The sequence below is a fragment of the Delphinus delphis genome, chromosome 3 (assembly GCF_949987515.2).
Source record: "Delphinus delphis chromosome 3, mDelDel1.2, whole genome shotgun sequence".
NCBI lineage: Eukaryota > Metazoa > Chordata > Mammalia > Artiodactyla > Delphinidae > Delphinus > Delphinus delphis.
In genome coordinates, this window is record NC_082685.1 from 116,496,869 (window position 1) to 116,568,957 (window position 72,089).

The 72,089-nt window shown below is 42.0% G+C and overlaps 2 long non-coding RNA genes across 2 annotated transcripts; both read left to right on the top strand.

Annotated features, from left to right (window-relative positions):
• Nucleotides 1–15,993: 15,993 nt before the first annotated feature.
• LOC132422198 (uncharacterized) lies at nt 15,994–48,602 on the top strand. Its single transcript, XR_009518830.1, has 3 exons — nt 15,994–16,093; nt 47,630–47,860; nt 48,328–48,602. It is a non-coding gene; the product is annotated as an uncharacterized lncRNA (long non-coding RNA).
• An 8,403-nt stretch (nt 48,603–57,005) lies between these two features.
• On the top strand, nt 57,006–67,790 carry LOC132422199 (uncharacterized). Its single transcript, XR_009518831.1, has 3 exons — nt 57,006–57,134; nt 58,741–58,855; nt 67,693–67,790. It is a non-coding gene; the product is annotated as an uncharacterized lncRNA (long non-coding RNA).
• The last annotated feature ends 4,299 nt before the right edge of the window (nt 67,791–72,089 follow it).

Consider the following 72,089-nt stretch of genomic DNA (forward strand, 5'->3'; position numbering starts at 1 on the left):
GACTTGTGAATATTAACATTTGGTGTCTAAAAGCCATGGCGGGGCTTCCCTGGTGGCGCAGTGGTTAAGAATCCACCTGCCAATGCAGGGGACGCAGGTTCGAGCCCTGGTCCAGGAAGATCCCACATGCTGCGGAGCAACTAAGCCTGTGTACCACAGCTACTGAGCCTGCGCTCTAGAGCCTGTGAGCCACAACTCTGAGCCTGCAAGCCACAACTACTGAAGCCCACGTGCCTAGAGCCCGTGCTCAGCAACAAGAGAAGCCACCGCAATGAGAAACCCACGCACTGCATCGAAGAGCAGCCCCCACTCGCCGCAACTAGAGGAAAGCCCATGTGCAGCAACAAAGACCCAATGCAGCCAAAAATAAACAAATTAATAAATACATAAATATAAATAAAATTATGTTTAAAAAGAGAAGCCCATGGCAAATTTCCTTTGGCTTTATCCTATTCATTAAAGAAACTAAGTTGAAAGAATACACACCCCGACAGGAATCCATGAAGCCATGCACACTTTGAATGAAATAGAGAGTAGGTTGTAAAGATATACTATAACTTTCCTGAACTGAACTTTGAACAAAAAACTATTGCTCACCCTAGGCTGAAACAAAGGCCCTGAAGATGAGTAAGGAGATTCACGACGGCCCAGGGCTGACCTGGGGCATAAGGCTGCCTGCCTGTCTTGGGCGTCTGTCTGTGGCAGGGAGGGTGCCAGGCCCATCTCTGGTCTAGATGGGGGGCTGGTTGAGATTCCAGTTTCATCTTCAATGACGGCTTGTGTACAGTGTGTGTAAAATGACTGTCAGATGAGCTGAAAGGACTCTGCCATGGTGACATGTCCTACACGAAGAGATGTCAAACCTAAAGGCCTTAGATGACTAGGAAAGGAGTATTGGAGACCACTGGGGCAGTGTTTATCACAACTGGTGATAGCCTCCTGGTTTCGGTGAGAAAGATAGAAAATGGGAAGGAGAACTCCAGGCTGGGTTCAAGCCCTGTGGCCCCAAGCCCAGCTTTCCCTTTTGGGGTGAATAGCCAGGCTGAGCCTAAGAGGAGGAGGAGAGAAGCTTGACTTTCTCCTGCAGTGGGTTAGGAGGCCAAGGTTTGGTGACCACAGTAAGTCCCCAGGACGCTCTGGAACTGATAATAAGGCTACAGATCAAATTATTCATGCCTCTGTCACCCTCAAGGAGAGACTTCCTTTCCCTGAAGACACAGGCAGAAGCCACCTCTGGTTCTGGGGGCTGTCTTCTGAAAGGTATCTGGTCTGCCTCAGCAGAAAGAAGCCAGAATGTCCCAAGGTGGCTGTGGTTCCTGGCGCTTGAGAGACCTTTCTGGCACTGTGTTAGAGTTGGAATCCTGGGGCCAGGCCCAGAGGAGTACATTTGGACACATTCAGAGCAAGCAGGCCTGAGGCATGTATGGGAGCAAGCTGGCAATGTCCAAAACCTGGAGGAGGCAAGAGCAAAAAGTGTGAGCAGGCAGGTGGGGCAGGCACCGGGGCAGCAGGCAGGTGGGGCAGGCACCGGGGCAGCAGGCAGGTGCAGCAGGTTCCCAAGAGCCCAGCTAAGTGCGCAGGCAGTCTGGTTAAAAACCTGGGACCAAACGAACAGAGAGCTCTTATTCCTCACACGGTAGAGTGAGGCGTTGAGAAGCCTTACCAGTCTCAGTGTCTCTTTACTCACCCCCTCAGGAAAGCGAGGCCAGTACCATGTTTCTAAAGTCTGAAAGGCCCTCACATAACAGCCTGTGCCGAAAAACACCCCCCTACGCCCCCAGCTCCCCCCCACCCCAGCCCAACATACACATATACCTCTGGGATGGGAAGTAAAGAGCTTTCATGTTTTCAGGCCCCTTGAGGAAGTTTAAACTGGGTACTCCCTCTGGAGGAGTTAAGGTTGATAGAGGATAGGTCTTGAGTCAGGGATGTAGAAGTGGCTGGACCCAAAAGGGATTGCTGAGGGAATTCCCTGAGCCTGGGAAGATGGAGAAGAAGCAGACAGGGGACCACAGCATGAGAAAGTGGACTGGATTTGCACTTGATCACGTGATCAGCCAGCCAGCCAGCCCTCCTCCCCTTACCAAGGCGTCCACATTCCATTCCTCAATAACCTTTCTCTGACCTCTCACCCAGTATTCTGTCTCCTCAATTCAGAACTTAGTGAAATGGCCATGATCTCAGGAACACAGAGGCTTAAAACAATCTTCTAACCATTGCTTTGTCCAGACTATGCAAATTCTGCTTTGGCATCTAAGTGTCAAGACCCAAGAACCCTTTTAAAAGGTAGCCATCCTTTGGAATTAAACCTCTCTTAACTTTTTAAATTGAAGATAGATTCCAGGGTCAACATAAAAAACAACCAAAGGGGCTTCCCTGGTGGCGCAGTGGTTGAGAGTCCGCCTGCCGATGCAGGGGACACGGGTTCGCACCCCGGTCCGGAAGATCCCACATGGCGCGGAGCGGCTGGGCCCGTGAGCCATGGCCGCTGAGCCTGCGCGTCTGGAGCCTGTGCTCTGCAACGGGAGAGGCCACAGCAGTGAGAGGCCCACGTACGGCAAAAAAAAAAAAAAAACCAGAGAAAAGCCTAATCTCCATTGTTTAGCATTTTCCAAAGTTCTTTTCCTTTTTTTGCCTTTGCACTATATATGTGTGTTTATGTACCCAGAAATAGTCTACATTAAATTATGGATTAAGTTTGTTTTCAGCAATAATGCAAATGTATGAAAGTCTTCAGACTCTCCAACAGCTAACGTCTTTCTTTTTGCTATTCATACATAAAAAAGTAAATTTTACTTAATGCTGTTTTGAGTTCTCATCATAAGAACTGTCCTCTCAGTTGATTGGCTAAAGTGGAAAACTAAATGTTTGTTGATTTTCAAAGCAAGGTTTTGAGTTCGCTTTGTTCACATGTGATCCCTTGCTTGCTGTGAACTTATATCCAAAAAGAAAATCTCTACTCATTGGATTAACTCTAAAAGATAATGTGTAGCCATAGTAACCTCCTAGACATCACTTTATTAGCCACAAAGCTTAGAATAATTGTTTCTGCATCTATTTATTAAGTGTACACCTCTACTTCCACAAAGGATCTGAAGCAGCCCATTGGAATATCAATAAACATCTATCTCCAGGTCACACATATAACAATAGCTCACAGTAGTACTTATATGTTTTCATTTTTAAAATATTTAATGATTAATTAAATATTAATTAAATAAAATTAATTAAAAATAAAAAATTAAAAATAATAAATTGAATAATAATAAATTAAATATTTAATATTTAATTATATAAATATAATTATATATTATATATAATTTATATATATATTATATATATAAAAATAATATAATTATATATATATTATATAATATATAATCTATATAATTTATTATATATAAATAATAAATTAAATATTAAATAAATTAAATATTAAATAATAATAAATTTAATAAATTTAATAAATTAAAAAAATAAAATTAATTAAATAAAATATTTAATATTAATGATTTTGTCAAAAGCTTAAAAATAATACATTTTTATATATTTTATATTATTTAAGATAACTGTAATTTTGTACATTTCCGTGTTCCTGAATAATGTAACCCTGTGGAACTTGAAATTCACTTTATCACGAACAAGTCAACCATGGCTCAGTTATTATGTGAAGGCCAGCCAGAAGACCCAAGGTCCCCACACTTCTCCCTGTTGTCTTGGACCAGCAGCAGGTACCATACTGGTTCTCACTCATCAGTATCAAGTATTGGGGAGAATCTTATCAGTTCTCTTTTTACTCAGCTAGTTGGCATGATTCCTTCTTTAATTGAAACTCCATTATTGCATATTCTGTAAACCACCTTTCTTTCTTATCCCCCTTCCCTTTTTTGGGTATCTTCCTCAAACTTATCTTTAGCCCAACTATCTCTTTCTGTGACAAAAATGAAATTTTGTCACAGTTTTCCACCGTAGCTTCCAAGGTCATTTGAAACCTGGGTGCTAGTAACAATTACCAGTCTGCTGTCATGTTAGAGCAAAGGCAGAAATTGTAATTCATTTTATACTGGCTTTTCTCAAACTATATTCCACAGAACACCAGTTCATCCAAATGTCAATGTATGTTATGAGAAAAGGCTCCATGGTGAGTATGGTTTGTGAAACACTGGTGGTTATATCACACATTAGCATTTTAAAGACTCCAAGAAGTCCTACAGTCAAGAAATTTGCTTAATTTGACTCTTCCCACATTTACTTGCCACAGACACCCCCACTAATACCGCTTTTGTGAAATACAATTTGGGACGTAAATACTCACGGTTCTTACAGACTACCGGGGTGGACAGTAATTATCCAGGTGAGGCAGAGGAAGATATATTTACAAACTGAGATAATTACTCTTAAGACCCTGACTTAGGCTGGAGGTTGGAGAATATCTTTTCAAGGATGTCACTCTTTGCTCAAGACCTGATTGGTGAGTAGGAGCTAGCGAGGAGCCTTCCTCAGGTCATGTGGTCCATTTGTCTGTCTCAGTGGAATGGCTCCTAGGCTTCTAGGTCAGCTCAGAAGACACAGGCTGGGAAAAGATATTTCCTTCTCTGTGACATGTGGCCATCCATTTTAGTCCCTGATTGAGATTTAGTTGAGATTCCCTTAGAGAGGGAAAGGGAAAGAACAGAGAAGCCACGGAAGCTTTTTGGGGAAACAAGAACCCTCATAGGATTAGGAGACAGCTGGGATGTGGGAGTGGTAGCTGGAGGGAGGAAAGAGGGAGATGCCAAAGATAGCATCCATTTTTATAAGACTTAAGTTATTTTTACAAATGATCGTACAGACCGTTCAACTGTGGTCTGTGAAACATAGACTGTCACTCGTCAGTAGTTACAGGATATTGTGTAGTACAAACCTCAAGAGTTTAGCATATTTTCCATTGTACACTTGTTACTTGAATGCTGAAATTATCCACCTTTACCGACAAATGGACTAAATTTAGTATTTAAAGGATTGAGACCAAGTGCAGGAGGCATTCACAATTAGGGAAGCAATTACGGGTTTATTTAAAGACCATAAAGTTGAGAATTCTTTCTTTGATTTTTTTTTTTCAGGGAAGATGATCTGAACATTCTGCTCCCTCTGACAGGGTATCTAGTTTTGAGAAATTTGATATTCACCTATTTCTAGTCTCCCCTAAATGCAATACAGTACAGTAAGGCAGACCTTAGTGCAACGTTAAACAGATAGATGGTGGTTGCTTGTCAGGAGTAATGAGGTTCTTGATGACTGACCAACAGAGGACTATTGATACATGATTTACCTTAGCAGGTAAGTTCTGGCCTGGGAGATCAGATGGTCAGAAATCCAGGAATCTAGCAGAGAGTGACGGAGAGAAAGAGAGAGAGAGAATGAGAAGAAACAAAACACTTAGACCAAATAGGGAGTGCAAGTAGGACAGATTTTCATGAAAGGATAGGGTCTCCAAGGGTTGAAGCTTAGGAGGGGGGCAAGAAACTAAGAGTGTTAGGAAGGGACTGTATTGCTCTCAAGCAGTACAAACCTACTGCACAACATGAGATTTAAGCCTGCCTCAATGGTGCACACTCAGTGCTGTGAGAACTCCTCTTCTGGCAGCAAATCCAGAGCTACTAGACTGGCCCTGAGGGTTTAGGGAACAGAATCAGAACAGAACAGGGTAAAGAGTTGTGGTACCAGAGGCAGCCCTTAGAAATGAACTCTTCCAGCCGCATTTTGATTTTTGGGTTGGTGGCATTGTAAAGTTAGCATGTGACTGTGGGTAGTAAAAACACAAAGTGAGAAGCCCTCTCTACAAGCTTCCTCTGGAGGAAACCTCACCAGTTTGTAGTTGAAGTCCAGAGAAATCTGTCTGTCATTTAATTGTCAATGTTATGTGTTCTTCAGAGTGTGGGTTCTGGAATCAAACGGACTGAACTTCGAATCCTCACTTAGCCACTCGGTAACTGCTGTATCAGTCAGGGTCCCTTCAGGAAAACAGAGCCGTGCCAGTTACCAGATGAGACTTAATACAGAAAACAAATTACAAATGGAATGAAAGAAATAAAAAGCTAAACAGGAGACAATGAGAACACCCAAAGAATAGCAAAAGTAGGAGCCTAAAGAGTCAAAGGGAGGATGGGAGCTGGGAACATGGAAGAAAGGCACTCTTGTGGGATCTGGGACATGAAGAAGATGCAGTTATTGCCAGAGATGCTACCCAAAGCACGGGGAGAAAATATCCTGGCTTCTCCTTTCCTTCAGCTCTTCAATTTCTTGCCAGTGAACCTCTTTGTGAGCCAGAAGCCAGTTGGTAAGGGAACCTAGGAAATAATACAGTTGCACAGCCAGCAAAGCAGAGGAAAGCCAGGAAATAAGTATGAGAGCAAACAGGCAAATGACCAGCCCAGGAGCTATGTGATCCATCTGTTTAATGTTTATAGCCTCAGTTTCCTCATTTGTAAAATGGGAATATTATTCCTACCTCTTATGGTGTTGGGATGATTACATGACTTAACATATGTTTCGGTTGAATTTTCTTGGTTGTAAGGAATAGTCTCACACACAGAACTTCAAGTAGTTGGAGGGACAGAAGGGAGACAGCTGAAAGCTATGCATGAAAGCAGGGAAGTAGAGGTCCAAGCGCAGGGCCAAGCTTCATAGTAACCAAGGTGGAGCCAAACAAGCAGCCTCTGGGAGAAAGGGCAGAAATGACCGCAGAGCTGTGTCTCCTGGAGGCTGAAATCAGAAAGACCTTGGCAATCGCCAGCACTCCTCTGGATCTCTGTGGTGCAAGTTGTAGAATTTTGCTTTCTTTCCTACATTATCATGACTCCAAATTTCTCTATGGGTTTGGTTTCCTCTTTCAGCTATCAAGTTGCATCTTCATCTTCCACTCTAAAGCTTGTAAGTTTTGTGATCTCAGGGTTTCTACTTCCTTATGATTTTGGCTTGATGTGATCCATCAGAGCACTTTTGTCTCCTCTCTGTCTCAGGATCTTTCAGCTTTAGTTCGCACTGAAAATTGTTTACCTCTTCACGTATTTCCCAATTTAACTTCATTGGATCAAGAATCTTATAGGGCCAGTTCCTTTTCGTTTGGTGAAACTTTTCATTCCATGGCCCCTCATAGGAGCCCTATGGCTTGGATGCCTTTGGGTAAGGAGCCCACCATTGGTCCAGTCAGCAGTTTTGGAGGGAGTAGGGCAGGGTGATATGGTCCAAAATACGGCTTCCTAGCACTGTCCCTTTAGAAGGGGCTATGGATTGGTAACCAGCAGGGGGCCTCGCTTCTGTCCCTATGTTCTCAGGGGTATTTTGGTTCCTGTTATCCCACAGGAGCTAGAACTCCTGGCCACTTCTGCTCACTTATGGTTCAGACCTCAGTGGTCCCACTTTCCACTTTTTCTCCTCTGATTATAGCTCATAGAGATAATTATCTTGTTTTGGAACATGGCCATGCTTTTTTTTTTTAATTATTTATTTATTTATGGCTGTGTTGGGTCTTCGTTGCTGCACACTGGCTTTCTCTAGTTGCGTTGAGCAGGGGCTACTCATCGTTGCAGTGCATGGGTTTCTCATCAGCGTGGCTTCTCTTCTTGTGGAGCACGGGCTCTAGGCACAAGGGCTTCAGTAGTTGCAGCGTGTGGGCTCAGTAGTTGTAGATTGTGGACTTAGTTGCTCTGCGGCATGTGGGATCTTTCTGGACCAGAGCTTGAACTGTGTCCCCTGCATTGGCAGGCGGTTTCTTAACCACTGTGCCACCAGGGAAGTCCCAGCCATGCTTTTCTATTTCCTTTTTTTCTATTTTATGTATCACAACAATGCCTTTGGAGCAAAACAAAGCCTCAGATCTTGAACTTACAACACCATCTTGACTAGAGTTCATGCCAATAATTTCTAAAATTTATGACTAATACAAAGGGAAGTTATCAAAATTAAGTTCTTATGAGAAACTCTCTTAAGAAGAATGGGTGACCAAGTGGAGAAAAGAAGAAAGAGATAAAGATAATCTTAGCTCACAGATTGAGGGAACACGATGTTGATACCAGTGAAGGTACCTAAAAAACTAGAGTGTTGTGAAGAATATAACTTCAGGCATAGGCAGTTTTGGAGACTGAGGTCTCCTTATCTTAAAATCAATAACTCTCTTACATTAACAAAACAAAAACCCATAAACAACAATAACAATAAAAGCAACAAACAACTGAAAGACTGGTATTGGTGAGTGGATGACTCCAGTGATAAAGGGAAAATGAGCTCAAAGACAATTTTAGAGATTGAGATGAGGGTGAGACACTTTGTCTTAAAAGCCATCAAATCCTCCTTGCCTCCTCCTAACACACTGGCCCAAAATCCCAAGCCAACCAATAAAAAATCAAGAATAGACTGGGACTTAGATAGTATATGAAACCATGTGAAAAAAGTGAATGGCACATGGGGTTTGTTGTTGAGTGAACAGAGTTTCTAGGGAGAAAAGGATTATAGCAAAGGATTTCTCAGCCCATCTCGGTTTCTGCCATACAGGTGGACAGAAAGGAGGGGAAGGCAGAACTAACCAGCTCAACTCTGTCCGCCAAACTCCAGGGTCTGTGTGGGTCCAGGGCACTGCCCTAGACTGGCTGTGAATGAGGACTCTGTGTTTCCTCAACTTCTGTATGGCCTGTCAGGACCTACACCTATTGTTTTCTTCACCAAAGCATTTGGGGGAGTCCTCTCACCTTCTGGAGTCGGGGGTAGGGCAAAAGAGGACTAAGAATGTTCTGGCCTCGGCATCTCAGGGAGAGAAAAGCAAGGCTTTCTGAGGATTAGGATGTACACTGTGGGGCTTTTCACTGCCTTTCAGACTTACAGAGTGAACCCAGGTTGATTAAGGAGTGAAAGAACTGTCTTCAGAGATGGGACACTTCCTGGTTGGAAATTTTCTGGCTGGACTTACTGATTGGAGAAAGGAAGGCTCATTTAGTGCTGCCAGAAAAGAAAGGTCTGGCTGACAACTGCGGGGTTGTTCTTGTCTTCAGAATAGACAGGATATTGACTAGCTGCCTCCTGGATGATTGTATTGGGGCTGAAAAGTAGATCAGGCCCTGGAGAGTCAGAGGGGGTAAGTCCAAAGTGAGATGAATCTGACATGGAGGAGTGGAGGGTTAGCAGGGCAGTCGAGCGACCTGAGACCCCTTCTGGTTCCTGAGACCCTCTCACAGTGTGGCCTGGACTTTTCTTTCCTCTTCAACAAAAAGGAGGATTGCACAAGATTATTTTCAAAGTCCCTCCAGCTCTAATACTCATTCATATAGGTTGGGTAGCGGGATGAGGGCACACAGGGCATACAGAATGGTTCAGTTGGAAGCCGAGGGTACAGTTTGCCTTTAAACATCAAAATGGCAAAAATGGTAAAGAGAAGAAAGGACCCAGTTTCTCTCTTCTCAGAAAGATCAGGAGATTTTAGATTTGATTTCATCAAAGTTTTGTCTTTTTTCTCTAAAAAAAAAAAAGATCATACTGTATTTTACACATAATCCCTTCTAATGACTTCAGTACTTCACGAGCCTCTGTGTAGCTACTGGTTTTCACATTTAAGGTGGGAGATCTTCATTTAAGGATCTTAAAAGTTTGGATATGAAGCTCACTCATGGCCACACTCTGGGAAATTACAGAGGTTGTGTCTAATGTTTTTGTTCCTTTACTGTTTATTCAGGTCCATCCCTCACCTTTTCTTCCAGATAGAAGAGTCCAGAGGAAATGCGTCTTTAGATTCATTCACTATTTATCCAATATTTTTTGAGAGCTGCTAGGTGTTGAGACCTAGCCCTGAGATAGATGCTGGTGACAAAGGAGGAAATAAGACAGATGTGATCCCTGGCTTCTTGGTAGCTTCAGACAGGTGTGCATGTGGAGGGGCACAGCCTGGAAACAAGAAAGCAGAAAATAAGTTATGTGATTATGTACTGTGATGAGAGCTATGAAGTACACAAAGGGCTGAGGGAGGGGAAATGGTCGGGTGAAGGTGAAGCCATCTGGGTGTGGGGCAGGGGTAAGAGGAACTCTTCTGTATGGGCAGAGGTGTCTTTGCAGAGGTCACACTTCCTCTAAAAGTTGATAAGGAAAAGCAGTTATGCCAAGAATGCAGACCTGATTCTGGGCAGAGCAAAACTGCTGTGGACTCTGGCACGCAAGAGTGACTAGTGAAAGGAATTGATGGATCCCCAGAGCACTGGGAAGTGAATGCACCTGCTCTTTTCTACACACTATCATATATGGAATTTTAATTTGTAAGGTTTAGTTTAGCTATCAAGAATACCTTCGTAAGTTTACATATATGAAACACCGGCAAAGGTTCTTTAAGATGAGTCTGGAACTGCTCAGCCAGCCTGAACTTCTTCAGCACAGGACCTGTCAGAAGTGGGCTCAGCATGTTGTCTCTTTCCGTGTGAAGACCAAACAGGGATACCTGTTTGCAAAGTTTGGGAGTGGAAAAATCTCCACTTTTTTTTTTTTTAAATTGTTCCATCAGTGGAAGCCCAAAGAAAGGAAAATGAATTCAAATGATAATAGTTAACCTTTATTGAACCTAATCTTTGCCAAGCTCTTAGTAATTGTTTTACATGTTTATTTTAAGCTTCATCTTTATGAGGTAAGAGTTATCATTATCCCAGTTTTACACATAAAGGCAAGTACAAAGAGGTCCATCTGACCGAAGACTCCAAGGCAGTAGGACTCCAGACCCTACTCCCTTAACCATTAGGCAACACTGCTTGAGGCATCAGTTTCCCATAAGGAATTTGGCTTACACAACATTAGAAAGGAGGTGTGGAGTTTCTCTCTGTTTCTAGAGTTCTTTAAAAGAATGTCAATTTTCCATCCAAGAGTGAGATTTGTGGAACTCAGGAATTTGTGCTTTTAGATTGTTGTCTAGTTGATTCTAAATGCTATTGGCTAATGTTTGAAAAACACACACAGGGACATTCACAAGTATGGAGCCAAGAGGCTGGATGGACTCTGAATTCCTTCAATAATAACCGTAACAGTAATAATAGTAGTAGTATTAAGCAGTAGTAGTAGTAGTGGTAGTAGTAGTAATGTCATTTCTTGAGTGCCTTCTCTGGGCCAGACATTATATGTGTTTCCATGTGTGATTTTATTTAATCCTGATAACTCTGCAAGGAGCATATGATTTTACAAATGAGGAAATCAACTCAGAGACAAGTAACTTGTCTAAAGCCATGCAGACAGTGAGTTGCAAAACTGATGTTCAAACCCCATCTGCCTGTTCATGTTCCACAGCATCATACCTGGTATCTATCATTCTGTAGGGTCATTTTTAGGATCCTGGGTGGCCAGATCAATCTCATTTTTTTTCTTGTCTCATCTCAAAGCATAGCCAAATAATTAAATGAAATCTTTCTAGATACCTGGCCTTTGGCAAATCGTTTAGCCTCTGATTACCTTATTTGCAAAATGGGAAAGAAAAAGGTAGTTCCTGCCTCATATATTTCTTGTAAGGATTAAATGAGATAGTCTATGTAAAGCATTTAAAGAAGTACCCAGCATTCAGTAAACACTCGATGAATGTAAGCTACTATTACTATTACTGCCATTATACCGACCAGATCTTCCTCAAATGAATTTGTACAGTTGTCCCATGATCAGAATTTCTGACAACCAAGATTGATTGCTGGTTTCCTCTTGGCCCTCGTGAACCAACAAAAAATCAGCTTACTCCTTAAAAAGCAAAAGCAAAGAGTCCTCAGATGTCTTTGACCATCCCTCACAAGATATAAATCATGGCATAACATTTCTCAGCTCAGTACCCTCCAATGGAACTGGAGCTCTAGTTGTGCATCTGCAAGTTCATCATCTTCTTGTTCCTGCTGCTTTCCCTTTGTCAGGTAAACTTATACTTTTCACTAATCATTAACATCCTCTCCATCCATCCATCCGTCCATCCATCCATCCGCCAACCCATCCATCCATCCATCTAGCAAATGATTGTTGAGGACCTAATCTACACCACGCACTCACTCTTCCAGGCACTGTAGATGCAGCAGTGAACAAAACAAAGATCCCTGCCATCTTGGAGCTTACACTCTAGTGGGGGCTGAGAGATTAACATAAACAAATAAGGCAAGCATAAAATATGATAGAAGCTGATAAGTTCTATGGAGGAAACTAAAGCAGGGAAAGGGTATAAGGAATGCCAGGGGGGTGCAGTTGCTTTTTGAAGAGTGTTTTCAAGGAAGTCTTCACCAAGAAGGCATATTTCAGCAAAGGCTTAAAGCAGATGAGGGAGTGAGTCATGTGGATTTCTGGGGGAAGAACTTTCCAGGGAGAATTTCAGCAAGTGAACAGTCCTTGAGGCAAGCATATTTGAGTGGGAGAGACCGTAATGACAGTATAGTCAGAGGGGCCACGTAGAACATTTTAAGCCACTCTAAGTCTTTGGCTTTTACTCTGAGTGACAGGGGATGCCATTGGAGGGTTCTGAGCTGAGAAATATTATGATTGACGTTTTCATGGGAACACTCTAGCTCCTCCATTGAGAATAGGTTACAGAGGGCAAGGATTGAGGTAGAGTGGCAATTACATGACTGCAGTAATGCAAGGTCACTTAAGGAAAAAAGAAAAATTTTATTAAAAGAATATTGGGTAGCTTATCAAATGTCTGAGAGGTCTAAAAGCCAGCTCTGTCATAGTGTAGAACTGGCCCTGTGATGTCTCTCCACTGCCAGCACTGCCGCCTCAATGTTGTAGCCTGTGCTTCAAAGGCCATTGAGGCTGGACCCGTCTGCTAAAAACCACTGCCTAATGTCATCATATGTCACTTCTGATCACTGGGCTTCTAATTCTAGGTCTGGAGGTAACCTGTGATTGGTGGGGCCTGGGTCAGGTAGCTATGCCCATGCTCTAGCTACAAGGGCAGGAAGCAAAATAAGAGTCTGACACTCTCAACTTCTATAGCGGGAGATGGCTGATTCCCAACCACAGGGACACGGATTTAAAATGTTAATTGGCCATAAACGAATGACAAGGATCCACAACTGGTGGGTTCCTTCTGTTCCTTAGCCCTTGCACTTCTGCCTGGCTGTGTACCAAACGGCAGTTTGGGGTAAGTCTTCTCATGGTTTTTCCACAACGGCAGCAGCAGTAGAATACAGTTGTTCTCATAGTTATCCACACAGCTGTCCACACCGCACCTTCACAATGTTGGTGATTCAGGTACACAATGTGAGTCATGCTGAGATGTTGCTTCCATTGTTCTATAGCATTTTACCTCTTCCCTCATTGAAGGCATATTGATCCCCTCCTCCTGCTCCCTTCATACCACTGTAATTGACAGTTCAGCCTGGTGAATACACAGGGAAATCTATTGAAAAGAGATATGTGAAGTCAGGGATGAGTAATGAACACCCTGGTATCCTCACAGCTGTCAAGATATTTATCTCAATCACTTTGTCAAAAGGTGGCTTGTGGGCTTCCCTGGTGGTGCAGTGGTTGAGAGTCCGCCTGCCGATGCAGGGGACACAGGTTCGTGCCCCGGTCTGGGAAGATCCCACATGCCGCGGAGCGGCTGGGCCCGTGAGCCATGGCCGCTGAGCCTGCACGTCTGGAGCCTGTGCTCCTCAACGGGAGAGGCCACAACAGTAACAGTGAGAGGCCCGCGTACTGCAAAAAAAAAAAAAGGTGGCTTCTTATTGAATGAACCAAACATTTGAGATAAACAGAATTTACAATCTGCCATTCCTCACTTATCTTAGACTAGACAACCAGGCATTGTATCACATCCTGTAAAAAGACTCCTTCTCCCCCCCTGCCCATTTTCGATTTAAATTCAATATTAATAGGTACACAACGACCAAGAAGAATTCACATTTCAAACCCAGAAGCTGAAATGGCCCTAAAAGCCTAATTCATTGTCCCTATTTGCAAAATTGTTAACTCAAACGTTAATATTTGCAGATAGTTGTTAGAGACTGGGAGTATATTACCCTCTTCCACTCTTGTTTGATCTTATGCTTTCAATTTTTACTCCTTGCTTAAAACTTTCAGTGTTATTAAGTAAAACCTTGATGGGATTTTAGAAGACAGTTCCCCTGCTGAAGTAAACTGGGGAGCTGTTAAAAATGCCTATATCTGGGCTCACTCACGACTAATTAAATCAGACTCTCCAAGGCCCAGCCTCCCACCCTCCTTCATTCTGCAGCCAGCAGCTGAAAACCACTGGTCTAGGCCTTGGAAGCATTTGAATTTGAATCAAAGAACATCCAGGTGGTGGCTCAGCTGGTAACAGAACTTGACTCAGACTAGACAAGGCAGTGTAGCAGGTAGTCTAAAGATAGTGTAGGCTTTATAACAGGGAGGGATAAGGTACTAACTTAGGGCTGTGAGGGGGTAAAGTGGTGAGGTTGCAGGAAAAACTGGTGCTTCCTGCCAAGGTCACACTGTTCTATTCTTGAAGAATTTGAATTTCATCCAAGGGTAGAATCAGCCTTAACAACAAGATGGAGGAGAATGGGTTGGAGAGGGTGGGCCTTGCCAGGACCAGAGAGAGATCTTCAGGAATGATAACAGAGGGAACAAGAGACTTTGGTTTGGAAGGCATGGCTGCAGCGAAGGCGGTATCCTGAGAAGTGTAGCTCTCAGAAGCAGCGATATCAGAAGCCTTAATGAGGCACTGCAGGCTTCGGACTAGTCAAGCGATGGGGCGTGGGCATCTCCCGGGAGCACTGGTAGTGTTATTTGGGAAGCCTTCCCGGTTTCATTGCCTCCAGGCCTTCCTAGAGATTGTGGTCCTTCTGCATGTCTTAATAAACTGCTGCTGTGATTAAGGCAACTGGGGTTAGCCCGTGTTTCAATGCAGAACTCTGAATGATACACAAACATGCTTACTTAAGATTCGCTCAAATCAACAAGACAGAAGATATTATTCCTACTGAATAGAAAGAAAGTGGGAATCAGAGAAGTTAAGAAGCTTCTCCAAGGCCAGACAGCCAAAAAAAGAGCAAAACTGAAGTCAAGTTCCCATGTGATTATCGCAGAGCCATGCCTTGTGCTCTGTGCAGAGCCTGGTAAGGGGCCAATAGGCTGTTGGGGGGAAGTTTGAGTATCTTTGGCTTGGCATCCTTCTCCTTCATGGTTCAGCTGAGGGCAATGACATGGGGCTCAAGGTTGCCTAACGTTTGCTAACAATTGTTTGGCTTCTATCAAAGTTATTCAAAGAATGTGGGCTCTGACTGGATGCTTCCATGGTGTTGTGTTTTTGTACCTCATAATTTCCTAGCAAAAAGCCTTTCTGAAAAATTTCTTCCTTTTCAGCATAGAACTTACAGGAGAAGGGATTTTTCCTACCCCTCCGTCAGTATCAAAGTGGTCTCATGCGTGTGGCCTGGGGACCGCGTTTTAGAAGAGCTGGGTAGATAGTGAGTGGCCAGGAGAGAAGCCAGGAGTCACTGTGGGTTCCTCTTCCTGGTGGCCACTCACAGATGCCACCCACCCGTAACCTCCAGAAACAAAACATTTGGACCCCAAACCACTGTAGCCAGAGCAGCTCTATCCGGTAAACCAACTCTAGTTCTCCTTGGGAAGTCCATGAATTTAAAAGCTGGAAGGGACCTTAACAATCTCATTTTGCACATGAGAAAACCATTCCAGAAGGATTTTCCTGAAGTCACGCAATTAGAGGCCTGTGAGGGCCATTGCTTTGTGTTGAGCACAACAGGAACTAGAGAAGCACTTTATAATTGGAAAAAAAGAAAGCTTAAGAAAAAAAGAGCATATGACTGTTTATGTGTTTTATAATTTAACTGGGGAGACATATAACATACTGAGAGATGAATGACCGTGTGAACTGTGAAAACGCTGCAGGAATTCAGGGACGGGGGAGCCACGAAGGGCGGGGTGGGCAGACCGGCGTATGCGGAGGGGCCGCCGGGGAGCCGGGCAGCCGGCCGAGGCACGGAGAAGGGCGGAGAGCGCAGCGGCGCCTCTGCGGCCGGGTCCAGCCAGGGGAGCCCGCGCCCCCATCCAGCTCGCTCTAGCGCCCTGGGTCCCGGAGCAAAACTGGGAAAAGCCTCGGAGACGCCTCTGCAGAGTGAGTCCTCGCCTTGCCAGCGAGGGCAGAGAGCCCTCGGGTAGGGAGCGGCTTTGCCATCCCCGGCTCCCCGCGGCCTCTCCATCCGCTTCCTTGGTCGCCTGCTGCCGCTTTAAGCCGCGACGACCCACCGCGGGCGGCACAGCACACCCGGCCTTTTCCAGCTAACTGGGGTGGGGACACGTGCGGAGCCGGCGCTCCCCTCTTCTCCCCACTCCGCCTCCTGCCTCTGCCCTCGCCCTGCACTCCAAGGCCTGGGACCACATCCCTGCGCGCAGCCCCACCCGCCTCCGCTCTGCAATCCGTCCTCTTAAGAACGAGATCCCGCAACTGAAGGTGCAGCTTTCAAATCCCGGTTTCAATATATTTGTGTTTCCCGTCTACCGAATCCCACTAACTGCTAGTCATGCTTCGCGGGGGGGGGGTGGGGGTGGGGGTGGTGGTGGGGTGGTGGTGGTGGGTGCTTTCATCCTTCTTCAGTGTATTTATTCACAGTAGCCATGATGTGGAAAGAACAGGCACGCAGTATAAAATCCAGGAATAGGGCTGTCAAGAGAATGGGAGCAAGACAAGCAGGTAACACAGCCACTATTCCAGAAAGCGGGAAAGACCTTGCCCTCCCTTTGCTGCCTTGGCCTCCTCTGCAAGGGAGAAGGGGAGAGGGGCTGGGGGACACCCTCCTCCACCCCATCTTTGCTTTCCTGTTTGCAAGAAAGAGTCGCAGTCAGTTGTCCAAGTTTTGGTTGATTTTGCTTTTTGGAGCCTTCGCTAAGGGCCACAAGGTCCTTCCAGGACCGATAGAAAGCTTTTTCCTCTGAAGTTTTCATTCATTCATTCCACAAATATTTACTGAGTGCCTAATACGTGCCAGGCACGGCCCCAATGAACAAACCTAACACCTTTGCCCTCATAAGAATTTACATTCTCATGGAGGAAAAAGAAAATAAAGAACATACCTAATAAATGAGTTACATGTTAGAAGATATTTTAAAAATGTTAATCACAGGGGGGAATCAGAGTGTGATAGGTTCCTATATAAAATCAAGTGGCCTAGGTAAGCCCGGGTAGGACCACACGATGGAAAGGTGCCAGGAAGGAATGAGACCATCTGCAGATTTGTTACCCCTGCCCCAGGGCAGTCCCTTAGGAGTGCTTCTTTGTGTCCACAGATTTGCACTGAGCGAGACCCTTGAAGTGGGTGGCTGTCTTTCTCTTCTAGAATAGGATGGGAGGTGAAGCATCAATAATTCATATTTTAATAGAGCATTATAGCTCTGACTTCCCCAGCTTCCATTCCTAACCGCTGGAGAACTGGGAAAAGGGTTGTGATTCTTGAAAACAGGTAGGAAGCTGGGGGAGGGGAAAGATAATAAAATCCAAGGAGTTTTGTGCTCTGAGTCCTGGCAACAAGAGTCCTGTGGTTGGCTTCTGAGAAAACTAGTGCAAGGTGGTTCCAGCTTTAGGGTAGGAAACAGCTATACATGGCATGAAGTCAAAGGCCATATTTTAATAATAATTACAATAATTAAAATAGCTGGTGTTTACTGAGAGCTTACTATGGCATTGTGCACAGGTTTCACAGGTAGCCTCTTAGTCTCTGTCTTTTCTTCAACTGGGATGTCTTCAACTCTGCTGCGGGCCTTACAGTGAGATGCCTTGGAGGTTTTAGGCCCTTTATATTCTTCAGAGAGTGGCAAACATAATGATGTACCTTTTTATTCTTATAGTTAACTGTTCTGCAAATGACTCTAGGCCTTCTTAGAGTGCTTTTTCTTCTCTTTAGCATGCTTACCACGGGTAGGGGAAGAAAAGGTGAAACGGAAGCTGTGCCCCCTAAAGAAACAGAAACTGATGGTGAAGAGGAATCCTTGAGCTTGTCTTGCAGAGCAACAGATAGGGGAACAGTTTGTTAAAACCCCTCTGCTTGTAACCTGATTAAGCTCACTTAAGTTATTTTGTTTTTCTTTGTCTTCTCTTTAACTGCATTCCCTCCCAGCTTCACATAGACCAGTAGTTTTACAGGAATACGGAGTCAGCTCCTGCCCAGTGTGAGCTGGCTAAGGCTGCTTGGGGCCACCCACCCTCAAACTGGGCCTGTACAGGTATCCAGGTGAATGGCCTTTTGACGTCAGAGGGCTGGAAAACTCCACCCTCAGATCGTGCTAAGCGTCTCCATTTTGAATAAACAGAGCATGTAACCCAGAGGTGCCTGCACACAACACCAATGACCGCGCTTTTTCCCTACCTCCCTACCTGCCCTGCTTATCCCATAAATACCCCAGCCCTCTCACCTTCACGGAGGTGGATCTGAGACCTATTCTCTCATCTTCTTGCTTGGCTGCCTTGTGGGTAAACTCATTTTTGGCTGTAAACCTCAGCTTCTCAGCATTTGGCAAGCTGCTCATCTGGCAAACAGACCAGGTTTGGTAACAAAGGGAGAGGATGGAGGGGAAAGAAAACCTTATCTTGCCATTTATCCATTACCTCATTTCGTTCTTACAACACCTATTTTACAGAAGAGGAACTGAGACAAGTACAGTAGTTACCAAGGCCTTGTGGCAAGTTAATGCCAAGGAGCTTCGGACTCCAGAGCTGTACCCTTACCTGTCACAGTAGCTGGGAGGACAGAGAACACATGTCATTATTTGGATTGTCTCCACCGTCCTGCTTACCCCACCTCCAGGGGTAGGGCGGTATTTAGGGCAGTTTCCTTGCTCTTTAAGGGACTTTAAAAGCATGCCAAATCCTTTAACAATTAATTCAAAGCAAGAGACTATGTTATTTTATTTCTTGGAACCAACAGCGAACTGGGTTGAGTTCACTATTACTTATGCTTGGCTCAGTGCTTGAAGAGTATTCGGCCTCCTCAGGATAACTTAGGAGCAGGGTTTATGTTATCACCGTTTGGCCTGTTTACCTCCTCCGAGGTTGTCAAGGAACAAGGGTCCATTAATACCTGTTATGTACTTGGTGCTAAGCAAGTCACTGAGTGGGGAGCAGCGGGAAGGATGAACATTGCAGCAGAAATCCTCCTACCCAATCTGACTGTAGTGATGCTTGACAGTTACTGTGGAAAATAATTAAAAAATGATACTACCGAAAATTTTTTATTTTAATTGTATGTATACATGTAAATTAGTAGATGCACACATGAATTCATATAAATACCTATAAATGTAAATTCACTTGCCGTCTTTTCATGTAAGGCTAAGACCTTTGCTTTGATTATGGATTGGCTGATTGGAGTTCTGTATTGTCTTTCTGGAATAAATGACACCCATGGTGAGTCACCTACCATTTCCAGTTTGGGTTTCTTTCAAGTGAATCAACAACCTAAAGACAATTTTCAGGTAAGCTGAGTACAGAACACTTCTAGAGTTTTGGGATATTTCTCCCTAATTTTTTTTTTTTTTTTTTTTTTTTTTTTTGGCGGTACGTGGGCCTCTCACTGTTGTGGCCTCTCCCGTTGCAGAGCACAGGCTCCGGACACACAGGCTCAGTGGCCATGGCTCACGGGCCCAGCCACTCCGTGGCATGTGGGATCTTCCCAGACCGGGGCACGAACCCGTGTCCCCTGTATCGGCAGGCGGACTCTCAACCACTGCGCCACTAGGGAAGCCCCTCCCTAATCTTTTAGACTTGTCTTTATCACAATCTAATTTGATAGCGAGGTTTCTGTGTGTGTGAGATTCAACTTTATGAGTCTTTTCAAAGCATTCAAATTAGTTTTTGTAGAAACAGTTCTTTTTTTCTCTTTTTACATGCCTTGAGTTTACCTATCAATTAATTAAATTATGTAATTATAATAATAACGCTCCTGGTATAGACGGATATGGGAACAGACATATACTTGTCAGGCTGATCTTTGGCAAACTGAGTGACATAAACGTTGGGGCTGAAGACTCCTTGAAGGTCTGTAAGTAAGCTCAGCTATAAGGAAGCAGTAACCATGAAGAAGCAGATAAAAAGTTAACTGAGGGAGGGTTAAGGAGCCTATATGCAGAGAGAAGCAGGGTCTCTGGGGATACTGTGATCCAGGAAGAGGGGGGAATAGCCAACTGCTTGAGCCATCTTACTTCCTGATGGCATTCTGGTTCTAAATTGTGTTGTGATACACATGGATTATTTCAGTACCTTCCTTTTTTTCTGGGCTCATCAGTGGATCTCTGTTCCTTGAAGCTCAAAGGACAGAAATGGAACAAGGACCCTTACTGTATTATGTACAGGTCCTGATGGCAGGAGGGTCAACAGTGAAGGTTTCCAGTCTGCTCGGCTCTTTGGGCTGCTACTGTTTTTCCTATGTTGTCTTCTGTGTTTCCCTAAGTCCCTTCTCCTCACCCTTGGGGACTCTCTTTCCTCCTGAATCATCAACATTTCTAGCTTTGCTCTGGCTTCTCTTTTTTGCCACTTGCTTCTCATTTTTCATCACGTTTTTCTGCTAATTCTGTTTTGCTCCCACTTCTGTTTTGCTCCCACTTAACTCTCCTGGGCTTTTGAGTTTTGACATTTCCGTGGCTGCCTTTTATAGCCTTCAGAGGTCCTTCTCTCCTGGGTGTGCTCTGTTGTCTGGGGGAAGAACTGATTGTCTTATGCCTTCTGTAACCTTCAAGGTTTGAATCTTCCCAGAGTGCTCACTCCCAGAGGCTTTTGGAAATATTTTCAGGTTTGCAGCTGTAGTGGAGAATAGGGGGTGCCAGATGTCAGAGTAATATCAGTTGTCTCAATGCATTATTATTATTATTAGCAGCAAAGTCTTCCCTTTGGAGCCCTTTGCTTATTTTAGAGTTAGTTTGCATTCCACTGGCTCAAACTAGTTGAGCACCGGAGGGCAAATGAGCCAAGGTGTTTGTTGTGCTAAATTTCAGGAAAAAAATCAACCTGAATTAAAAACTGACCTCAGTAATGAACGCAGTAAATATTGTTATATAATTAAGAACTGATGATACTGCTGATTCTAGTACTATCTAGAAAACACCTGAACATAGTAAGCAAATATCCTATCAGGAAATCTCTGAGTCCATTTTCTTAAGAGATTGGAAAACCTATCCTTTGACTAGTTTGCGAAGTCCCATGGGTCTTTTACATCTCCAATAAAGCTGGAAATAGGGATCACAGCTTGGCCTAATACCAAGAGAAAGTAAAATGATCCAACATCTTTAAAACACCACTTTCTCCTCTGCATGATTATAGAAAGAAAATACGAAACAAATTGGTTCAGAGCACCGCTTTCCCCCTTTCCCTTGTCCCACTTTAAAGGGTAGAAAAACAGATTTCTCATCCACCCTGGACCTTACTGGGGAGCATTATTACCCTGGAGTGTAAAAGCCTTCTGAGCACCAAACAAATAAACGTCCAAGAATGCATCCCTTCTGAGAGTCACATGAAAGCAAAGCAAAGGGAGCTTTGGGAGGAAATACTGAAGGTGTGGCACTTTGTTTCATTCAGGGGAAAAGGTCATGGTGAGTTTCCAAGGCTCCACCCATGCCTTCATCCCTCCCTCCACCCCTCCCTCCATCCATCCATACATGTAGTTTAGGATTAAAGTTTAGATGTAATTTTTGCCAAGGGATGTGTATTAACATATTTATTTGAAATGATAAAAATTTTAAAACACAGAAAGCCATATCTGAATGAAAGTAAATCTGACTTTGCTAATTAATTTTCAATGAAGACAGCTTTACCAATTATGTAACATGGTGGACCATTTTCTATAAATTGTATGAGCTAAGCTTGTAGTTTTTTTTTTTTTTTTTTTTTGGCAGAACAACCTGTTTTTTGACAATAATGATTCTTCCAGGGAATATATTGGAATAACTAAGGTTCAAGGCAATATTCCACACATTCTAGAATGAATTCCATGGAGGAATAAATTGCATCTCACTGACTCAGAACCTATACATATTTTTCAAGTAATATCTACACAGGACGTTGAATTACAAAGAACTTTTGAAAACCACTAATCATTCACATTCTTCCCCAAATGTCACAGAGTAAAACTGATGGATCTTTTGTGACCTGATGACATTTGTCTCCATTTCTGTAGGTATTATAATGGAAATGCAATCTTCTATCATCCTGCTACAGTTAGTATAAAGCCACTAGATACTTTCTGTTTCCTGCATTTTATTTATTTTAAGCTTGTAGTTTTAAAATTTTTAAAAGTTAAAATATTGATTTAAAACATGGTGGAAATTCTACTCTTTACATTTATTTAAACTGATGATAAATTTTTTAGATGCCAGCTTAAAAATGTGTGAATGGGTATAGAGTTTTCCAAAAATATTTTACCCTGGGGATATCAAAGCCAAAGAAGAGAGTACAATTGCTGTAGAGAATTGTTAAGGGAGCAATGATATTTTAGTTAGAGAAGATGAAGAGAGGCGAGAATTGCTGCTGGTGTGTGTGTGGCAGGGGGATTGTTCTCAAAGAATTCAGTGCAGTTGAACAAATGTTGTAATGACTTGCCCTGCGCAGGACAAGGTGCAATGGGCACACAGAAATGAGTAAATGCTGATGACATTGCTATGTCCTTAAACTAGGTTAATTCTTATTTTAAAAAGTCTATACAGTACACCATTTGGGGAGGAAGTAGATGCCCTAATGAAATAAAAAATAGGGTATCATAACTCCAAAAATGTTGTGAACCTTGAGAGTGAACCATCTTCCTGGTAGAAAGGGTCAGAGCAACAGTAGGCAGCACTGCATCAAACTTTTAAAATATGATCTGACATGTGCAGGATGTTCATGGCAACACTCTGCATGCCATGGCAAACCTGACTAAGTCAAACGTCCTCTCCCGTAGACTGGCTATATGCATCCTGTACGTTTAAGCAACCGAATACTTTTACAACAACCATCGAAAGAGTCAACAAACTACAACTACACACAGCAAGATCGAATCTCACAAACACAAGGTTGAGTAACAAAAATGACAGTGAAGAGGATGCAGCGTGTGACTCTTAAGTCCAGAAAAAGGCAAAACGAATCCTCATGGTCAGAAGTCAGTCAGGGTCATAGTTATCCCTGAGGAGGCAGTTGCTGAAAGGGACTTGAGGAGGCTTCTGGGTGCTGACCATGTTCTATCTCTGGACCTGCCTGGGTATAAAAGCTGACTACTTATGATCTGGGTGTTTTTGTGTATAAATGTTAGGCTTAAAAAATTAGATAAACAAACAAGAAACAATAGTAGTCTGGTGTTAAATCAGTCTTGGATTGAATGGCCAGGCTTGCTAGTCTGAAAAATTGGACCTGAAATAGGAAATAGAAATAAAGTTACCCCAGATGGTGGGCAGCCATTTGAGTGAGTTTAGGATTTGGGAGTGCACATTCAGAGTTCTGCTGGTACTGCTTCCACCCCATCAGTTGTGAACCATAGTCCTTCTCCTCCTTATTGCATGCCAGCTCAAGGCTCTCAGACCTCTGGCTCTTATTTAAACTGTAAATCGCACACAACGTGAAGCTCACCTGTTGGGTCAGAGGCCCGGCCATAGTCCAATTCTACACAAGCCTTTCCTCAGTTGTCTGCAGTACAAACATCCATTCCCTTCACTTTCCTTCAGAATCTGAATAAATCCTGAGATGGCTGGAGAGGAAGCTTCACCAGCCTGAGTGACCTGATGAGGAATCTCTCCCGTGAAACCTGATGGGAGGGACTTAGGAATTTCAGCTTCTAGACACCCAGTGGGTGATTTTACAGGTAGTAGGGGATCATCTTCGTATGATTGGCAGAGCAGGGAAAGAGGGAGAAGCCGTTCTATGCATCTCACAGGAGGGTTACAACGAGCTCTATGAATGGAACAGCTGGGCACAGGCAGGGCTGAGAATCCCTTTTGAAAAACCGTGGCTGACTTACCTAAGACCCATGCTGCTTCCCAGTATTTTGAAAACACTAGAAATCACCTTCCAGCTTTTCCAGAGGTGAAGTCACAAGCTCCCCGCTGGATGCAGCTCCCCGACATCAAAGCCGTCCAGCTCGGATGGCACATGTCCCCATCCAGGCTGTCCTTGGGCGGGTCAGCTGGCTTGGAGAAAACAACACGCCTCAACGTGACAGTCCCCACATTCTGCAGACTTGAAAGGGAAATCCTCTGGATTCTGACTGGGCTCCTGGGGCTCAGCCCTGGCTCTGCCCCGAGGCTGCAAGAGGAATACGAACAAGGAAAGGGCTGCGTGTTGCTGTCATCGCTTCTCCAGGTGATCAGACACGTTTGCAGCCCGATCTTCTTTGGTCTTCACGTCCCCTCTTTGCCTCCGCTGACTGGTGCCTCAGACACCCAGCCCAGCATTTCCCCCCTTCTCCTCACTCACCCTCACCTCCCTCCCACCCACTTCCACTTTTTATTGTACATTTCAGCAGAGCGCTTCTTAAACCTCACAGTTACTCAAAGGTTTGCCCCCAGTGTCGCTGTTGTTCTACAAGAATCGATTCCTATCCCTCCCCGAAGCCATTCTTTTATGTTGTTCTCTTGCTTTCACAGATTTTCATTTTCGTGTTCTTTTCCATTTCTACAAAGGCAGGATATAGAGGAAGGCCAGCAGAGGGCAAAGAGCACCGGAGCTGAATCAGGAGAGAGATGAGCATTTTGGTTTTAGTCACTGTGTGTGTGACTTCGGGCAAACAGTACAGAGTCTTCTCTGGGCGTTAGTTTTTTCATCTGTAGATGGGGTTGGATCACCCATGGCAGAAATCCAATGCCATGTGTTGCGCCAGTATTGGTGCCACGGGGATGCAGAGTAAAACTCTGTCCTGGCTCTTACAAACTTACTGAATAACATTACATTTTTTCTGACACACACACACACACACACACACACACACACACACACACACACAGAGAGAGAGAGAGTTAGAGCCTGAATCATAGTAGCTCCTTGCTGTCAGGTGTAACTTAACACCACATTTTATTTTTCAAACTTTGGTGAAATGGAGACAATTCATGGCTGGTTTTCTTTTGCTGCCACAGATGTCCACATAATTGCTGAATCCTCTTAGTGGAGAAAATGGTCTTTGTCCTTACTCAAGGCAGACAAGGACATGACAGCCAAATCCAGAGAGATGGAGTAGACAAAGCAAATCAGAGCTTTATAGAGCGGAGTCTGGCAGGACCAGAAATAGAATTATACTAGGGAAGAGCACTGGCTTATATCTGAATTTTTGCAGAATCCACTTAACCCACTTCCTACTTGATTCCTTATAGCTTCCACTAACCCTCGTCCTCAAAGGGGCAATCTTCTTTTGATTAACCAAACCCAGATTCTTCCTGTATTTGCACCGACTCTGATAATGATGTGAGCATATTTTGATTACCTTCGAATATCAAGGATTAATTAGAATAAATATTTCTCACTTCCTAAACAATTTGCATGGAGATGGGGTTTTGTTTGGGACTAGGGAATGAATGTACACGGGGATTTCTCTATGAATACTCAAAACCTAAGCCAAAGAGACTGTCTAGTTTATTCTGGACTCAATACTGCTATATGACCTAAGGATTAAATTTCTATCAGAATATGAAACATGTTGCTTTCCATTAGGAAGGAGAAGAAAATAAATATATCTCAGTGCCTGCTGCGTGCTAGGCACTTTATATTGATATATGTTAATTTATTTGATCCTGACCATAAATCTCCAAGGAGATATTTTATTCTCTTTTACAAATGAATAAACGTGAAGAGCACACACAGCAGCTATAGAGCCAAAGCCAGAATTGTAACCCGCAGTCCAAAGCCACTGTTCCATGTGGTCTTGTCAAATCACATCTCTGCTATCTTCTTTCACCACATTCAATTTAGTTTTAATTCATTTTGTTCCCGGTACTTTGCTAGTGGTGTGGCAAATACAAAAGAACAAGATGAACCCTTTTTTGGAGAGGTTACTAATTTGAGAGAAATTAGAGCCACAGAAATGAAGTGATTAGAGCATATTACGTATATAATCAACTTGTAGGAAGATGTTGCGTTAATGAGTAAATGAAATTCAACCGAGTGAAAGTAGATGGATGTTAAATGAGGTCCTATTAGGGAATCCATCCTAGAAGAGATATAAAAGGTGTCATGGGAGAGGTGGCACTAGGCACTGAAAGATAAAGTTGACAAGATGAGCAAGGAGGTGTGGGCTTACTGGTTTGGGTTAAGAAATTCAATCCTCTGCAGTGTTGTGTAAGTTCTTTTTTCCTTTGGCTAGACTGTCAGAGATTGAAGGCAAAATTGAGGCATCTTCTGTTAATTACCATAGTCCAGCACTGGTCACACAGTAAGAATAATTGAATACTAGTTAGTTGGTTCACTCATGCAATGTATGAAAGTATATATACACCTGCAGGTCCTTTAAACTTAAATAAGAACTCGAAGAAGGAAACGTAAGTCGCAGGTCATCTCCACCATGATTTTCTCGCTTACTCAGATGATTTTGCAACCGTGTCAGGCTGTATAGTTTATAAAGCATCTTCAAATGTGATGCTTATTTCATCCTCACAGTAGACTTTTGAGTATAGAAGGCAGGGATTAGATCTCCATTTCACAGCCGAGGAAACCAAGGGTAAGGAATTTCCACATGGTTATAGGGTAGCATGTTGTGGAGCCAGAACTAGAGCATAAGCCTTTCAAATCAATTTTCTTCCATAAAGATCTTACTACAACCAGTGCTGTGTATAAAACTGGAGTTCGGTTTAAAGTAAATTTAACATATATTCTTGAGCATTATCATCTTCCACTTTTATGACCAGCCTTAAATAAGCCCGGCAAAGTTGGCAATTTTAGCTTCTTTTGCTTAATGCTTTAGATACTGTTGTCAGCCTGCCCAGACCTCACCACTGAAGCTCTATAAGTTTCAGTTTGCCCAACTCTAAGATTGAGATAATAATTATACCTACCTCATAAGCTCTTTGCCAAGGTCGAATGAGCAAACATATAGCAAAAAATGAGCATAGTGCCTCTTTAAATATTAGCAGTAGTACTTCACTACTCCTTTGTAATTTTTTCTTTTTGCCTTTCTTGGAAATCATTAGCCAGTTTTGAAACTTTATTGGCTAAGCTCTTTTTTTAAAAAAACTTTATTGAGATATAATTTACATATAATAAAATGTACCCACCAGCAAGATGTCAGAGTTTTAGCTGCTCCATATCCTTACCAATCCTCCTCCTCTTCATTTTAGCTGTTCTAGAGGTTTTGTAATTATATCTCATTGTGGCGTTTCCCTGATGATCAGTGATGTTGAGCATCTTTTCCTGTGCTTTTTTGCCATTTGTATGTCTTTTGTGAAGTGAATGCCCAAATCTGTCTATTTTTAATCGATTACTTGTCTTATTATTGAGTTGTAAGAGTTCTCTATATATTCTGATACTTCATCAGATATACGTATCATGAATATTTTTTCCCAGTCTGTGTCTTGTCTTTTCATTTTCTTAATGGTATTTTCCAAGGAACTTGAAGTTTTAATTTTGATGAAGTCCAATTTGATAAATTTTTCTTTTATGGTTTGTGTTTTTGTGTCCTATCTAAGAAATCTTTACTTACTCCAAGCTTGCAAAGGCTTTTGCCTAGGGATATCCAATTGTTTCACTGACATTTATTGAAAAGATTATCCTTTCCTCATCAAATTGCTGTGGCACCTTTTACTTTTTATTTTTTAAACTTTTTACTTTATATTGGAGTACAGCCGATTAACAATGTCGTGATAGTTTCAGGTGCACAGCAAAGGGACTCAGCCATACATATACATGTATCCGTTTTCTCCCAAACTCCCCTCCCATCCAGCTGTGGCACCTTTTAAAAAAAACTACTGTCTATGTGTGGGCCTATGTCTGGACTCTCCACTGATCTATACATATGCTTATTGTTCCACTGATAACAGACAGTCTTGATTACTCTAATGTTATAGTAAATCTTGAAATAAGGCAGTGTAAATCCTTCAGCTGTGTTCTTTTTCAAAATTCTTTTGGTTCATCTAGGTTCTTTGTATTCTCATATATGTTACAGAACCAGCTTGTCAATTGCTATCAAAAAAAAGCCTGCTGAAAGTTTGAAAGGACTTGCATTGAATCTATATATCAATTTGGGGAGAATTCACATCTTAATATCTAGTTTCTCAATATAGAGTACAGCATATTGCTACATTTATTTAGGTCTTTAATTTTTCTCAGCAATATTTTCTAGATTTCAGTGTAGGAGTATTGCAAAAACTTCGTTAAATTTACCCCATTTTGTGTTTTTAGATGAACTTATAAATTGAATTTTTAAAATTTAATTAGCTAATTCTTAATTGTAATATATGAGTACAGATGATTTTTTTTACCTTATATGGCCTTGCTAAATTCACTTATTAATTTGTAGATTTCTTAGGATTTTCTGTTTACAGCTATATTTTCTGCAAATGAAGCCAGATTTACTTTTCCCTTTCCAATCATTTATTTATTTATTTATTTTTGCGGTACGCGGGCCTCTCACTGTTGTGGCCTCTCCCGTTGCGGAGCACAGGCTCCGGACGCGCAGGCTCAGCGGCCATGGCTCACGGGCCCAGGCGCTCCGCGGCATGTGGGATCTTCCCGGACCGGGGCACGAACCCGTGTCCCCTGCATCGGCAGGCGGACTCTCAACCACTGCGCCACCAGGGAAGCCCCAATCATTTATTTTTATTGTGCGTATTTGTGTATTATGTATTGTGTAGTTTGTTCCTTTTGTTGTTGAGTATTCTATTGTATGGAAATACCTCAAATTTTTCATCCAGTTACTTAGTAACTGATATTTGGGTTATTTTCAGTTTTGAGGTATTACAAATAAAGCTACTATGATCATTTGTTTACAATTCTCAGTGTGGACATGGGCTTTAATTTCTCTTTGGTAAATACCAAGGAGTAGAATGGCTGGCTCATGTTATAGGTATACACTTACGTTTGTGACAAAATGCCAGACTACTTTCCAAAGTAATTGTACTATTTTACATTTTCACTAGCAGAAAATTCTATGAATTTCTTTATTGGTATGTGTTTCCTGTCTGGCAAGTTAAGACTCAGCTCTCATTTTGTCACTTTTTGTAACGGACATTTTCTTCCTTTTAATACATTACGTCTTTAAATGCCTCTCTATGCTCCAGCCACATGGTCCCCTCTAAGGGGCTTAAACACATAGAACTACTTCCTGCCTTATAACCTCTGTACAAGTTGCTTCCTCTCCTTTGAACACTCGTCCTTTGGCTCTTCATGCATGGTCAATTTCTTGTTGTTGAGGTCTCATGTTGTCTATCACTGCCTCTGAGAGACCTTTCCTAACTGCTCTATCTAGTTAGCCTCCCATCCCACACCATTCATCTCTATTGCTTCTTTTTTTGTAGCACTACTTGAAATTATATTATTATTTGTTTATTTACCTAGTTGTGTCTGCTTCTCTCACTAAATAATAAGTTCAGTGAGAGCAGTCTTATCTATCATATATTTGCAAGTGCCTAGATTAGAATGTAGTAAGTGCTCAATTAATGTTTGTCAAGTGAATAAATGAGCTCCTCCCCTGGGAGAACCTCAGAGTCCTTGCCATATCCATGGCCTCTGTGCTACACTTGATTGACAGGCTTTGTGCCACCTGCCACCCTTGTTGACTCACAATGCACACTCCCATGTTGAAGGCTCTGAAAGGCCTTGGCAGAAAAAACAGATCTGTTTAACTCAGTATTTCTCAAAAGTATCTAATCATTAAACCCTTTCTTTGTGACTTGTGTTTTGACCTCCTATACAAAGTGTACTCTAGAATCTTTATTTGGGAAATGCTAGTTAAATTCATAGTTAAGACCCAACTCAGTTAAGCAGAATTGAGTATATGGAATAATGGTCATCACAACTGACTTAAAAAGTTACCCTCAAAAGTTAGCTCTAGGAAAATGCCATTAAATCTGCCATATCTCTGAGGCTTTCTAGTTTTAATTGGGGAGATGGTTTAAAGAAGATGGAACTCTTTCACTATTTCTACTCCAAGTACTTGTTTTCCTTTATAATAATTAGTGGCATATGGTTTTATTAAAAAGGATTGAAACTGCACACATCACAAATAAGACTCAGTAATGGTTAATACTGGGATGCATACATGGCGTTTTGATATGGCCTAGAGAAAAAGATTAAACTTTCAGCTTTAAAAATAACTCAGGTAATTTGTTCATTTTTCTCCAGTTTTATTCCTGAATTAATAATTAAGCTTTCTATGCTTTTTAAACCATTTTTAAAAATTAAGTCTAGTTAATTTACAGTGTTGTGTAGTTTCAGGTATACAGCAAAGTGATTCAGATATATGTGTGTGTGTGTGTATATATATATATGACTCTCCTATTAATGATTGCTGGAAGACAGTTGTTTGAAAACACAGTTTAACTTTGTGAACAGGATTAAACAAGGAAGGTTCTTATATTTCTATAAAAAAGAAGCTTAGAGAGTTTAGAAAAGGCAATCCAGTTAGAAGATTGATGCCAGGGGGGCGTGTCTTAAATCTGCACTTGCCAGAGAGTTGACTGATTTAGGGGGATCTTAGGGAGGTGACAATGGAGATCATGGAGATGCTAAAAAAATTCTCAACTTTCGTCAGTGCCCCGTATTCCCTTAATTTTCTACCCTTCTCTGGAAAAGATAGCTCTTTTTAAAAAAATTTTTATTGAGGTATAGTTAATATATTACAATGTTGTGTTAGTTTCAAGTGTACAGCAAACTGATTCAGTTATACATATATATGTGTATATATATATGTTCAGTTATACATATACCTATATATGTATAACTATATGTATATAAATATATGAATGTTCTTTTTCAAGTTCTTTTCCATTATAGGTTATTACAAAATATTGAATATAGTTCCCTGTGCTATACAGTAGGTCCTTGTTTTTTATCTATTTTATATATAGTAGTGTGAATATGTTAATCCCAAACTCCTAATTTATCTCTCCCTCCAACCTCCCACCATCCCAGTGCTGCAATTTATGTCAAAGAGTGTTCTTCCTATGTTTTCCTCTAAGAGTTTTATAGTGTCTGGTCTTACATTTAGGTCTCTAATCCATGTTGAGTTTATTTTTGTATATGGTGTTAGGGAGTGTTCTAATTTCATTCTTTTACATGTAGCTGTCCAATTTTCCCAGCACCACTTGTTGAAGACATTTTCTTTTCTCCATTATATATCCTTGCCTCTTTGTCATAGATTAGTTGACCATAGGTGCGTGGGTTTATCTCTGGGCTTTCTATCCTGTTCCATTGATCTATATTTCTGTTTTTGTGCCAGTACCATACAGTTTTGATTACTGTAGCTTTGTAGTATAGTCTGAAGTCAGGGAGTCTGATTCCTCCAACTCCGTTTTTTTCCCCCAAGATTACTTTGGCTATTCAGGGTCTTTTGTGTCTCCATACAAATTTTAAGATTTTTTTGTTCTAGTTTTGTAAAAAAAATGCCATTGGTAATTTGATAGGGATTGCATTGCATCTGTAGATTGCTTTGGGTAGTATAATCATTTTCACCATATTGATTCTTCCAATCCAAGAACATGGTATATCTCTCCATCTGTTTGTATCATCTTTAATTTCTTTTATCAGTGTCTTATAGTTTCTGCCTACAGATCTTTTGTCTCCCTAGGTAGGTTTATTCCCAGGTATTTTATTCTTTTTGTTGCAGTGGTAAATGGGAGTGTTTCCTTAATTTCTCTTTCATATTTTTCATCATTAGTGTATAGGAATGCAAGAGATTTCTGTGCATTAATTTTGTATCCTGCTACTTTACCAAATTCATTGATTAGCTCTAGTGGTTTTCTGGTAGCATCTTTAGGATTCTCTATGTATAGTATCATGTCACCTGCAAACAGTGACAGCTTTACTTCTTCTTTTCCAATTTGTATTCCTTTTATTTCTTTTTCTTCTCTGATTGCTGTGGCTAGGACTTCCAAAACTATGTTGAATACTAGTGGTGAGAGTGGACATCCTTGTCTCGTTCCTGATCTTAGAGGAAATGCTTTCAGTTTTTCACCATTGAGAATGATGTTTGCTGTGGGTTTGTTGTATATGGCCTTTATTATATTGAGGTAAGTTCCCTCTGTGCTCACTTTCTGGAGAGTTTTTATCATTAATGCGTGTTGAATTTTGTCAGAAGTTTTTCTGCATCTATTGAGATGATCATATGGTTTTTCTTCTTCAATTTGTTAATATGGTGTATCACATTGATTGATTTGCATATAGTGAAGAATCCTTGCATCACTGGGATAAATCCCACTTGATCATGGTGTATGATCCTTTTAATGTGTTTTTGGATTCTGTTTGCTAGTATTTTGTTGAGGATTTTTGCATCTATATTCATCAGTGATATCAGTCTGTAACTTTCTTTTTTTTGTGATATTGTTGTCTGGTTTTGGTATCAGGGTGATGGTCGCCTCATAGAATGAGTTTGGGAGTATTCCTTCCTCTGCAAATTTTTGGACAAGTTTGAGAAGGATGGGTGTTAGGTCTTCACTAAATGTTTGATAGAATTCACCTGTGAAGCCCTCTGGTCCTGGACTTTTGTTTGTTGGAAGATTTTTAATCACAGTCTCAATTTCATTACTTGTGATTGGTCTGTTCATATTTTCTATTTCTTCCTGGTTCAGTGTTGGAAGGTTATACCTTTCTAAGAATCTGTCCATTTCTTCCAGGCTGTCCATTTTATTGGCATACAGTTGCTTCTAGTAGTCTCTTAGGCTGCTTTGTATTTCTGCAGTGTCTGTTGTAACTGCTCCTTTTTTATTTCTAATTTTATTGATTTGAGTCCTCTCTCTCTTTTTCTTGATGAGTCTGGCTAATGGTTTATCAATTTTGTTTATCTTCTCAAAGAACCAGCTTTTAGTTTTATTGATCTTTGCTATTGTTTTCTTTGTTTCTATTTCATTTATTTCCACTCTGATCTTTATGATTTCTTTCCTTCTGCTAACTTTGGGTTTAGTTTGTTCTTCTTTCTCTAGTTCCTTTAGGTGTAAGGTTAGATTGTTTACTTGTGATTTTTCTTGTTTCTTGAGGTAGGCTTTTATTGCTATAAACTTCCCTCTTAGAACTGCTTTTGCTGCATCCCATAGGTTTTGGATTGTTTTGTTTTCACTGTAATTTGTCTCTAGGTATCTTTTGATTTCCTCTTTGATTTCTTCAGTGATCTCTTGGTTATTTAGTAACATATTGTTTAGCCTCCATGTGTTTGTGTTTTTCACGGTTTTTTTCCCTGTAATTGATTCTAATCTCATAGTGTTGTTGTCAGAAAAGATACTTGATATGATTTCAATTTTCTTAAATTTACCAAAGCTTGATTTGTGAGCCAAGATGGATCTATCCTGGAGAATGTTCCGTGTGCACTTGAGAAGAAAGTGTAATCTGCTGGTTTTGGATGGAATGTCCTATAAATATCAATTAAATCTATCTGGTCTATTGTGTCATTTAAAGCTTGTGTTTCCTTATTAATTTTCTGTCTGGATGATCTGTCCATTGGTGTAAGTGAGGTGTTAAAGTCCCCCTCTATTACTGTGTTACTGTTGATTTCCTCTTTTATAGCTGTTAGCAGTTGCCTTAGGTATTGAGGTGCTCCTATGTTGTGTGCATATATACTTATAATTGTTATATCTTCTTCTTGGATTGATCCCTTGATCATTATGTAGTGTCCTTCCTTGTCTCTTGTAACCTTCTTTATTTTAAACTCTATTTTTTCTAATATGAGTATTGCTACTCCAGCTTTCTTTTGATTTCCATTTGCATGGAATATCCTTTTCCATCCCCTCACTTTCAGTCTGTATGTGTCCCTAGGTCTGAAATGAGTCTCTTGTAGACAACATATATATGGATCTTGTTTTTGTATCCATTCAGTGAGCCTGTGTCTTTTGGTTGGAGCATTTAATCCATTCACATTTAAGGTAATTACTGGTATGTATATTCATATGACCATTTCCTTAATTTTGGGGGCTTTGTTTTTGTAGGTCCTTTTCTTCTCTTGTGTTTCCCACTTAGAGAAGTTCCTTTGGCATTTGTTGTAGAGATGGTTTGGTGGTGCTGAATTCTCTTACCTTTTGCTTGTCTGTAAAGCTTTTGATTTCTCCATTGAATCTGAATGAGATCCTTGCTGGGTAGAGTAATCTTGGTTGTAGGTTCTTCCCTTTCATCACTTTAAATATATCCTGCCACTCCCTTCTGGCTTGTAGAGTTTCTGCTGAGAAATCAACTGTTAGCCTTATGGGAGTTCCCTTGTATGTTGTCATTTCTCCCTTGTTTCTTTCAATAATTTTTCTTTGTCTTTAATTTTTGTCAGTTTGATTACGATGTGTCTCGGCATATTTCTCCTTGGATTTATCCTGCCTGGGACTCTCTGTGCTTCCTGGACTTGGGTGGGTATTTCCTTTCCTGTGTTAAGAAAGTTTTGGGCTATAATTTCTTCAAATACCTTCTCACGTCCTTTCTCTCTCTCTTTTCCTTGTGGGACACCTATAATGTGAATGTTGTTGCATTTAATGTTGTCCCAGAGGTCTCTTAAGCTGTCTTTATTTCTTTTCATTCTTTTTTCTTTATTCTGTTCCGTGGCAGTGAATTCCACTATTCTGTCTTCCAGGTCACTTATCCATTCCTCTGCCTCAGTTATTCTGCTATTGATTCCTTCTAGTGTATTTTTCATTTCAGTTATTGTATTGTTCATCTCTATTTGTTTGTTCTTTAATTCTTCTAGGTGTTTGTTCTATAATTCTTCTAGGTCTTTGTTAAACATTTCTTGCATCTTCTCGATCTTTGCTTCCATTCTTTATCTGAGGTCCTGGATCATCTTCACTATCATTATTCTGAATTCTTTTTCTGGACGGTTTCCTATCTCCACTTCATTTAGTTGTTTTTCTTGGGTTTTAGCTTGTTCCTTCATCTGGTACATAGCCCTCTGCCTTTTCATCTTGTCTGTCTTTCTTTGAATGTGGTTTTTGTTCCATGGGCTGCAGGATTGTAGTTCTTCTTGCTTCTGCTGTCTGCCTTCTGGTGGATGAGGCTATCTAGGAGGCTTGTGCAAGTTTCCTGATGGGAGGGACTTGTGGTGGGTAGAACTGGGTGTTACTCTGGTGGACAGAGCTCAGTAAAACTTTAATCTGCTTGTCTGCTGATCTGTGGGGCTGGGTTCCCTTCCTGTTGGTTGTTTGGCCTGGGGTGACTCAACACTGGAGCCTACCTGGCTCTTTGGTGGGACTAATGGCGGACTCTGGGAGGGCTCACTCCAAGGAGTACTTCCCAGAACTTCTGCTGCCAGCATCCTTGTCTTCACACTGAGACACAACCACCCCCCGCCTCTTCAGGAGACCCTCCAACACTAGCAGGTAGGTCTGGTTCAGCCTCCTATGGAGTCACTGCTCCTTCCTCTGGGTCCTGATGCGCACACTACTTTGTGTGTGCCCTCCAAGAGTGGAGTCTCTGTTTCCCCCAGTCCTGTCGAAGTCCTGCAATCAAATCCCACTAGCCTTCAAAGTCTGATTCTCTAGGAATTCCTCCTCCCATTGCCAGACCCCCAGGTTGGGAAGCCTGACGTGGGGCTCAGAACCTTCATGCCAGTGGGTGGACTTCTGTGGTATAAGTGTTCTCCAGTTTGTGAGTCACCCACCCAGCAGTTATGGGAATTGATTTTATTGTGATTGTGCCCCTCCTACCATCTCATTGTGGCTTCTCCTTTGTCTTTGGATGTGGGGTATCTTTTTTGGTGAGTTCCAGTGTCTTCCTGTCGATGATTGTTCAGCAGTTAGTTGTGATTCTGGTGCTCTTGCAATAGGGAGTGAGCACACATCCTTCTACTCTGCCATCTTGAGCTAATCTCATGTGAAATAATTTTTTATCCTATCCTTGACATTATGAGCAAATGTTATAGGGAATCTTGATTCTGTTATGTTTCTCCAAAGAACATAGATTTTTTTTTTTAAGCAGGAAGAACCCGAGTCTAAAACATCAGTTCAGTGCTTTAGTCTTAGCAGCTGGGCTGCTTGGAGTTGGCCCTGCACATGAACAATTCGGAGGTCAGCCAGAAACGTAAGCAGAGTTTATAAGCAGTTTATAAGGGCTTCTCTTCTCTGACTCTGCCTCTGGAATTTCTCCTCTCCCTTTCAAGATGCTACAGTTGCCCTGAACTCGGCCCCCTGGTTCTTCAAGCATAAGATTACAGGTTTCTATGAGCTGCAGATTGGGGACTGGGTCTGCCCTCAGGCTAAAATTTGTAAAACAAAACAAAACAAAAGGGACTTCCCTCGTGGCTCAGTGGTTAAGAATCCGCCTGCCAGTCCAGGGGATATGGGTTCGAGCTCTGGTCCAGGAAGATGCCACAGAGCAACTAAGCCTGTGCACCACAACTACTGAGCCGGTTCTCTGCAACAAGAGAAACCACTGCAACGAGAAGCACGCACACCGCAACGAAGAGTAGCCCCTGCTCGCCGTAGCTAGAGAAAGCCCACGTGCAGCAATGAAGATCCAGCACAGCCAAAAATAAAAATAAATAAATTAATTAATTAAAAAACAAGACAAAACAAAAAATAGGATGCTCACCCAGTGGCCTTCCCTTCTTCCAGATTTTATACCCTCTCCAACATCTGCCTGCTTTTTCTTACTCTTCAATGCTTTTAGGTAGTGGGTTCTTAATACCCTGTTACACGTTTATAGTTATTATTTTCAGGGAGGTTGATTCAATAAGAGTGCCTCAGATATTGCTGGAAGTGGGCCCTGTCCTTGTGGGAGGTGTCCAGTTCCTATAACAATTCAAAGAAGATCAAAGGGGAGAAGAGATATAAATATAGGCTTTCTTATAGATCATATGATAACTCATGTATATGTGAGTCTCTGGAATGGCTTTCCCTGGGGGTTTTTTTTGTTGTTTTTTTTTTAAGACTGCCTTACATTTAAACAAGTTAAAGTTAATTTCCTCTCAGAGGCCATTTGCCAGGACTTCTTGCCTACTTGCAGGAGAGTGCTCACAGAATCCTCCCACAGGCTAGGACTGGGTATGGAGAGTCAGCCTCCAGAACAACAGTCCTTTAGAAATGTGTCCCCGGAGGCAAACACAGACCAGGGACCTGCCTCCTCTGTGTGCTGGACTGGACTCTCCAGTGGCTGCCCCGCTCCCCGGGAATCCTGCCTCTCTGGGCACGTTTTGAGTGACTGATAATTGGTTCACCCAGCATCCAAAGTCACTCCGAGTGGCAGGAGTTCAAAACAGCTCTCCTGCTCAAGGAATGTTACCAGGCATCACAGACCCAGATTGGGACAGGAAGGACAAAGCGAATAGAGCCAATAGTGCCCCTCCCTGGGAGCACATGTTTTTCTCGGAACCCTGTACACAACTTGGTGACTGGTTCTTATGCACAATATCATTAGACTGGAAAGAACCCTACTGGCATCTTTCCACCCACACTGAACAATGTAACACTTTCTTCTCCTCACCTTCTCCTCTGTTCTGCTGCAGGAGTATTACTTGGTTTTTCCAAAGGTCAGGCCTCAGCAAGTACACGGAGGGATGTTATCCCCATTCCCAGCATGTAATCCCCAATCCTTCCACCCCTACCACAAAGGAAAGACCCATCATGATTTACTCTTTGAAGCACAAGGCCACAATGAGGGCTCTATTGGAAAACAAGAAGTGGGAAGAATTGTTGAGCAAACAGTCAACAGCACCAACTTCACCTGGATATTTTGTATTAAACCTATTTAATGTTTTGAAGTCGTTGTTAAAAGGGACACCATGGATTTCATAATTTACTTGTTCTCAAACCTCACCGCACAAAGCGATCACGTAAGGGAGCTTTAGAAAATGTGATGCCAGGGTCCTTCCTCCAGAGATTCTGGGTTAATTGGTCTGGGGCACAGCCTGGGCATGGGAATTTTTAAAAGCTCTCCAGATGATTCTAAAAACAGGAAAATCTGAGAAACATCATCATAGTACGTCATTATTTTACACATTCTACATAAAAAACAGAACTAGATATGTAGTTGTAGTTAAAAGCTAATGTCAATAACTACAGACGGTCAATATCTGGTGTTTCTTATCTGCTGTAATTGTATGGACTGCCATGTGTATAAACAAGGTTAAAACTCAATTTTAGTGTTCAGAATAATCATGTGAGCCTCCCCACACACACCCCCCAACCAGCACTAATTCATAGGAAACCCTACATCCCTCTCTAGACCTCCCCCTCATTCTGACCTTGGAATTGTCCAAGAAAACCTCTGCAGCTTACTCAGTCCAAAGGGCCATTCTGATTCTAAGCATCTCACAGAGAAAGAGATGTAGAATTTGTTCCCTTCTCCAGCAGGTCCTCTATCTTTTCCTGCCGTTCCTTCTGTTACTGCCACATGACACCCATTGTTTAAGATAGGTTGATGCACTGTCTTTGGCTACCTTTGCTGGAAGCAACCAGCTCTAGCTCTTCAGCTATTAGAAAAATAATAAAGTTACACTTCATCAGGCACCTACTGTGTCTATTTATCTACGCTTCCAAATCTCTAACTGAAAGAAAACATGAAAGGTTTTCTTGTTTGTTTTTTCAGTTTTGTTTTGTTAGCTGCTTAGATGGAACTTGAGCAGAAATGCTTCCTTTTAAAAGTAGCTACTGATTTCTTTGCCTGCCTGGGACTTAAGTGTCCCCTCTCAATTATCCAAACATAAGATGAATTGGGACTTAATGCCCTGGAAGGTAAAATGACATTTATGGCCTAAAAAACAAGTTTCTGCCCACCCCAGTGTCCCTTGTTATGAAGAGGTGGCCCATAAATTGTTAAAAAAAAATTGTAAGGTGGGAGATGAAGAAACTTACTGGGAAGAGAGATGTAAGATCTTTTCTGTTTTGAAGTCCAGTGTGATCCTGACTGAAGTACACACCAGCAGGAAAAGACATCGAGGGCTCTCTCAGGAAAGCCCACAGGGAAGGAGGAGGGTCTGGTTGGTGACCTGGGCTGAGTATCAGGTCTAGATGTCCTTGTGAAGAGACCTGGTCTAGGTCAGCACGTGGCTGAAGTTAGAACACATCCCCAGCTTCCCAGGTATAATGGACTCAACCAAAATGCTTATCTCCGGAGCCCCAGCAGGGGTCCCCACTTAGTCCATTTCCAATCCTGAATGCCCCAGTGAGAGAGTCAACCCAGTCCCCAGCGCAGCCTGCTGGAGAACCTAGATCAGCAGCCACTAGTCACACATGGCTGTTTTTTTTTTTTTTTAATTTATTCTATTGAAGTCTAGCTGATTTACAATGTTGTATTTCTACTGCACAGCAAAGTGATTCAGTTATGCCTATATACGTTCTTTTTCATATTCTTTTCCATTATGATGGCTTTTGAACTCTTAAAATGTGGGTAGTCTGAGTAAAGATATGTGCTATAAGTGTAAAATGCAAACTGGATTTTGAAAACCATACAAAAAAAGATTGTAAGATATCTCAATAATTTTTATGTTGACTACATGTAGAAATGATAAATTTTTACATACATTTGGTAAAAAATACATTATTGAAGTTAATTTCATCCTAATGTGGCCACTAAAAAATGTTCAATGACATACATGGCCCATACTTGTGGCTTGCATTGTATTCAATATTTCTATTGGGCAGTGCTAGCCTAGATGATCCTGTTCTCAAGGCTGGAGCCATTTGGAAGCAGGAATTATCAGTTAGGATGCTTCAGTGTTCAAGTAGTAGCAACCTCAACTCAAAGTGATGTAAATAATAATGCGAAAACAGTCCGGGGCTGGGAAGCGCTGGGGTTGATTGTTGTTTTTCTTTTTCCTAAATTTATTTATTTTTGGCTGCGTTGGGTCTTCGTTGCTGTGCGCGGGCTTTCTCTAGTTGCAGCGAGTGGGGGCTACTCTTCGTTGCAGTGCACGGGCTTCTCACCACGGTGGCTCCTCTTGTCGCAGAGCACAGGCTCTAGGCATGCAGGCTTCAGTAGTTGTAGCACGTGAGCTCAGCAGCTGTGGCTCACAGGCTCTAGAGTGCAGGCTTAGTAGTTGTGGTGCACAGGCTTAGTTGCTCCGCGGCATGTGGGATCTTTCTGGACCAGGGCTTGAACCCGTGTCCCCTGCACTGGCAGGTGGATTCTTAACCACTGTGCCGCCGGGGAAGCCCCAGCACTGGGATTGCTAACACAGTAGCTCAGTGGCATCATTAGGACCTGGTGCTTCTCACTTTTCCACTTTACTCTGACCTGGCTCACCTCAAGGGGAATATATCTATGGAAGCCCCAAAAGTCACATGCAGACATCTTTAATGTCCAGAGGAAACAAAAGGGGAGGGGGGTGGTTACCTGTCTTATCTCTCTTCTTAGGAGTGAGGAAGTCTTCTCCAGATGTGCCCTCCCTTCCCACCTCCCCCCTTGCCCTCTTATCTAATGGGCCAGAATTGGGTCACATAGTTCATGCTAAGCCACTCACCAGCTCAGTAATCGGATACTGCATGGCTTGAAGTAATCTGGAGTGAGACATCTGTTGGAAAGAGAACCAGGACCATGACAGGAAGAATGGCTATTTTGGACTAAACAACCCCTGACATTCTTGGACAATTCAGGGAGAGGGCACATGTCTCGCAGGGTCATTACACATTCTGCTATCCCAGCTGAGCTGATTTAGCTTGAAATACAATAGAGCTGCTATTTTATTTGATCCCCAGGCTACTGAAGCTTAATAAATATGTTTACATAAATAGACCAACAAAGCAAATAAAATCCCATAGCTCAATGTGGTGGAAAGGAGAGAGTACTGTATCCTAATCAAGAGACCTGACTTTAATAACACCTTGCTGTGGCACCTGTGAAGGCTCAACGACCCTGTCTGGGCTTCCACTTGTTAACCTTCCAAATCAATGTTCAAAGATTTTGAGTCAAGATAGCAAAATAATCACATGAATATTTCTCCTTACTTTAATACATAGGAATGGTGATATAAATGGAATACAAAACATTAAAAAATATGTCATACCAAAACATTCAGGACCCAATTTTAATGTGGAGGGGGACACAGGGGATGGTTTCCACACACCACCAGGCAATTTTGGGGACACCAGCTTAGTGTCCTGCACTCAATTCTGACACTGTGTACCTGAAGATAGTGTCAGATCCCACCAGTTAAGGGCTCAGTCCCACAAGACTGTCCACACCCCACTCGTGTCAGACACCACCTGAAAGTCCGAGTTGTCACCTGTGCTTCTGACCAAACTGCTAAGGCTCAGAGGTTCCCACCACCCCCTATTCAGGTTCCACTGATTTGCTAGAGTGACTCACAGAACTCAGGAAACCAGTTTACTTACTAGATTACTGGTTTATTATAAAAGGGCCTAAATCAGGAACAGCCAGATGGAAGAGACACATAGGACAAAGGTATGGGAAGAGTTTGAGGAGCTTCCCTGAATCTCACTGTGTTCCTCAACTCGGAAGCTCTCCAAACCCTGGACTTCTGGGTTTTTACGGAGGCTTTATTACATAGGTATGATTGTTTAAGTCATTGGCCATTGGTGACTGATTCAACCTCCAGTGTCTTCCCTCCCTGGGAGTGGGACTGAAAGTTCCAGCCCTCTCACCACATGGTTGGCTTTACTGGCAACCAGCCCCCATCCTTAGGTGCCTCCAAAAGTCAAATCCTTAACATAACAAAAGACACCTTTCCGCTCACACCACTTCGGAAATTCCAAGGGTTTTAGGAGCTCTGTGTCAGAAACAGTGGAGGAAGACCAAATATACATATTTCTTATTACAAATCACAATATCACTCATACTCAGAAACTAAAGGAAAAATCTCATTTTAAAATTAAAAATAGCAAATGTTTGGAAAGTTGAAGTCATGAAGCACGTGGAAAGTAGGTTCTGTCAGAGTTCCACTGGAAATGGGGCTAAGTGGACTGTATGCATCATGGTGGACCAGGTTTTCTGAGTTAAGCTGGGTGCTGAGACAGCACATCCACAAGAGAACTGGGACTGAAATAACCCTGCCTGACCACCCAGCAATGGCTAGACATGTTCCACTTGCCTAGAGGAGCCAGACTGGAACTGGAGTCTCTGTGTGGCTTCAGAGCCACTACACCACAGTGCTCACCCCTTCTGGTCGAAGGACCTGTGGCTACTCAGTTCCCAGGTAGCCCTAGGATTCATGTCATTCTCAAGGTCAGCCCCAGGGATCTGGGTTTTAACTAGCCCTGGGGTCTCCAGATTTCTCTGTGTAGTGCCCACTCCCTACCCCCACCCCACCTCCAAAATGTCTGTTTACTAATTATACACAGAAGCAATCATATTAGCTTATTATAAAACAAATGCAAAAGAAATTTTAAAAGGATGGGAAAAATTGTAATAAATCATACTTTAAGGTTTCCTGCTCACTGCAGTGGCCCTATTCGATCATGAGCGGCTATCAGCTGATATTAGTTGAGGTTTTCCTTATTGACATAAGGTATAAATCTGTATTTCAAAAAGCTTTCTTGACAGTATTTTCAGCAGGCCTCTTTGCAGATCTGAATAATTATTTTGTTTTTACTTTGTAATGTGGATGAAGGCGCAGGAAAAAGGTCAGCTCTGCCATTTTCTTGCTCTTTGCTTAAGCTTGTACTATTAATATTCTATTCAGTTTGTAATTTTTTGGCAGGAATATTTTTAAGCCAATTGTTCAGATTGTTAGTTGGCAACATACAAGCTGTATTATGTTACAATACACCGAAAGCCGATGAAGGAATGATGGTATTCGGGTGAACCCCTTTCCATTGTGGAATTCCCAGTTTTCCCTCAGGATAACTCCAGCTCTGTTTGTGACCTGTGACAATCTTACATATGAACCAAGTGAGGGCACCAGTGTGATTAGGTATACTAAGTGTTGATAAATCTAAATTTCTTATGGAGGAGGATGAATATAAGTTTCTTTGGGAGTTCTGCCCAGCCTTCTTTAGAGACCAATGAGTTGCCTCGTTCATTTGCTAACTCAAGTTGGAGATTCTGGCAAGAGTATGAACAGTCATTTAAAGGGTGTTTATGCTACCTTTAACTAAGGCCTCTCCACCTCTAAATATACCATTTCCGTATGCCGTCTCAGATATCTTCTTGCCCAGTAGCTGACAAGGGCTTAAGAGAATTCAATTTTATCTCAGCAGAGGGCGTCCCTTCCTTCTAGGAATGTAGCAAGCCCTTAGCAACAGGAGGCTGTCTTAAGACCTAGGACCTATGAAAAGGTCATGAAAGCAGTCTCTACATCTGTAAGGGCTGAATGAAGCTCACTCTCTATTCATTATTCATTTCTTGGGGGAACCGAAGTCCAGAGAACTGCTCAGAATTCCATGGCTAGCTGATAACTAAACCAGCACCTGAATCCAAGCTTCCCACACTCTGCCCAGTGCGCTAATATTCTTCACAGCCCTCTCATGTGTACTTGTTAAGCAATAGTAATGCCAGCCCATTTTCATTTAATGTAATTACTGATATATTTGAGTTTTAATCTATCATCTTATTTCATGATTTCACTATGTCCAACCTCTTCTATGATTCTTTGTCTTTTGTTTTCTGACTCCTTTTGGATTGACCAAGATTTATTATTATTTTTTCTTATTTACTATTTTGGAAGATTTACACTAGTTACCTCTTCTTTCAGTGTTAAAAGCTTAGAAACTACTTTTTTAATATTTATTATTTTATTTTTAACCTTGCATTGTTAACTTATCTAAGTCTAGTATAAATATTGATCTTTATCACTGGCCTATACAATTCAGAAACATAAGCGCACTTTAACCCCATTTACCCACATCCTAACTCATTTGCTATTGTTGTCAAAATTTTAAATTCTATATAATTTTAAAACTCCATAGATACTTTAATTGTTTTTTTGTTCTTCATATTTTTCTGTATCCCAAACTTTCCATCTGGATCATTTTTTAGAATTCTAACATACATCTTTTAGAATTTCCCAAACTCTCTCTTTTAAAAAAGTCTTCATTCATCTTTATTATTGAGTGCTCCCTCTCTCTCTCTCTCCCTCTCTCTCTCTCTCTCTCTCTCTCTATATATATATATATATATATATATATGTATGAAATAGAATGCTAAGCAGGCTATTGTTTTCTTTCTGCCTGTTGATGAGTCCATTTTACTATCTTGTGACTTCCATTATTGATTTTCAGAAGTCAGCTGTCAATTTAACTTTACATCTTTGAAGGCATTATGTCCTTTTCCCTATGGCTACTTTTAACGTATGGTATATATACAGTTCCGTTTCTTTGGCTTGCTATGGTTTTACTCTGATGTGTCTGGAAGTGCTGAGTGGATACAATGTGTAGAAACAATTAGGCTTCTTGAATCTATGGATTGATGTCTTTCATCAGTTCTGAATATTCTCAGTTATTATATCTTAAAAAATTATTACCTTTGGCTCTCTCTCTTCCTCAAGCATAAAACCTTCTTTAAACAAAAGTCTCCCTCTTGCTCTCTTCTTCAAACATAGCAAGGTGGTTTTATAGTTTGTGGCTAATGATATCAACAGATATTAACTCCAGTGCTTATGAGCCTATTTTAATTTTCTGTTTTTTCTGCTGGTTCTTGCTCAATGTATTTTGTTTCCCTGTATGACTATTGATTTTTGATAGTGGTTGGACCTTGTACTTCAAAAATCATTTGTAAGAATAATTTGAGGCTTAGTATTATAGCATCTTCTTCCAAACAGGATTTTCATTTGCCTCTGCCAGACACCTGAGGTCCTACCAGTCTGGATCCATCTCAAACCAAGTTCAAGGCTGAGGTTCCTTGGACCACCCAGATAACATGAAGCCAGAAGGAAATTATGTGCAAGGATTGGTTTACTCATGATTCACCTTACCTGAAGCTGCAACTCTTTGGGACCCCAGTTTAAAGTGGAGGTAGTTTATTAGAATTTCTACCTCTGGTAGGTTGCATGTCTTGCCTTTTGCTCCCTGGCCCCAGAAATTTGTCGAAAGTATAGCTCAGTTTTGCAGCTGTTTCTTTAGGACTGGCAAATGCTCTTAGGGAGAAATTAGATTTGAATATCAGTCCTGTTCTCTGAGTTCTTAACTTCCAGATTTTGGCTTTTAAGCTCCTCACTACTTGGTTAACATTTTGATGCTTTTAAGTAAATATTTTTTATATTTTATACAGTTTTTTAGGTTTCCTTAGTGGGAGGGTTGGTCTAAATTTCCTAGTCATCAATTATAGGGAGTAAAAGTTACAATTTATATATTCATCAGAGGAAAGAAAATTTTTCATAGTCTTCTATCTCTACTTCATGCTTACCAGTTTGTTAGTTCCTATAAAGCACTTTACACATGCCAAGGATGTAATATATTCTGTAGAACCAAAATTACAATGTAGGACTCATCAAATCCTTTAAAAGAACCCAATCTGGTATGAAATAAAATAGTTCATAAAACAATTTGACTACTTCTGGCCTTTGAAATTCTGTATGATAAACTTGTGCCCCACCAACTCATAAGAATATAATGGAAGATCCAGTGATCCATATATAACATATGCACAAAATATATACTTATTGAGGGCACTTGATCTTCCCACTGAATGAAAATCTTTCCCCCTTACCTTGCCTCTTTCAGATATTTCCTCTATCCTCACCTTCTCAATGAAGCCTTCCCTAAACATCTCATTTGAAATTGAGAACTCCCCCCATTCCCACACTTCTTTTTTTTAAATATAAATTTATTTATTTATTTTTGGCGGTGTTGGGTCTTTGTTGCTGCGCATGGGCTTTCTTTAGTTGTCGCAAAGGGGGCTACTCTTTCGTTGCAGTGGGTGGGCTTCTCACTGTGGTGGTTTCTCTTGTTGCAGAGCACAGGCTCCAGGTGTGTGGGCTTCAGTAGTTGTGGCACGCAGGCTCAGTAGTTGTGGTGCACGGGCTTAGTTGCTCTGCGGCATGTGGGATCTTTCCAGACCAGGGCTCGAACCTGCGTCCCCTGCAATAGCAGGCAGATTCTTAACCACTGTGCCACCAGGGAAGTCCCTATTCCTACACTTCTTAATCTCTTCCTGTCCTGTTCTTCTCTCCATCACCCTCCACCATATTACATACTATATATTATATATCCTGGCTCTATTTATCACTGCCTCTACAATCTTGATAAATCTGCTTAACCTCTCAATTCTTTGATTTTTATAGATGTAAAATTGAACTAAGAAAATTATCTCACCATTCTTCGTATGGATGTTTCACGGATGAGTATGGTGATAGATCAGAAAATGATTCTTAAAAAACTATTTAAAAAAATGAAAATTCTAGAACTGAAAATTGCAATATCCAAAAAAAAAATTTACTGGTTGTGCTTAACAGTAAATTAGAGAGAAAAGAAAAAAAATCAGTGCACTTTAAAAATAGTTCAATAGAAACGATCCAATATGAAGAACAGACAGAAGAGAGATTAAAAAAAAAATGAGCAGATCCACAGGGACCTGTGGACAGTATCGAAAGGTCTAATATATGTGCAATTGGAGTTTCTGAGGGAGAACAGAAAAAAAATGGTACAGCAAAGAATATTAAAAAAAAAAGAATAGATAAAAAATGTACAAATTTGGAGAACGAGATGAATTTATGGACTTAGGAAGGAGAGCAGACTTCTCACAGGATAGATTTAAAAACACACACACACATGCCCAGGCCTATCGGAGTCAAACTGCTAAAAACCAAAGTATAGGAGAAAAATCTTGAAGAACCCAAAGGATTTTGTTACAGACTCATTCCACACCAAGTAAAATACTGCAGCTAACGTTTAGTGGACTTGGAGTACTGAGAGGAATATTTCAGGGGAGGAGAAATTGCTGCTTTTCTCTACAGCACATCCTTTATGTGAGAAGTTCATTGACGATGAGTGCCAGGTAGGATGGAGGTTGGTGGCTGGAAAAGAGATTAGCAGCCCTTCATTTCGATTTTGGTTGGGTAAGGTCTTCTGGAGGGAGCAGGATGCTGCAGGCTCTCTGGAAGACATAAAGATTTTGACCCAAATGACTCTAAAATCAGGGAAAGAGAAGTGAGATCCTCATGGTAAACTTGTGAATGGTCTGAACAGAAAGTCTAGAGCTTCTTGGAGCCAGGGGAATTTTTGAAGTGGAGTTAAAGAAAAGAAATTTGGGGGAAATGGGAAAGACCCAGAAGATTTTGATTATTTGACAGCATTTGTTCCCTTAGCGTGATTTTCTTCCTTTCTCTCACAATTTAGTCTAACCCTTCTTGGGGCGGGTAGGTCTCATGAGCAAGCGCTTTGAAAATACGAAGGCAGATTCCTTCCCTTCCCTTCCACAAATAAATCATGCAGTTCTGGAAGTAGCTGTAGAGAAATCAGTTTTCTGGGGCAGAATTTTGGCCCTGTTTTGGCAAATGTGGTCCCTTTAGTTCATGAAGGATGATTTTAATGACCGAAAACAAATAAGACCCCCAAATGTAAACCCAAGGTTTGCTGCTTGTTACAATTGTATTTTCCATACTAGACTGGAAATAAAGTCATGGTGTTTTTGTTTGTAATGTAAGCCTCTTTTTCTCTTTTTGTTCCCCTTTTCCGGTCCTATCGGCCATCCCTCACTGTCTCTGTGCTTTAGGATCAATATCCCTGAGGGAAGGGAGGAATAGGTGAAGTTCAAGAAATAGCTGAAGGCGGGTTGCCTGATGTGGAGGCAAGGACCCAGTGTCGGTCCCGGGGCTGTGCATGGCGGGGAAGGTGCATCTCCGCAGTGTCGTGGCAAGTCTTCCAGACCTGTCTGCAGCTCTTCCTGTAACCAAGAGGCCTTTTCCTGTGTTTGAACTCACCACCAATGGCTGTCCTACCAAAGGTAAACAGCTGCTCTTTTTCCAAAAGAAAGCTTTTAACTTTTCTTCTGGAGGAGACAGAAGAGGGTTGTTTGAGGACTGGGCGGAGGAGGAGCATCGGGTGGGGAGGTGGGGGTGGTGGTGAGACCAGAGGAAGCCCAAGTGACCCCAAGCCCTGCCCTGCCTGTTTTTCTTTGTTTCTTCCTTTCTTCCTCCCTTTCTTTCTTTCTTTCTTTCTTTCTTTCTTTCTTTCTTTCTTTCTCTCTCTCTCTCTCTTTCTTTCTCTCTCTCTCTCTCGCTCGCTCACTCGCTCTTTCTTTCTTTCTCTCGCTCGCTCACTCGCTCTTTCTTTCTCTCTCTCTCTTTCTTTCTCTCCTCTCTCTCTCTCTTTTCCTTTCTTTCTCTCTCTCTCTCTCTCTCTTTCTTTCTCTTTCTTTCCTTCTTTCCTTCTTTCTTTTTTCTCTTCACCTCCCTCATTATTTTTGGCTAGCTCCTTTGTGCAGGCCGCCTTCTGTTCACCGACAGCTGCTTTGAGCGTCCGTCAGAGCAGCTCATCTGCCAGGCTGTGCGCCTCTGGTCACATCGCTCTGAGGCCTCCTGTTTGTCAGCTTCAAAGTGCCTCACAAGTGGTGACTTGCCTCCTTCCGGGTGGATGTCAAAAGAAGGGGAAGCCTGGACATACTCATGACACCGCTGGAATTAAGGCTGGAAGCTTCTATCTCATTTTGCAGAAGAAGCAATCAGGACCAAAGAAGAGCGGTTGAAAACCACTGCCAGGCCTTGTGGCCAGTAAGTGGAAGAACGGGGGGCCCAGGTCTGCTCGCGTTTAGTTCCAAGGGGTTCTTGCCAGGCCTCCCATTTAGAACTGTGTTTCTCAGGCAGTCAGCCTACCTCAAAAGCACCTCAGTGATGGTGACATCTGAGAGGGGATGGGGGAAGGGAGGAGAATACTTACTGGATGGAACTCCACCCTCCTCCTTCAATGGAGTCTCTTCTCTTTGGTCTCATCCACTCATTCACTCATTCATTCATTTAACAAATGTCTGTTGAGCAGCTTCCATGTGCCAGTGACTTCCAGACACTGGAGATACAGCAAGGAACCAGCGAAGCCTGGGTTCCCACGAAACTTATATTCTGTTTTCTGTATTAGTTTCTAAGTAAGATTACTTTTTGGTCAAAGGGTTCTGTCCATTTTTTTTTTCTTTTAAAGCAAATAAAATCTTTCCAATATCTAGCTTTCGAAGCATTAACTGGTACCTATCAAACACTCACAACATTAAGTAGAGATTTTGCCACTACATAAAACAAATCAGCTGCTGATCTTCCAGACTGTGACAGTTTAAAATCTATCAAAAAAAGACACCTAAAAAGAAAACTTGCCCAAGACAGTATCACTCACTGACAAATGTGAGAGTGAAATAAAGAAACAAATTGATGGTATAGATGTTGAGCTGAACTCTTATAGTCCATTATATTGGTACCAGGGGTCACTAGTACATTCTCTTCTCAAGAATTCCATGTAGAATAGGATAAGCATGTGATCCTTTAAAGTTGACCCCCTTTGTTTGGTGGTGAGTGGAGGTGGATGTAACAGTTAACAGCCTTGTTGAGTTTCAGAGTCAAACTGTGATTGCCACCAGCAAATATTCCTACCTGGGAGTTTTGGTTTGAAAAGGTTAAGGCCAAAAGTCGTAAACTAAGCAGGCTTCCTGATGCTAATGTATTAATTATCTTTTGGGGTATAACAAATTACTCCAAAGCCTAGTGGCTTAAAAAAACAAACGTTTATTATCTCACAGTTTCTACGGGTCAGGAGTTGAGGGACAGCTTAGCTAGGTGGTTTGGCTTAGGATCTCTGGTGAGGTTGCCGTCGGAATGTGGCAGGGCCTTCAGTCATCTGAAGGCTCGATTGGACTGGATGATCCATTGCTGAGATCACAGCAGGAGGCCTCCGTCCCTGTCCATGTGGCCCTTTCCACAGGTTGCTTAAGGGTCTTCATGGCATGGCAGCTGACCTCCCCCAGAGCAAGTAATCTGAGAGTGAGGGAAAAGAAAGCCTTAGTGCCTTTTGTGCCCTGGTCTCCTAAGTCACTCCACATCACTTCTGCCTTATTCTAGTGTCGGGAACAAATCACGAAGTCTAAGTGGTTAGAATTAGACTCTGTCTTTCAAAGAGAAGAGTAAAGAATCTGTGGGCATAGTTTAAAACCGTCAAATTTAGACTGCCTTCAGATTTAAATTTTACTTTTTCATGTAGAGTCTTAAACAAATCACATTTCATTTGTGAATACTTCACTGTATATTTAAAAAGCAAACCACCACACCATTATCACACCCCAAATGATGAATAATACTTCCTTAATTTCTTTTAAAAATAGTCTCTTTTCAATTCTAAAATTTTAAAATCAAGAAATTCCACGTTAGAAGTTCAGATGTTCAGTTTATTTTTTAAAAAATAAGATGGTCTGGGTCACACTAGGCCTATGTTCTCACATGGTCACAAACAACTCTAGGTGGGATATGAACTCTTCGATTTGCCTTGATCCCCACCATACCCTATTGCATTACACATGGGGCACTGGTTAAATGAACCTGCTTGGTTCATTTAACATTTGAGTTTACCCCTGGTCTAGGTCCAAGGAGGCTGAAACGTGTGGCAATGGGGTTGAAGAAGGGGGTAGCTTGACCCCTGGTGTGAGTTGGATCCGAGAAGATTAGGAAAGAAGACAGGTTGCAGCAACCTTGGGTCTCATCTATGTAGGGTTGTAAAGATGACAAGGATAACCATAGAGATCTGGTCAATATGGCCTCGGAAGTTTGGGTGGACGTTCCTGTGACTGCACTTGGCACTGAGGGTGTAGAGGCACGAGCAGAGCCAGCCACCTCTGAGGGGACCATGAATCAGCCAACATGGATCAAGCCTCAGTGCTATTTTCTTAGGGCTGTGAAAGTCCTGGGTCTGGTACAACCTAAGGAAGAGTGTGAGAGTCATGAAAAATAATGATATAGAACTGTTAGCCAACTTTACCAAGGAGGGGGAACTTTAATCACACTTCATGTAATGTATAAAAATAAAGTTATTTCTTGTCTCTTGTGTGTCACTGAAACATAGGGTCTTAGGGTGCTTGGAGAGAGCCTGTAAGCAGAAGAAAAGGCCTTTATGACCACTCTGGAGGAAGACTGTGGAAAAATGAGCCCTACTGAATAATGGAAGTGAGTACTGGAGGAGGATGCTTGCTCACCTCTGGCCTGACAAGAAACCCACAGGTGCTTTTTAATACAACTACTGCCATTCCCCAACTTAAAAATCCTCATTTGCTTCTATCAGATATTTGGAGCTCAGAATACATTTTCCTGTAGAAACCATGTGTTCCTTGGTGATTAAGTCCACAGGCCAGTTCTTAAGATTTAGTCCTGTAACTAAATCATAACCCTATCCATCTACCACATCTAACAGACTTTCCTTAGAGAATTTCAGCCCGGGTCCTAACATGGAATACCTAGAGTACATTTTCCCCAACCCTACTAGTTCAAACCCTGAGTTCCGCTCTATCCCTCAGACTCATCCCTCCTGGGCCAGCTTTGAGAACGCTACCAGCTTTTCAGGAGCAGCATGGGTGTGTGCTGGAGAAAAGGGAGCTCTGTTGGGTGAGTATTAAGTAATGCAGGCACAGGATACACGTGAGGACAGTGACAGTAAGGCAAGCCGACCAAGAGGCTAGGGTGGAGCAAAGGCGGGTAGGTACTCAGGTTTGGAATCTCTGGAGATTGGGGGTGGGGGTGGGTACATGGTAGAAGGTGCTGCTGTTCAAAAGTGTGAATCTTTCATGAGCCAGCTGTTTGCGTGCCAGGCACTGCCTATATTCACTCTCCAGTAAACCCTTGCCACACAGTGTATGAGGGTGGCGCTCAGACTTTACCACCCACGACCTCTCTAGGCACCAACACGTCCACCTGCAGCTCCTGACGGCCCTTCTCGACACAACCAGATTTAGGCTAGACTTTACAACTCTTCATCTGCTTCCATTCTTGCCCCTCCACAAGCCATTCTTTGCACAGTGACCAACACAGGCTTTCTGAAATGCAAATCTGATCATGTCCTTCTTCTGTGTAAAATCTTTAATGATTTCCCAACCATCTTAGGATCAAGTTCAGAATCTGAACTCGGACCCCCCCAGCTGCCTGTTGCAGGAGCTGCTGCCTCCCCTCCTTGCCTGGCACATGCCTGCTCATTCTTCAGGTCTCAGTTTATGTTTCATTTTCTTAAGAAGACTTTCCCTGACCTTTTGTACAGATTTGGTACCTGACTATATGCTCTCCTAACTCTTAGGTTTCCTTCTCAGAGCAGTGACTGCAATTGTAATTGTTCAGATACCCAAGCATGATTTATTTAATTGAAAGTGTCTCTCTCTGCCAGGAAGTAAAATTCATAAGTGCCTTGCCCACTCCTAGCATGGAGCCGTCTGGTCCATGAGACATGCTCACTAAATGGTTGCAGAATGCGCCTCTGTGCTGTACACTTTTACCTTTTATATTATACAGCATGTTCTCCAATTCTAGGGACCAGTTTTTACTGTGCGACAGGCAGTGTTTGTTAGCTTTTGGTTGAAATAGAGCTCTGAGCCAGAATTCCCTGGGTTTGGAATCTTACTAATTGTGTAATACTGGGAAGTAGTGTAACGTCTCCATGCTTCAGTTTCCTCATCTATTAAAAGAGGAGGAGATAAAGGGCAAAAATAGCACCTACTTCAGAGGACTGTTGTGATGATTAAGTAAGTTGTGACATGTAGTATGTTTAGAACAGTGCCTCACACATGGTAAGTGTATGAAAGATTTTAGCTCCTCTTCTTCTTTACTCCTAAGAATATGAAAAATAGATGTTATGTTATTATCCCCACTTGTCAGATGAGGAAACTAGATGCATAAAACAGGCTTTCTTTAGTAACTTGTTTATAATCCTTCATATCGTTTTTTCATGCTAAAAAAAAAAACTAAAAAGAAAGAAAGAAATGAATGTTCTCACGTTTTGGGAGTTGGGACTTGGAGGATATTAGGGCCTGGCAAGATGAAGAGAATAAATCAAAGAAACAAAGGAAGTTTCAAAGCTGTTTCAGGCCCAGGACTTGGCCCTCTCCTTGCACGTTAGTCTAATGCGTGAGAAGCCTACACGAGGGAGGGGAGACCCAACTGGCACAGAGTCTGGAAGGGAGTTGGCGAGTCCATGGAGAGTGACTCAGAGCAGCAGGGACCAGCATCTCCAGGTCATAGCAGGAAGTGAGAGCCGTGGCTCCCAATCCGTTCTGAAACGACTCAGGAACTCTGCCAGGGTCTCCAAAGGCATCAACCATGTCCTCAAACCAAATCCACTTGAATTAAAGAAAAAAAAAACTATGCCATGCATCCCATGTGAGAGGAAGTAGGTGCAAAGAAACCAAACAAAAGGTTGTGAATCACTGGAGTGGACAATCTTCCTGGAGAGAGGGGAGTCCTGCACCAGGCTTTAAAAAGACATCTGGCAGCGACAGGAATATTCCTGGCAGCCTGTTGTTAATGGCCCCGAAATAGAAACAACCCAAATATCATCTTCAGTAGAGTGGATATGTAAATTGTGGTACAGTCACAGAATGAAGTATTCTCCAGCGATGACAGTGATTGAGCCATAAGTACACTCAACAGTAGGGGCGAATCTTATAACACAAAACAGAAAGTACAATTTGGTGCCATTTGTTATGTAAACCAGGTAATATCATCTACGTCAGGTTCGAGAATTTAGGGCCATGTGACCCTTGAGGAGAGGTAGAAGGCTGGAGGGCCACAGGGTGTCTCCTCTTAGGTTTCTGTTATTCAGATGTGTTGGTTTTATAAAAATTCACTGATGTATACACTTACTTTTTTGTGCACTGCTCTGAACATATGTTATATTTCAATTCGTTCTTCACTTCCCCGCCCTCCATGGCCAGGGGTCAAATTAGTCCTGGGTGAACACATAGCCCTAGAGCTCTGGATATTCAGAAGTGGGAGACGTACCAGTCAGGACGCTTCAGAAGTGGGAAGCGTTCTGAGTAGAGCTAATGTTTCTGCAGTGCTGGTTCTGAGTCTTGGGTCACTGCTTTTGCCTCACTGAATTTTAACCTTGGTGTTTCTCCTTGTCCCCTGATCTTGTAGCCCTCTCTTTCTAGTCAAATGATCTCTATAATATCGAGTGCAATGTGGAGCTCACCTGTTGGGTCAGAGGCCCGGCCATAGTCCAGTTCTACACGAGCCTTTCCTCAGTTGTCTGCAGTACAAACATCCATTCCCTTCACTTTCCTTCAGAATCTGAATAAATCCTGAGATGGCTGGAGAGGAAGCTTCATCAGCCTCAGTGACCTGATGAGGAATCTCTCCCGTGAAACCTGATGGGAGGGACTCAGGAATTTCAGCTTCTAGACACCCAGTGGGTGATTTTACAAGTAGTAGGGGATCATCTTCGTATGATTGGCAGAGCAGGGAAAGAGGGAGAAGCCGTTCTATGCATCTCACAGGAGGGTTACAACGAGCTCTGTGAATGGAACAGCTGGGCACAGGCAGGGCTGAGAATCCCTTTTGAAAAACCGTGGCTGACTTACCTAAGACCCATGCTGCTTCCCAGTATTTTGAAAACACTAGAAATCACCTTCCAGCTTTTCCAGAGGTGAAGTCACAAGCTCCCAGCTGGATGCAGCTCCACGACATCAAAGCCGTCCAGCTCGGATGGCACATGTCCCCATCCAGGCTGTCCTTGGGCGGGTCCGCTGGCTTGGAGAAAACAACACGCCTCAACGTGACAGTCCCCACATTCTGCAGACTTGAAAGGGAAATCCTCTGGATTCTGACTGGGCTCCTGGGGCTCAGCCCTGGCTCTGCCCCGAGGCTGCAAGAGGAATACGAACAAGGAAAGGGCTGCGTGTTGCTGTCATCGCTTCTCCAGGTGATCAGACACGTTTGCAGCCCGATCTTCTTTGGTCTTCACGTCCCCTCTTTGCCTCCGCTGACTGGTGCCTCAGACACCCAGCCCAGCATTTCCCCCCTTCTCCTCACTCACCCTCACCTCCCTCCCACCTACTTCCACTTTTTATTGTACATTTCAGCAGAGCGCTTCTTAAACCTCACAGTTACTCAAAGGTTTGCCCCCAGTATCGCTGTTGTTCTACAAGAATCGATTCCTATCCCTCCCCGAAGCCATTCTTTTATGGTGTCCTCTTGCTTTCACAGATTTTCATTTTCGTGTTCTTTTCCATTTCTACAAAGGCAGGATATAGAGGAAGGCCAGCAGAGGGCAAAGAGCACCGGAGCTGAATCAGGAGAGAGATGAGCATTTTGGTTTTAGTCACTGTGTGTGTGACTTCGGGCAAACAGTACAGAGTCTTCTCTGGGCGTTAGTTTTTTCATCTGTAGATGGGGTTGGATCACCCATGGCAGAAATCCAATGCCATGTGTTGCGCCAGTATTGGTGCCACGGGAATGCAAAGAGTAAGACTGTTCTGGCTCTTACAAACTTACCGAATGACATTATATTCTCTATGATACACACACAGACACATACATATGCATACACACACATATTCAGGTAGAGAGATAAATTGATAGATAACTACTGGTGGAAGAAAACTGGATAAATGAATGATCTCATAGTCCATTGAATCCCATAACAGTCTTACAGAGAGACTGAATCAGAATCATTCTTTTCCCGAACTCCCTTGACTTGCACCTCGTGCTCAGGTGTGACTCTCCACCCCATTTTTTCATAATTGGTTGAAATAAGGAAGTACTTAAAGTTGTTTCTTCTTTTGCTGCCACAAAGATCTGCATAACTGCTGGTTCCTGTTCGTGGTGAAAAATGGTCTTAACCAGATGAATGAAGGGCATAAGACACAACAACACAAATCAGAGAATTTTAAACCATGCTTATTCCTAAGCGAAACAAACCCTAAACAGAGCTCATGCCTGCCCACTGAACTCCTAGGGCCCCTAACTTGGTAAAGGATATTCCCTCCATTTTCTAGCTCTTTGTATTCAACCTCCCTATCCATTTTCAAACACTGTGGCTCATAGCACAGGGAGATCAGCTCAGTGCTTTGTGTCCACCTAGAGGGGTGGGATAGGGAGGGTGGGAGGGAGGGAGACGCAAGAGGGAGGAGATATGGAGATGTATGTATATATATAGCTGATTCACTTTGTTATAAAGCAGAAACTAACTGTAAAGCAATTATACTCCAATAAAGATGTTAAAAAATAAATAAAATAAAAAAATAAATGTTAAAAAATCTACATATTGCTGAAAACCCCCACAAACTGTGGCTGACTTATCTAAGACCTGTGCAATATTAGAAAACAAATTAGAAATCACCTTCCAGTTTTTCCAGAGGAGACCAAATCCAAGAAACATTAAGAATGTAAAGGATAGGACAATGTAAACAACAGTTCTGAGATAACTATGTCCAACAGCAGTGTGGCAAGTTGTTTTTTTTTCTTTCTTTCTTTTTCATCCACCAGCAGAGATGGAAGCTTGCTGTAGTCTATTGTCTTGGTCCGTGGCAGGGACCAGTGCATAAATCTGTTATTTGATCTGGGAAGAACTATAAGGCTCTAGAGTCAGGCTGAAGAACTGCAGCAACACTGGTGTTTCAAAGAGCCTAGGAAGAACCATGCATTCTGGCTGACCTGCACGCTGCCTGGCCTCACAGGCTGCCGCTTTGCCTCAGTTAGCATGACAGACCAAACTTTCCCTTGCTCAGAGTGGACAAGACATGATTTGTTCCCCTTTGGCTGTGTCAGTTCTGCAAACTAGATACCAGAGGCTGCAAGCTCAGGAGAGCCTGACTTTCTGGAACACCATTTGTTTGGACAGGCCAAGCCAGTAAGGCTTTTCATCTCTTTAAAGCTCCCAGGGCAGAGAGCATATTTGAGGAATTCCTTTTTTCAAAGTTTTTTTTTTTTTTTTTTTTTTTTTTGCCCCTTCCAACATTTTGTTTAAGAGAAAATGAGATGTCTATCTTCTGTTTCCTTATTTTTTTTCAGGAAAGCAAAGGGTTGTTGACTTCCTCCCTCTCCCCTCCCTTCCTTCCTTCTTCCCGAAGGTACTCATCTGAGAAAAAGAGAACGAAGTATTGTTCCTGTTCTCTTTCTTAAGTCATTTGAACACTGTCCCTGCGAGTTCTTTAAGTTCCCTGCAATCTGTACACAAGACAAGGAGGGAGAGAGAGAGGGAGAGAGACAGAGAGGCAAGGGATCAGGTAAAGCACGGGGGCTGCTGCAGCCATTGAGACTCAGGAGCTGGTAAGTTACCCATGCAATCCTTTCTACCTCCATTTCACTGTCCCTGGGATGAATATTGCTGTGGGCATCTTCAACAGAAAATGCTTTACTGGGTGTAATCCTTAATCAAAGCGTACAACTGAAGGATGGCCCAGCATTTAAGCTTATATATTTTTTTAAGAGAATACTGATGTTTTGCAGAGCTGAGGCTGGCAGAACTGGGCATAGAATTGCATTGGGCTAAGGAGGACATTGTGTTAAATCTGAATTTTGGCACAGATAAGATGGCCGGGTTAACCAGGAGCCACTGGAGTATGTGATGTGTCTCACTGGGGAATTCACTCTTCCTCAGCGCTGTGTCCTGAGAACCTTATCAGGGTGTCTGCTAAGAACTGAGGTTTGCTGTGGGGATTTTGTTACCCATTGTCTAGATTGAGGTGCCTTCTCTTGTTCCTTTCTTTTCATTCAGCATCCCCCGCAAAGAGAACTGTTAATTTATGATTGTTATTCTGCATCACTGAGGTAGGAGGAAAAAAAGAAGGGAATGTCACTTCGAATTGTACTTCATGGCGGGGGGGGGCTTATGTGTTCAGGTTCCACATGTGGGCTGAATGTAAATTTATTATCCACTGTCAGTGGAAGATGTCATCTGCCACACAAAAGAAGTCAAAGATTTTGGGGCATGTAGCTTTAGTTTTGGAAAACAACATGCCACTAACAGGAAGATTGAGATTGATCTCTTGTGATCAGGAGTGAAAAACCAAGCTAAATGTTGAAAAATACTTAGCCCGCGCCTGGCTTTCGAAGCACCAAATAGAATACAGCAAACTAGTCAAGATTACACACACAACTAGTTTTTAGAAGTCTAACTTACTTCAATTAAATTCGGCAGAAAGTATAATGTTTTGAAGAACTCATCATGGCAAGCCACAAGGAAGCCAAGATCACATCGTCAGAAACAGGCCAGCAAGGTCACTCTGAAAGACCGTGTATATTTACTAATATTAATCATTCAACTCAGAGAGGTGTTGAATGGGTGAAAGACAAAGGACAGGCAGAGGTTTTTTCATATATTCATTTCTATGAAATTTACTGATTGAAGTCATCTGGGATGTGAAGAGTGTGATAAAAATAGCTGTTCTTTCATTTATAAATTAACTTGGCCAGACTATGCATTAACCACAATCAAGTAATTAATCTTTATTCGAAACCGAGCCATCATCTTAATAAGAATAAGAAAATATGATAGAACTGGACGGTTATGTGGGTTTTGTTCCATTAGTCAGACTTCTTTTTTCTTCTCCTTTTTTTCAAGAGGCTTTCCTTAGGAGCACTATAAAACGAGCAATGGAAAAGAGATGTGATTAGCGTTTGCCTGCTGAGGAGGCAAAATCATGCTAATAACAGTTGAAAGTGTTCTCCAGCTCCCCTACCACTTACCCAGCCACCCCATTGCATAGATCTTCAGGTCAAAAGGGAGCCAGGACTGATCAGCTTGGGCACTTCTTTTATTTTGCATCTTTTATCAGCAAATGTGACCCCAGTAGAAAACTTAGGGCTGCGAGTTTTCTTGCTTCTTTCAGTTTCATTTTTCCTTGATAATGTATTTGATTTTACGTCCAATTAGAACAACATCAGAGAACACTCTCTCATTCGGGTTATTGAATAAAAGCATCAGATGCAACACAGTATGAATAAAAGGACAGCAGAGTCACACTGACCAAAGACAAGTAAGGCAAAAGGTGGGTATGCCAATGGCGCAGAAAACAGCCTCGAGCGTGTGTCTCCACTATGGCCCAAGATTAAGGAGCTCAGGATAGATTCTTTTCTTTAAAAGAAAAAGGTATGTATTCAGTATTTCCATTTGAGTCGTTAAGTCATTGCCATGAGAATATTTGTTGGATACTGGGGGGAAAAATCAGCTCCCTAAAGAAGAAAGCCGTTGACTCGTTTAGGCTACTTGCTACCAATCTGTCTTCACTCAACTCCAAGGAGTGAGTTGGCATTTGTGGAAACTTCCAGTGTGTGATTCTTCTTTGGGGTCATCAGAGGCTCTTCTGTGATAACATTAGGGGAACTCCAGCTTGGAATGAGCCATAATTTGACACACAGAGGTTGTGTTAATTAATTTGTGCCAAACTGTACATATAACTAAATTATAAATTTGTCACATAAATGTTAAATTATGTTAGGATGTGTCCTATAGGTCTGTGTGCTGGGACGTGAATCAAATGAGAGCAAGCAGAACATCAAAAGCACAGGCCTTGTTGTTATACAAATCTGGGTTTGAATTCCAGCTTTTTGTTGCTTACTGTGTGACACTTACTTCGGCCAGGTAATTAACCTCTCTAAGCCTCAGTTTCCCCTAATGTAAAATTGCATCTACGTTATAATAGAGTTGTTGTGAGGATTAAATAAGATTATTTATGTAACACGATTAACACAAAGCATGGCAAGTAATAGGAGTCAACCAATGTCAGTTGTAATTTTTTTATGTTAATACTTAGGGGTACTGTCTCTTTGGAATGTAGAGAGTAGACTATATCCCCATAATTTGTGACATTATCCTTGATCAATACTGTACCAAGGGTCTGTCAGAACAAAAATCATGCCTCATAGCTTTGGAGTTGGGCACACATTGAGTGAAGCTCAATTCTTTTAAAACAAAGGAAAGCAGAGCTTAATATTTTGATGTTCATCTTCACTAATGGCAGAAACGCCAGATTTAGCCTCATTAAAATGCCAGCTGTGTTCAATAGAGGGGCGAGTAGGGAAGAGTTCGTCTTGGGATAAAAGTCTTGAACTTAGATGAATGTTTGAAGAGACTACATGATATTGTAGATGTTTCATTCTCCCTTTCACCCACTTCCCCAAGCTCTCGAGCTCTGTGCTCTTGGTGACCTTTTCCCTAGCAGTGGAGGGCTGGAGGCTTTCTTTTTGGAGACCATGGTGGCAGTGACTCAGCCAAAGAGAGGAGGACTTGAAGTGACATGTTCTCCCCACAGTGAAGGCTAACAGATCCCTCTCCTCAAATATTTTAGCAGTAAGCCACTTACTTTATCACTGATGAATAGAATACCAGTATCACCACTTGTGTGTGTGTGTGTGTGTGTGTGTGAGATCCAACTGCTATTTTTCTCTCACTCTAACCTTTAAAACCTACATCCTGGTTAGTCTGTTAAGTAATAATGATACTTTAACTTAGGTCTTAGTTAAACTTCCCTCTCCATCTTCCAAAAGCAAAACACACAACCAGAGCAACAACCAAAATCTACCACCAATAACCCAAAACTTTGAGGTTCTTTTGTTAGAATAAGAGGCTCTGATACAATAGAGACTTGTTTGGACAACTTAACCCTCAGAGAGCAAAGTGAAGCTGGGGTTTTCTACCCTAATGTGCAAAAAATGTGTCTTCTAAGGTGGCTTAGAGCAGGGGAACAAAGACCAGTTTGGGAGTGAGAACACTTCTGCTCTGTTTTGTCCAACCTCTGCTGCCCCCTATACGTGTGACCTGATAGGTTTCTTCACTTGCTTGGACCTCAGTTTTCTCTGTAAAATGATGAGGTTGGACCAAATCAGTGACTCTCAAAGTGGCCTGTGTGAGTGCGTATCAGAATTCACCTGGGCCTTGTTTACACTCTTCTCCCCTGCCCACTGCACTAGACGATCTATGAGATTCTTATGCTGACATCCTGTGATTCTCTAAAACAGATGGTCACTGTCTTGCTCTGTCTTCTTCAGGATTGCATTGACATTAAACTAAAACGTATGTTTTAAGGGCCATACTTTTAAGCATAATTCCTATTCGGCATTTGATGTTCTCTCCAGAAATTAGTTTGGACGTATCAATTGTTATTCTAGAAGCTGTTAGCATTATGGAGTAAGGAATATGCAACCAATCGGATGAGATTGATGAATGTTCTATAACAATATATGTATCATAAAGGAGCAATTACTTAGAATTATAAATATTGTAATTCTGTATGAATAGCACTCTTCGATTTATGCATTTATATATTATTTGCATCTTACATTAAGATACAAATGCATTCTTTCTTTAATCAAGGAAAACACAGATACTATTTTTTTCTGTTCACTTTAAAAAAATATTTGTAGATTCAATCTCATAAGTTTTTTGGTTTTGTTTTTACCTGTTTACAGTGTGTGTTGTGCTGAGCCTATTTTAGAAGTTAGATCCTTGTCCCTAAGTTAATACTGACATGGAAAGGCAAAAGATTGATAATGGTGTTTGAAAAACTGGCACCCACAAGTCCTGTTAAATCTGCTTTAATCATAAGAAAAATCTGTAGCTTAGAGAAAAATTTCTGATTTCCCTAATTTCATTTCTACCCAAATCTCTTGAATATTTTTCTCACATGTTTATATGGCTAATAAGTAGAGCAGCAGTGAACACAGGTCTCCACCTGACAGAAGCAGAGAGGCAGCAAATATTTTGATGTGCACTCACAGAAACAGCTAGCCTAATGATGGCTGTTCTTTTTAACCATTCAAATATCAAATACATTTAGATAAAACAATGACATATAGATAAAAGAATAAGAACATGTCTTCATCAGAAGTTATGTGTAATACATAAACTCACTAGACAGTAAGCACCATGAGGACAGAGCCTTTGTTCGTTCACTGCTATACGCCTAGGGCCTAGAATAGTGCATGGCATAAGATAGATGCACAATAAATATTTGTGGACTAGATGACAATAAATAAGTGGGCTGTAGAGTGAAATATGCTATCTTAATATAATGCTAAATACAGCAGTTAGTAAGTTGAAAATTAGTCAAAGTTTCTGGGGTTCTGGACAGTGCCAAACTGCCAGCTTGACATGTTTATTCCCACCTGAATTGACTGGAGTTATGGCTTGTTCCACCATGACATGCATGGGGCTGTTACATGTATATTAATGTGTCATCTTGGCAAGGAACCCACCCACTTGCTTCTGGGAGATAAACATATATCAGATACACAGCAAAGACTTTGGTTGCATTTCATTTTCCATTCGTTTTCTGGGCAGATGATGGGTTAGCACATTGTTTTTGGCGAGAGAGAGAGACAGAGAGAGAGTGGTCATTTGTTTCTCCTTGACTAAAAGAGTTGTGAGCCAGGATTTAGCCTTGTAGGAAATGCTCAGTGCTCTCAGGTTTTTTATAGGCAGGGCTGTAAATCCAAGTTAAAGGGATGCCACTGAGTTTACACAAACACGAAGGAGTGAATTCAGGGAGGGAAATGTGATATCCTTGTGGCACACAATACCTTTTCCTTTATATAATTAGGCACTGGAGACAGCCAAAATGAACAAATCCTGGATTGAGGCAGTTTCACACTTATTAGTGGTAAATTTAAAGTGGTAAATATAAGTATGAATATAACAACATTGGGGTCTTAGGTTTCCATTATCCATAGTAGGAACGGAGAAACCTCTCTTTGTTCACATTGATAAAGCCTGTCTCTTTAGTGCCAAATACCAGGGCCACACAAAGGAATTCTGACCCCTTCTCCAATTTTCCTATGATCTGCTACGGCCCCACTTTGACCTCATTCTGTGACGGCCACTGGTATTAATGGGAGAATGAGATAACCACAGGATCACCACCACTCGCAACATTTATGGAGGAGTCATGACGAAGTTTGGGGACCGCCAAGAACTTTACATACATTATTTCACTTAACCCTCCCATTCTAAGAAATAGGTGCTTTATTCTCCCCATTTCAGAGATGAGGAAAGGCAACCACCTTGTTTAACAGATAGGCTAGAAAAAGTTAAGTGATTTACTCAAGGTCACTGAATTGATGTTCCTTGTTTTCAGGTTTCTCATTAAGGAGGAAGCAGCTAATAATTATTATTTTTTAATTAAGTATCCCTTAAGGCAGTGTTCCTCAAGTGTAGTCCAAGAACCAACAGCATGGCATCACCTGGGGGTCTGTTAGAAAAGCGGAATCTCAGGCTGCACCCCAGACCCCCTGAATCAGAATCAGCATTTTAACATAATCTCCGTATGATTCAGGAGCACATTCAAGTTTGAGCAACACTGCCTTAGGGTTTGGATCTGTTGTATACACAGATTGATTTCAGAATGTAGGTCCCTGTTCTACAGAGTCCTTTTGTAAACTTTGAACTTGTCCAGGACAACATAACTCCCTCTTGGATAATGGTGTTACTGGACAAGCCTCTGAGCAGCATTAGGCATGATTTTTGTGGTCTCATCTAGCAAGTTAACGCGGTACCAAGGTACCCTAATAATCTCAGAGAGTAAAGGTCTGGGGTATTGTTCTTCAAGTGTCTTTTGAGAACCAAACATCAGAATCACCTGGGGCCGATTACTAGGCCTTTCCCAGCTCTAACGTATCTGGGGAGGGGCCTAAGGCTCTGACTGTCCCACAGGCTACTGGCTCAAGGTAAGGAAGACCCAGCAGGGGCAGTGACAAGTTTTGGGAACATCATTCCAAAAAGGTGTCCAGCTTTTTCAGCGGTTTGAAAAAATATTTAAAAGCAACAGTATGAGAGAGTATCTCAGAGCCCTTCTGGGAAGAAGAGGTACGCTGCCAGCTTCTCCCTTTGAATGCTAGAGAATGGGGACAAGAAACCCTGCTACCTGCCTCTGGGAGAAGGTTGGGGGGCGGGTCCCCAGCATCACCGCCAAGGAGCAGATGCCAGTACACACCCCTCACTCTTCCCAGTTCGAAAGAATCCTTAGAGCTTCCTTTGCACTGGGGACTCACCGTTCTCACTTAGAACAGAAATCAAGAGGGGCTATTGTTGGAGGGGTGGGGGAAAGGAAGCAGGGCCGGAAGAGAGTGAGGGAGAGGACCGGAATAACCTCTGGTTTGCTTCAGCCTGGACACAAGGCCTTTGCCTGGATGGAGACGGTGGCTTCTCCCCCTTAATGGAGGCCCTCTGGCCTTCCTCACGGGAAGTGCAGGGAGAGAAAGAACTCTGTGTTTTCAACGTTGTTTTATGGAACACCCACCACAAAAGCCACTGCTTGTCTCTTACTGTTTTTCTAATTCAGGCAGTTTTCTTCCCCACAGCATAGTGGAGCTCCCTCCCCTCCCCTCCACCCCAGATAGCTTTTTCAGTTAAAAAAATGTACGAAAGGGGATCTTTCAGCATTACCCTGAAAAATGTATACATTGAAGACTTTTAAGGTGCGAAGGAGCACCGTACCTAACCCACCAAGGTGGGGTTCCTGAACTACTAGAACTTGAAATCTTAGGGTGAAGAATATGCAAAAAGCTCTACAAGGTTACTCCTAGGTATATCCAGAATCCTGCCTCCCACCGGATTTTTTAAGAGTTGTGGGGAATTCCCTGGCGGTCCAGTGGTTAGGACTCTGCGCGCTCATGCAGCGCAGCCAGAAAAAAAAAAAAAAGAGAGAGTTGGGCAAGCACCATCTTTCTTAACACTCAGGAGATATTCAGTATGCAATGCAACAAGCAAGTCTGCGTCTCCTCCAACATCATCCAGAGCTCTCCTGCGTCCCAGTCACATCAGCACCAACCCCTGTCTCTGGATCCCCAGGGATGGAGAGTTCTTATCTCCTAGCTGTAGCCTGAGTCGTGAGTCTTAAAGAGGATGTTGGAGAAGGAGTGGAGAGCCTAGTGTTTGGAAAAGAAGGTGCAGCTCAATATTACATCATTTTGGTTTGTCTTTACAACCTTTAAGTGCTCAGACATTCCATACTTTACCCTGGCTCCTTGGGCTCTTTCTGAGCCTCCTAGGAGAGGGATTTTGGCATCACATATTCGGTACCTGCAGTGAGGAAGGACAATCTGCTGTGAGCAGATCCTATCCCAGAAGGATTAGGACATAAAGTGCTAAATTTATTTGCTTTTCAACCACTATGGATTTGGGGGGAGGGGGAGTTGGTTTACTTAATAAAGTGCTATCTCTCCTGTACATGGCACATGTGCCTTACACACGTGTGTATAAGCACACACACACACAGACTATCCAAAATCATTGGCTCTTATGGAAGGAAACTGTGGATTAGCCCCAAACTGTTTATTTGACTCAAGAATGTAGTACCTGATTCTTAGTCCCCTATACTTTCAAACAGATTTACTATCATAATTATATTTTTCTTAGATATAATAAAAAAGCTTGAATTTTGTTAGCTATTGGCAGTAGGGGAGAAGGAGAGAGGACTTAAGTGTTACTGCAAAAAATTCATAAAGGGTTCCATTCACTTATTGTGTGTTGTTTTGAAAATATAAGTAATGCAGAAGAGAAGGCTAAACTTGGAGTCAGAGATAGAGGCTTGAGTGTGCTCGCTGACACATGAATAGAAGGCAAGTCAGTGAACCCAAAAGCGTATGGAAATTTAGTATATGACAAAAATAGCATTGCATATCAGAGAGGAAAGTTGGATTATGTAGTTAATGGTGTTGGCATACCTAGGTAGCTATTTGGGAAAAACAAACATATCTCTTCCTTATTTCTTAAGTTAAAATTCCGGATAGATCAAAGATTTAAAATGTTAAAAATAAAAGCATAAAAATAATAGGAAAATGGCAGATTTATTTTTTTTGAATCTCAGGGTAGGAAAAGTCTTTCTAGTTTTATCTAGAAGCCTTAACATTTATTATACATTAAAATTAAAAAGTTTCTGTAGGGCCCAAACTCAATAAGCAAGGTGAAAAAGGCAAACAAAAAGCTGGGGGAAACATTTTAAACATGTATCACAAAGAACTTAATATGACCAGAAAATGGACAAATGACGTGAAACACATTTCACATAAAATGAAATATATTTGGTTCTTAAACATGTAAAAAATACTCAACCTACTTCATAAAAATGGATGCAAATTAAAACTATGAGATACCATTTTTTACCTACTTGATGAAACAAAAGATAAAACATTTATTAACATATTTGTTTCTGGGGATCTGGAGAGTACTGTCATATATTGATGGTAGAATAGTGAATTAGTAAAACTTTACTATAGAGAGCAATTTGTGAGTGTCTATCAAAATGTAAAAGTGACTCCTCTTGGAAATTATATTACAAATATACCTGTAAGATGTAAAAAGACATACCTACAATGCAAGACAAGAAAAAAGAAAAAACAGATTAGGTATAGCATAATTGTCCAATAAGGGATTGGCTCAATTAAGTACAGTACATATATATAATGAAAATGCTTCTGATTTTATGTTCCATGCTCTGATAATTTCTTTAAGGATGATCATTTCACATCCATCTACATTCCTCTTGTCCTTTCCCTGCCCGCATGTCACTAAATGCCACATACAAAGTCACAACCAAAAGCTCTGTTCCTCCTCCTTCAGTTGACTCTCAAATCGTAGGGTCCCCATTCCCTTGGCAACGTGTAAAATATGGGTGTCAACCAGGGTGAGAAAGCAGCCCAGAAAGCCGAGTTTGAGAGGGGAGTGGCAAGGCAGTATAGAGGAGTGGTTACAACCCATGTTCTGGGGGCAGCTGCTTGAGATCAAGTCCCCGCGCACCTGCTTGCCAGCGGTGTGCTCATGAGTAGTTTAATTTCTTCATCTGCATGACAGGTATAAAAGAGCACCATCCTCTTAGGGTTTGTTGTGAGGATTAAGAGTGATAATGCATGCAACTGCTTAGCACAGTGCCTGCCTTACAGTCATATTCAATAAATATTAGCCCTTTTAGTTATTTATCTGAAGTCTCCCTGCTCATGGGATCTGGAGCTTTCCTGGGGAAGTGGGGAAGAGCATCTAAGTCATCAAGGTGTGTACTCATTAGCACCATGAACTGAGAGTCCTGGGGTGATTCAAAGGCTTTTTTTTTCCCCAATCCAACAACACAAAGGGAGAGACTGGAGTAATTTCTGCTGCCCCCAAGCTAGTATCATTCAGGGAAACTACTTCCACAATTCTATCCCCTGGAGTCAATTATATCCTGAAAACGTGATAAAGGCAGGCTGGAAAATTGCAAGATTGTGACATTATGCGGGGGGTTGTGCCAGTTAAGTTAAGCAGCAAGTTTCCATTTGCATGAAAAATGTTCCTTAAATCACATTTGGATCAAAATATCATTAAATATTAATATTAGGGCCATTGTATAACTTCCTCCCCATGGTAGTCATTTAATAAATATGAGTTGCAGCTTCAAACCAAACCAAACCAGACCAAAAGCCTTCCATCACCATGACGTGCATATGCCCGTGTTTCCCAGCTTCAGTCTCAGTGCAGCCCAGCAAGGGATGTATCTGTGCGCCCCTGTAACTTCAAGTGTCTCAGCCATGGATAGCAGCCCTCCAGCAAAAACAATAAAAAATATTTGACAGCTTTTAAGTGAATTGAATTTTCCTTCTGTGTGTAAGGTGATAGTGAACCCTCTTTGCATACACTTAAATATTATCAGATCACATTCTAGAACTAGATTCCAGAAGGCATAGTTTAGCTTAGTGGGTTGCCCTGCCTACTAATTCTTTCACGTGTGTCTGTTCTCCCTAACTACATTGGAACTGTATTTGTCAGAGGCTGTTTTTAACTATTTTTATACTCTCTCAGACAAGAGCCCTCCAAATTCTTGTTGGTCTCACATTAAAGCTCTTATTATCCCCACTTTAGAGATGAGTAAACCGAGACTCAGAGAAGATAGGCGATTCGGCAGAAGTCATAAGTTCTGTGAATCTCCAGGGCCTGTGGAGTTATTGCAAGGAGTCAAGGGGTCTGTATTTGGATGTCAAGTACCTACTGTTTGCACACTGACTAAATAATGTTTTGAAAGTACACGTACCTCTGCTTTCAAATCTTGTTATATAGTGGTAATTAATAAAATATAAATTAATTTCAAATGTTGCTGAATTAAAAGTAGCTTTTGGTTATTTTGTATTTTTTCAAACTTTCTGGGGATTTGCAAAATGTGTTTATTTATGAAATTTACAAAGGGCATCATGCTGAAAAACCTGGGAACCACTGTCTGTAGAGCAAAGCTGGTGTTCACTAATAAATTACAGGGCGGTATTTTGAATAATCTAGGTCTTCTGGTGGCAGTGAGATTTTCTACTCTTAAACTGCTACCTATACCTATATTTGATAGAAAGTGTCTGGAAGTCGTCATCATTATTGTTTAATTTCTTCCTTCGTCTAACAGCTGTCTCCCTAAAGATTCCCTTCTGACCCGTGTGACATTGGGCAATCGGCTTCACCTATTTGCGTACTAGTTTCCTTATTGGCAAAATGGGGAAAAGGGTAGAGCCTACCTCATAGGGTGCTGTGACGGTCACGTGAGTGAATGCACGTGATGCCTTAACACATTCTTGTCACATAGGAAAGAGCAAATGTGCTCTTGTTGTGTTAGGCACCACTTGCTGCCCCACTTTTTGTCACATAGTTGGAACTTGACAGACATTTGGGGGATAAATTTATGAATAAGTGAAAATGTGGAATAGGAAGAAAGGGCAATTCTAGATATGTAATTCCTCATCTACGTTTCCTTAGTCACAGGCAGGCAGTTAGGACAGCGGCTTTTATGAAGATACTGTGTTTGGGAGTATTTGCTTCAATGAGCTCGAGCTAGAGAGACGATGATGTTTCTATATATTCTGGTCCAGTAGCTGTTACAAATCTATCAACTTTATGTCATCAAAATATGCATTTATAGATCAGGCAGGAAGAGTTTGGGCTTGGAGCAGATGTCAAGGCTTTATTCCTCCTTAGAAACCATGAGAGGAAACATGACCAATAAACCATCTAGATAGGAGGAGAGAAGCAATGCTTTCTTGCCACAAACCAAAATGCTGAGGATCACAGTTATGAGAGGGTCAAAGGAAGTCAGAATGACCTTTCACAGCAGGCTCAATGTTTATGTAGCTTAAAATTTCACTTCCAGATCATCCCATGATAGTTATTTAGCTTTATGCCATGAACAACCTTTGAGCCCGACAGAAACTTTTTTTTTTTCAGTGTTTGCAAAGTGAGTTGTTTAAGGTAGAAAAAAAGAACCTGTTGCTAGACTTTTAAAAATGGGCTGCCCTGAGTGTCATAATTGTTTCTAACAAAGGTCTCAGGCTGATGGGCCGATGAAGAGATAATCAGCTTCTCCAAACTGGCTGCTTTTCCCAAGACCAGGCAGTAATAATCGTAGCAGCTACTCATCGTTGGCTGTACCACGTGGGCAAGGCTCTGTGCTGGTGCTGTGGGCACTACATGAATAAAACCCAGTTCGAGCTTTCCAGAAGTTTCCAGTAAGTTAATGGTTATACTGAATGGAGGTGAATATGCTTCCCTGTCACCTCCATCCATTGACACTGTTTCTACTCAGTGGGACCACACAGAACAAATCCAGTCCTTGCAAGTATCGGCCCTTTGAAGTATTCATGTAGAAGCTATCAAATCCCCAGACCTCCAACACGCCTCCTTCTTAACACTCCAGGTTCCGTCAGCCATCTCAGTAAGGTGTGGTTTTGCATCTCCTCACCAGCAGGTTGCACTCCTCTGTGTGCTCTCCAGTGTGTCCCTGTCCGTAAGTTTTGATCCAGAATGCCCCCCCGCACCCCGCATCCCAATGGTTTGGCCAGTGCACAGTAGAGAGAGGGGCTCTCTGAGGCCCATTTTCAGAGCTGCAGCAATTGCTGAGATTTTCCCTCAAAAGGTCCAGATGAAAAGGCCTGCAGTAACAAACTAGGAACTTGGAATGAGCATTATTGATTTGTCTTGTTATTTTTCTAGATCTCTAGCCCTAATCTTGTTTCAGGTCTTCCTCCTTCCTCTTTACAACCACGAGAATCTCTTCTTACTAGTATTGTTAGGAAGCCAAAAATACTAGTATAGTTATATTTATTGAGGGCTTTTTTTTCTGTCAAGTGTTTTGTATACCTTATTTTATGAAGTCTCATAATTAACCCCGTGAGGTGGTTTTCTTTTTTTTGTTTGTTTCAAGATGAGGAACCTGAGGCTCGGAGATTAAGTAGCTGGTCACAGTTGGTAGGTGAGAGACCTACAATTTAAACCCTGGGCTGCCTAACTTCTCAGCTTATGCTCCTTCTACCTCACTCAGCCTCTCTGTGATATAGCACATTGGAACATTTCTAGTGCTTTATCTGACCATACTAGGCACTCAATAAATGTTAGTTTCCCTTTCTCTTATCAGCCTTTCTCGTCCTCCAACTAATGCAACCTAAAAATGAGGAAGAAGGTTGTGAGTTGCCAGAAGTATGTGCCAGGCCCCTGAGGTGGCCGTGCAACATCAGTGCCCACATGATGGGCCTTTAGCCCTCTAAGCTCCTTCCAAGGAGCTGTGGGCCAGCTCTAAAGGGCCCCTGTTAATCTACTAGCCGACTAGCTTACTATTGAGGGATGTCTAGCGGTTCTTGCTAACCAATCCGCACCCCTTATAGCTTCCTCCTCTTCAAATAATTCTATCCATTCCCGAAACTTCAAGGAAATTCAGAGTATCTTCAGAGCCACCAGCACCTCAAACCTAGTCCTGCCTCCTTTGGAACTTCGGATCTGTAAACCAGGGCAAGATGTAGAGAGCAAGTTTCATCTCAGGGTGAGCCTCTCTTTGGCTCCTCCTCTCACTGGGGTCCTTTATGCCCCTTTGAGAGCTCTCTAATGTAGCACCGTCAACAACTATCATACTCAAGTTCAGTAGTTCTCAACTGGGGACAGGAGAGTCCGCCCCGGAGGCATTTGGAAACAGGGAGATTATCACAATGACCAGGGGGCACTATTGGCATCTAGTGGTTGGGGGTGGGCAGGGATGATAAAGTTCTGCCGTGAACCCACACAAAATAGCAATAGTGTCCTCTCCCCTTGAGAAAGTCAGGACCATGACTTTTCTCACCATTGTCCATCCATGCCCAGCACAGCACCTATCCTTCCACAGATGCTTAATACAAATCTCTTAATGAACGTTCTCCTTTGTCACCTTTCCTATTTTTCTGCATGTCTCGTCTCTCACTGGAGGCTCTGAAATAGAGCTGTCTTGCTTGCCTCTAATTTCTGGAAGTGACTGCAAAAGTGGAGGACTTATTAAGCTCTGTCTCATATATATTCCCTTCCTCTTTCCTTCTCTTATGCTTGAAATTTTCAACAGTTTAGAGAACAACAGCCCTAATGAATGCCTTCTAAATTGATCAACAAACATTTACCCTTTGAATGGGTCTCAAAGACATGGCTTTCTAGAGTAAATTTAGGTAGGAAATTTTTCCCTCCAACGTGGAGCTAAACACCCTAAAAAAGTATTAGGTTGATGGACTAATTCAATGAGTTGTTAATGATTAAGTCTAAGTGATTTGGCTAAAGCAGCAGCAGTGGCCCATCGGCTTCCCCTCTCAGACCCATGAAGCTACAGCCTGGATTGGGTAGAGGAACGGAGAGGCCTCTTAAGAAGCCAGTGAGGAAAAAGCTGAAAGTCTGAGGTCTGACCATCTTCATCATTCTTACTGAAATGTCGTAAAAGCAGGTACTAAGTAGATCAGGGACGCCACCTCCCTCCAGGACAGAGAGCCTGTTAAAGGAGAGTCAGAACCGGATCCCCATGAAAGGTCTGTGCTCCCAGCTCCATGATAGAGGCATGTTGCTGTAGGGTGGACCGTTCTCTGTGGTTGGAAATTTTCAGAGTTCACTGGTTTTACTTTCTGGCTGATTTCCTTGATAAGACACTTAGCTCCTTTCTCTTTTATAAATTTCAGAGAGGAGGTTCTCTTCCCATCATGGGAGTTCCCAGTCTGCTCCACTCAAGGGCTCTCTCATTTTCTTAAAGTGTATGAAGGAATACTTTAAAAAGTCTTAAAACGAAGATTTTCATTCTTCTCAAATTGAAAACAGCCATCTGAAGAGCAGCATAGCTCAGGGCTGATAAGGAAGGGCTGGGAAGGATCACAAAGCAGAGAAATTCAGTAATGGAGGAAAGAACTAGCATTTATTTAGCACTTGCTGTGCGCCATGCAGGTACATAGCAATAGTAACAACTATTAGGTATCTCGTTTTAATCTTTCCCCAGATCCATGAAGTAGTGT